The sequence below is a fragment of the Calonectris borealis genome, unplaced genomic scaffold (genome assembly GCF_964195595.1).
Source record: "Calonectris borealis unplaced genomic scaffold, bCalBor7.hap1.2 HAP1_SCAFFOLD_92, whole genome shotgun sequence".
NCBI classification, from domain to species: domain Eukaryota; kingdom Metazoa; phylum Chordata; class Aves; order Procellariiformes; family Procellariidae; genus Calonectris; species Calonectris borealis.
This window is the reverse complement of record NW_027441485.1, coordinates 182,688-253,499: the sequence shown is the minus strand read 5'-3', so window position 1 is coordinate 253,499 and position 70,812 is coordinate 182,688. Positions and strand designations below refer to the sequence as shown.

Sequence of the window (70,812 nt, the reverse complement as noted above, 5' to 3'; positions counted from 1 at the left end):
TGGCAGCACCGACCCACGGCCACGCGGAGACAGGGCTGGGGACAGGGCCGGGGTTGCCTGCGCTCCACCTGGGTCTGCAGGGCTCGGGCAGGGGGGACCCGGCATCCTGCAGCTCCGCTCCCACCCTGGGGACCCCAAACACCCCCGGGGGTGCGTCGCTGTCCCTGTCGCTGGTGGCAACCGGCATGGGGGGAAGGTGACAGTGAGGGTCCCCGCCAGTGGCCCGGAGTTCGTCACCGCTGGGGGGACAGGGGACAAGCAGGGCCAGCACCGAGGAGCGACGGCAGCACAGCCTACTCTCTGGGGGTCCCCACCCCCTGTCCCCAGGGGTCCCCTCCGTCCCCGTGGTTTATTGGGGGAACACAGAGCCCAACGACCAGCCGCAGGGACAGGGGACGGGGAGCTGCCCCAGGGATGGGGACAGCACCGGGACACGCCGATACTCTTGGGGGTGCTGGCATGCGGGGGGGGGGCACCCTAACCATTGCCGCCCGGGATGACGAATGCACCGGGATGAGGGAGGCACCGGGATGGGGATGGCGCATGGAGGGGCCAGAGCCGGCGCGCGAACGCCGGGCTGCAGGACCACGCTTCGGCTTCGGGGCGGCAGCAGCGAAGGCGGCGGCGGCGGCGGCGCTGCTGCGCACCTGAGCGGTGCCGGCGCTGCAGTACCGCGATTCGGCCACGGGGCGGCAGCAGCGAGCAGCCGCCGGGCGGCGTGTGCACGGGGGCGGCACCGGCGCTGCAGGTCCGCGCTTTGCAGGCCCAGCGCCCGCCGGCACCGCGCACGTGGGGCGGCAGCGGCGTTTCCTTACCGGGACGAACCAACGAACGCGGCGGCATCACCCCGCAGGCACCACAGTACGGCATTGCCGTTACCGGCGGACGGCAGCGCGGAGAAAGGGGGCGCCACCGCGCATGCGCGGCTCAAGAGCTGCAGTACCCAGTTTTGGTCGCTCGGTGGCAGCAGCGAACAAAGGAGAGCGCGCCACTGCGCATGCGCGGCTGAAGCACTGCAGTACCGAATTCTGGTCGCTCGGTGGCAGCAGCGAGCAAAGAAAGGCGCGCCACTGCGCATGCGCGGCTCAAGAGCTGCAGTACCGAATTCTGGTCGCTCGGTGGCAGCAGCGAGCAAAGGAGAGCGCGCCACCGCGCATGCGCCGCTCAAGAGCCGCAGTACCCAGCTTTGGTCGCTCGGTGGCAGCAGCGAGCAAAGGAGAGCGCGCCACCGCGCATGCGCAGCTCAAGAGCTGCAATACCGAATTCTGGTCGCTCGGTGGCAGCAGCGAGCAAAGAAAGGCGCGCCACTGCGCATGCGCGGCTCAAGAGCTGCAGTACCCAGTTTTGGTCACAGGGTGGCAGCAGCGAGCAAATAAAAGCGCGCCACCGCGCATGCGCGGCTCAAGAGCTGCAGTACCCAGCTTTGATCGCTCGGTGGCAGCAGCGAGCAGAGGAGAGCGCCCCACCGCGCATGCGCGGCTCAAGAGCTGCAGTACCCAATTCCGCCCGCCGGGTGCCACCGTCGCCTCACCGGCCCTTTCCCCTTCTCTCCGCCCAGTTCGTACCATCGAAAGACGGTAACTGCTTACTGGCGGTACTGGGCTTAGATTTCCCTGCCCTTTTCCCACTCGCGGCCCGGGCACTAATCTTCATCGCCTCTGTACCAAAAAGCACCCGGTGGCTCCAGCATTTCAGTCCTTTCCCTTTGGCCGCTTTACAAGTCCCGTGGTGGTTTCTGCCCGTGCCCCCCAGCCCATTACCCGGGGAGGAGAAGCAGCACAGGGAACCTGTGGAACAGGTTTCTTTCTAACCCGGAGGAAGCCCCAGGGATCGCTGTCTCGGTCTGCAGGTGGCATCGGGGTTGTGGGAGTGACAGCGGCGACTCAACAGATGCTGGAGAGAGATTTAAAAAAAATAAGGCCACACGGGTGACACCCTGAGAGCAGGGGAGGGGCAGCTATGTCCATCAGGAAACCGCGCTTCTGAGCAGACCCGGTGCCAGTGGCTGACCTGCAAACAACGAGCGATACGCTGGTGGTCCTGGGGCTGTGTTGCGGTGTTTGCACCTTTCCTCGCCTCTGTGCTATCAGCACTCTGCTCTCCTCATCCTGCACACGCGCAGGGCTTGCCACTTGGAGGAGAGACACTGCACGACGTCACTTACCACCCTGCCCTCCAGCGTGCAAAGGAATTAGAAATGAGGCAGGGAAAGCCAAGAGGCCTGCTGGTGTATTAGGCGTCCTCAGCAGTTGACCGTAGAGCCCGGCAGGTTCCATCCTTGCTCTGTGCTTTTGTAGCTTGAACCCCCGATTGTTTTGCCATCGAGACTGCAAGGCGAGGAATACGCCTCTACTTGAACAAGCAAGACCCCTGCCAAATAGCTGAGCTGTGCGCAGTGATAGGCGGCTGCCTGTGACCGACACCTTTTTCTGCTAAAACCAGAGCACGCTTCCCTTGTGAAGAGCCATCGGCAGTACAGAACGGACCTGAGCTCTCCTTGCACCGGCTCCCCAGAGAACGGCGTCTCAGTTCGACTGAAGCGTGCAGCAGCCTGTCGTCATCCCAGCCCCTCGCCCTCGAGCAAGCGGCTGCCTGTAGCAGCGGCAGAACCGCTGCTGCGCAGAGGGGAAAGGAACGGCTTGGCGTCAAGCTCTGCGGGCTGCCTGTGGCCCCTGCGGAGCCGACGACCTCGGCAGCCCATACAAAGGGCGAAGCTAGCAGCCTGAGAAGGAGTCACAGGGTGCTGCAGCTCCTGCCACAACCCTCCTTCCCAGCCTGCTGCTGGAGCACAAGGCACTTGAAAGCAGCAGGAAAGAACAAGGATGGCAAGATGGCAGGAATAACACGGAGAGCCTAAAGCGTTTAGCCAGCAGGGCTTGCAACTCACCTTGTGCCGTGGTTTAATCCCAGCTGGCAACTCAGCACCACACAACCGCTCACTCGCTCCCCCCTCAGTGGGAGGGGGGAGAGAATTGGAAGGGCAAAAGTGAAAAAACTCCACTTGTAAGGAAAAGGGGGGAAAAAACCCCCAAACAACAGAGCGAAAAACCCCAGACAGACAAGCGGTACAAATGAAAACAACGGCTCACCGCCAACCGCCCGATGCCCAGCCAGCCGCAGCCCAGCAGCGGCCCCCCCGCCAACCGCCCCCCGAGTTTTATTTCCTGACGTCACAGGGTCTGGAACATCCCCTGGGTCCGCCGGGGTCAGCTCTCCCAGCGGTGCCCCCTCCCAGGCCCTCGCGCACCCCCAGCCCGCTCGCCGGCAGGGCGGGGCGAGGAGCAGCACAGCCCCCGGCGCCGTGCAAGCGCTGCGCAGCGGGAACTCACGCAGCCCCGCGTCACCGACGCCGTTTGCAGCACAAACCCAAAACGCAGGAGGAGGGAGAGCGGGGTGGGAGTGGGGTGCGGGGGAGCGGGAGGGGGGTGCCAGAGTTTGGGCGGGGGGCAACGGGCAGGTTGGCGGGGCAGGCAGCACCCCAGGGGTCCGGGGCAGAGGGGTTACGGGGAGGCAGTGCGGAACACGGGGGGTGGGAGGAGGGAGAGGAGAGAGGAGGGCAGTGCGGGCACGAGGTAGGAGGGCAGGGGATACGGGGGGCGCGTCATGGGGAAAACCTCGCACGGGAAAGGCGGGGCGGACACCAGGAGGGGCGGGGGGGGACATGCGTGGGGGTGACCTACGCCAGGGGGTCCACCCGGGACCACCCACAGCAGAAAACTCACCTGGGATGACCCGCAACAGATAATCCGTTCCCGATGACTGACCCTCGCTGGATAACCACGAGCGATGCCCCTCAAGTGGCTGGTGTTTCACCCCAAATCTTCCCCAAATCGGGGGGTTTTTTGCTTTTCCATAATATCAAAATTGGGGTTTTTTCCTTTTCCAAAACATTCCACCATTTGGAGGTTTTTCAACGCTTTTTCACAACAAAAATTGGTGGTTTTTGCTTTTTCGTTTTGTGCGTGAAAATGGGTTTTTTTTTGCTTTCCGGCTGCCCAAATCCAGGCGGATTTGGCTTTCCCGGGAGCTCCAAGTTGGGTATTTTTCCCCCAAAATTGCGGGCTTTTTTTTCCCCACCCCTTGCAGGCCCCGAATTAGGGGTTTTGTGGTATTTTTAGGCCATGGCGGCAGGTCCCGCTCTGCGTGCGCAGCCCTGCAGGGGAAAGTCCCTGTTGGGGGAACTGGCCCCCAATCAGGATGGGAACAGGCGGAAAAGGAGAACAGGGAAGAGGCAGCTTTTGAAAGCGCTTTTATATCTTCAATAGAGAGGTGTTTCGGGGCGGGGTGTGTGTGTGTGTGTGTGTGTGTGTGTGTGTGTGGAATTTTAAAATCCTTTCTGTAAACAGGGTTTCTTTGCATTTTAAAAACCTTATTATCAGAGACATTTACACTTAATGTATTTACACATATCTCTCTATATATATTTAGTGAATATATTTATGTTTCACTTATACCCCCCTATTTCCCACTTCTTATATATAATACCTGCTCCGACTATGGATCTGTTGACTTACATATTTTGAACACTTAAATGTCTTTATAGACTTCTCTATTTACACTTACATATATTTACACCTATATCTTTATAGACTTAGGTTTTAGACTTAGATGTCTATTTACACTTGTACATAATCTCTTAGATTACATATAATGTCTATGTAGACTCTCTATGTAACACGTAGTAAGTGTAGATAGCGGTATCTATTCAGACCTTTTTCTATTTTAAATTCCTTCATGTATAAAATGTATCATCCTTTTTGCATTTGGAAGTTCTTTATTTTTTGATTTATAGAGACGTGAGTTACTTTTGTATCTTAAAACCCTATATACATCTTTCGAATTTTTTTATACTCTAAAATCCTTTATATAATAGGGCAGATATAGGTCCTTATTTTGAAATCCTTTTGTACGTATAAATTAATATTATTTTTCAATATATGTAACAAGGAGAGATTTTTTTCTATTTCGAGGCCTCACAGATATATTTACAGTTTTTAAAAATTTTTGAAACCCCCCCCATGAATTTTCAGGCAATTTGGGCTGTGACCCCCTTTGGGGGAGGGGGAGGGGGGGACACGGACCCCCATGACCCCCCATTCCCCACTCACCTGCTCCTCCACGGCATCATCACCCCCGTGGTGATGCTGGGGTGCCCCAAATGACATCATCACCCCTCCAGGCCCCCCAACCCCCCCTTTTTATTCACCCCCCCAAAAAGACACAAAACGAGGGAAACGGCCCCAACCGGCAGCTCGTTACTTTAATAATGCCGTTTACGTATGTACGCACGCACCCCCGCCAAAAAGGGGGGCTCTGCTAGAAAGATAAAGGAGGGGCGGCCCCCCAAACGCTTGCAGCCCCCCCCAGCCCCCGTCCCGCAGGCTGCCAGCCGGCCCCTCACCCTCAGCACGCCCAACGACCGGCAGGCAAACCTGGGCCGGGGGTCTCTCCTGAGCACCACGGGACGCTCACAGCGAGGCATCTGAAAAACAAAAATCCCAACGGATATTTCAGCACGTTAAAAAAACAGCACCGAAGGCAGCAGAGGAATTCGGTCAGGACAAGGGAGAGGGTAGCAGTCGAGCTAAAGGAGGGTGCCAGGCAAACGGGTCAGCTCGAAATACAACGCCGCCTTTAAAAGCTCGAGCGATTCGAACGCTTAAAATCAGCGTGAAGACTAATTGACACGATTCTGAACACGTTCTTCGCAGAGAAGTAAACGCTCTCGCTGGTGTCGGAAAACGCCTCGTCCCTTCCTTACAGCACCGCTGCCGGGAGATAACCCCGTGAGGCTGCAGGACAAGGGCGCGCCGTAATCAGCATCTACGCTCACAGACCCACCGCCGCAGCTCCAGCCCTTGCGCTGCTGCTGCTGCGCATCTCGCTCGCTTGGCCGATAAAGCTGAAAGTGAAGCGTAAAACTTTGAAGAGTAAAATGAAAAAGAAAGAACAAATCTCAGCAATTCATTTTATGCTAAAAAGGCGTGCGCACGCTTACATACGTACAATGAGAACACTCGTACTATAAAAATATTTGATTTTCCTTTTGCGTTCATTGAAATTGCGTAGCTGTGAATTCATACCGTTAAATTATCTACCTCCAAGCTACACAGCTATCGTTTGACCAGGGGTTTTGCGTGTGTGACATGACTAGGAGGGACGCCTGGCCAGCTGCGCCGAGACCGATGCTACCGAACTGCCGGGGAAACGCGCCGTCGAAAGCGAGACAGAAATAAAGTGCTTCAGAGCACTCTGCCAAAAGATCAGGAAAAAAGCCCCTAACGTTCAGTTGCCTCTCTTTTTAAACGTTTAGAGCAACTACCCAACTGCTTAAGCACACCTAATAAATTATACACTACAGCTATTTGGCAGTTGCAGTTTAAACAACGCAAGTCAGTTTGGAAATTAGACAATTTTAACTTTCTTTTTAAAATTTCATTTATGATAGAAAAATCAGTGAGATAAGAGATCTCCCATACGGTTTTACTTTTTTTGGGGGGGGGGGGGAGGGCAGGCGGTGGGGAATATCAAATCCCCGGTGCTGCAATACATCAGGCTACCAAAAAGGACTGGCAGGTTTGCTAACGCTGTTGGCTGTACCCAAGCGTGCGGAGGAACGCGTCTTTACGATCTCTCGACCGTTACACCCGAGAACCAAAGATCAGCCATACGTCGACTATTGGAAGATGTGCTGCGCTTGGGTCCTTGCAAGGAAATCGACTTAACTCCTTTTTTTTTTTTCCAGAGAGAGTGAAAAGTCTCCTTGCGGATGACTTCTACTGCCAAGCACGTCATCTCTGAAGATCCATTCTGATGGGAAGTTTGTAAAAGGCAACTCCTTTGAATGAAAAAGATTTCCATTCTGGAAAATCTCTTTCCACCCGAAGTCAAAATTACGCGCTGCAGGTTAGGAAAAAGGACATTAGAGAATCAGTAACTCACCGAAAACACATCAGGACTCTCTGTCGCTAGTTACGAGGCTGCTACCGCTTCTCGGGAAAGCCTGGAAAACACACCGAAGCGACGCCGATTTGTCCCGTGTTGTCCACGCCTCTTCTTTGACCTTGATTGCTTTTAGCACAGATGCCAGTATCTCAGTAAGGTTTTCGAGTGCTCCTGTAAGGTATTTTAAACACTGACTGACTGAAAAAGCATAAAGCTTTTATCGTGAAAACAAAGCCTGTTTCTCCCGAACGTCCGAACTCTTACAAACGGTTCCTTTCCTCTTCTAGTCCAACATTATTTTCACAGCACCCTTTCACAGCAAGCGCACAGAAACAGAAGACTCTGCTTTCAGGAAGAGAAAATAGACGAAGGAAAGCAAGCCTTGAATAGGCGTACCACGCTCCAGAACAGACCTTTATTTTTAGTATTTGTGTTAAAATATTTCATGTTAAAAAAATCAGATAGAAGGAGAGCTGCCACATTCTTCGTGTTAACTGTAAAGTCCACACTACAAGCACCTTAGGAAAAATGCAGACACACATCACAGGCATACCTTGTACTTGCAGACCACTATGGATCCTTTCCATCCGTCTCGTACTTTCACGGCAGTTGACATTCTGCTGAGAGGAAAGGAAAAAAAAAAAAAAAAAAAACCACGTTTAGCACAAAGCTTCCTTTTCTGTGAAGACTACAACTGAGTGGAGGAGAAAGTATTTTGCATCATCTTTGGTGCAGTTGTTGAGACAGGCCACTAGAGCTTATGCATGTTTTAGACAACCGTGCCTTTTCTTTTGGCTCATCGGCAGCTTTAGTTTCGCTAGAACTCACTTGCCTAGAGACGCGCAGGTGACAGGCACAGACACCTACGTACGTTTTCTCAAGCCTAAGTAGAGCCGCGATTTCCTCACCCGATACGTCCCAAGTTGAGTATTTTTGTTAAAGAGTACGGCAACCCGTCTGTCCTCGCGAACTCGCTGCAAAAGAGGAATCCTTTTTTCCAGGCCGTTTCTCCAAACGGTCGAGATCTTTGAAAACTGCAGTTGTGCCACCAAACCTGCTCAGGGTCCCTCCCAAGCTTCGACCATCGTTAGATTTAACAGGCACACGCTCTATTCCGTCTTCCAACAGCAAAAATACATAACGCCCCCAGACCCCTAGCGCAACCCTACGGACGTCCACACACACCTCGCTGTTTTGATGAGGAGCCACTGAGCACCCCTGCGAGCACAGCGGGATCATGCGCAAGACCAGCGTCCTGGTTTCGGCTGGGATAGAGTTAATTCTCTTCCTGGTAACTGGTATAGCGCTGTGTTTTAGATTTAGGACGAGAAAAACGTGGATAACGCGCTGATGTTTTAGTTGTGGCTAAGTAGCGCTTACGCTAGTCGGGGACTTTTCAGCTTCTCATGCCCTGCCAGCGAGAAGCTGGGAGGGACCTTAGCCAGGACAGATGACCCAAACCGGCCAAAGGGACAGTCCGTACCATATGACGTCACGCTCAGTACATAAGCTGGGGGAGTTGGCCGGGCGGCGGCGACTGCCGCTCGGGGACCGGCTGGGCATCAGTCGGCGGGCGGTGAGCAATCGCATTGTGCGCCGCTTATTTTGTATATTCTTTTATCGTTACGATTGTTTCCCCTTCCTGTTCTGTCCCATTAAACTGTCTTTACTTCACCCCACGAACTTCACTTTTTTTTCCGATTCTCTCCCCCACCCCACTTTGGGGGCAGGGGGAGCGAGCGAGCAGCTGCGTGGTGTTTAGCTGCCTGCCGGGTTAAACCACAACAACCAGCTTCACCTACGCCGATTTCAGCGAATGCAGCTTCTGAAGCTTTAAACTGAAAACCGTATCTTGACACTTTGCCGCGGCAGAAACGATCCGTAACTAGAACTCTACAAAAACGCAGTAACGCACATTGCAAACCCACAGCAGCGACAGCTTCAGAAATATTTCTACCGGGAACAAGGGAGAAAAACAATACAGTTTCATCTCACGCACAGGAAAGCAGCAGGCAGAGAAAAGGGTCGGCATTCGTAGCCCTTGCAGAACGCAGGCATTCTCCTTCCATTCCTAAACCCGCCTCTTAGGTCGAAATATCACAACACTACTACGGCAATATCGAGAGCAGGGAACAGCAGCCCTGCCGCTGGATGTGCTACTGACTGATGCTATTTACGTAGCAGGACACCTAGACAGAGGGGCACGTTTTTCCACACACAACCCTGAACTTCCTGAAAATTTATGTTTACCAAAACGAGCCATTTGGAACACATTGCCAAACAATGTTTGGCAATAAAACTTTGATGTGTTTGACACACACAAATTTGGGGTAACTCGCTACTTGCTTCCTGCTGTTGTTGTTCTTCCTTCAGAAATTCTACTTGTAGCCAAGTTATTCGCTACCGGTTCAAGCATTTACCTTCCAGGTATTACCAGCACATCTACACAGGCGAGGAACTAAATCGCTCTTCTAAAACTACCCGAGTGAAAATTACAGCCACGAAAGAGGAGTGACAGAGAAGAAAAGGAGAGGTCAGGCAGCAAGAGAGCTCTGCAGGCTGCCACCAGTCAACATCGCACTCTTTTTAAAAAAAAAAAAAAACACAAACCAAAAAATAACACAAACACAAAAAGCCCACAAAAACCAACAACAAAACAAAACCTTGACGTTGTACCTTTTTTTTCTTTTGGAGCTCGTCCCTGTCTCAGCAGATTGTCTCGTCAGAGCATGAAATGCAGGTGATCCGTATCCCGATGACATCTGCACGCGATGAACACGTGTTCAGAAATAGTCCAGATCTGTAAGACCGGTGTCATTTGTGTGGTTTTAATAATCATAACTCCGTTTTATTGACCGATGCATTTGCGAGGAAACTAAGTAACTTTTAAACGTAGCCTCTCCTTGGGGAGAAAAATGCGTTAGGGAGTGAAAAAAATGATGATTCAGAGCTCCCAACCATGACGGAGCAGCGGGGAAATTAACGAAAGTGAAGGCCAACAGCAGCAACACGAAGCGACATTTGGCTTTAATTCTGATCACGTACTTAAGCGGCTCTCCAAGTCTATGCCTCGAGCCTATGAATGACTAGCCCTTTTTCGGAAGGACCAACTTTTTTCCTTAAAAGTCCTAGACTGAAGACTCCACTGAACAGAACGTGGATTGAGCCACAGGACAACGTGCCGTCAACACTCTCAGGAAAAAAAAAATATCAAGTAAAAATCAAGTTTAAATATCAGTTTCCATCGTGTCTCATTCATTCCGTTTCTAGTGATACCTGGGTGCTCCAAAATTCACTCTCCTGACACCACGTAGTACTACAAATTGAGTTATGCCTATAAAAATAAAAGGCTATTTCCAACCTGCCCATAAAATCAGTAAGAACAAACAGAAGAGAAACACTTGAACTTAAAGAAGGACACAGGCAGCTCTTAATTTTTCGTAGATGAAAGCTCATTCTTTTCCCTGAAAGGAAAACACTCGTAACTACCCAGGGTTAGTTACGCTAACGAGGGTACGTAGGCACGCTCTGTTCACGGCAATTGTTCATCAGCTTTTCTGCACCGGCAGCAAATTTGCCTTTTCCCTGGGTTTAACGGGGAGCACCTGCAGCGACCTTGAACGCGCCAATGTTTCTCCCGGCTCCCCCGGCCCCACACGTGCCATCACCTGAGCAGCAAGCGGCGTCAACCACGCAGGATTTTCTTCACGTGACGCAGAAGGTGACGCTGGGAAAAGAGGAGGCACAAAATGAACCTGTTTGTCACACCCAGCCAACGGTGAAAACCCAGGGAAGGATTCTGCCGTGCGGGGCCGGGCTGTGCACCCCGGGAGCTCCAGCCGGCCGGTTTCGCTCCCCTTTGCCGGGTACCGGGGAGACACCGCCGCCTCGTGCTGCCGCCTGCCCCCCGGGGGACCTCGCTTCAGCCCTCGGGAACGGGACCGGGAGAGACCCTCCACGCAAAGAGAGCGGATCCACGCGTGGCGTGGATTTAATCCCCGAGGGAAGAGGCCGGGCTCCCCGCTAGCAGAAGGACAACTCGCCTCCCTGCCGCTCGGAGCGCCTTGCCGGGGGCAGCCCTGCCTGCGCCTGGCTGCTCTTCAGCCGTGCTGGGAGTGCAGTCTGGCCGACGGATGCTCCGGCAAACAGACACTGCAGCGAATCGCAGCTCCCGCTCGTTACAGCTGCTGGTAATTTTGCCTCTGGCTAAGGCATGCCCCAGACAGCGGACACCCCGTCTCGTTCCAGCTCCTGCTTGCGACGGTTCTGGCTAATTGAAGCTCCAGCTCTGCACCGTTGATTTCAGCTCCTTCTCCTTACAAGCTCCAGCTATTTGCAACAGCCTGGGCTTTTGACAAGGTCGTAAACCAATCGCCGTCAAAACTCGACTATTAGGATTAAATATCATAGTTGGACATTGTATAAATATCAATTAGTTTGTACGACTAATCAGTTAATAACTATTCGAAGCAGTCGACAAGCAAGAGCTGGACTCGAAGAGGGCGTGCGGGGTCTGAAAAGCAGAGACCACCTCTTCCCCCCAGAGACCACCGCAGACGTTGAGTTGGGCCTGGTGCGTGCCGGCCTCCCGCACTTCAGGGTCCAGCAGGACCAGAGCCCCTCCCCCCGGGGAGGCTCCACGCACCCTGCCCACCCCCTGCTTTCCCCCGCAGCCCCCAATGCCCTCCCAGCCCCCCGCACAAACGGCCAAACCGGCTTCTGCTTTGGGCCCCCAAACCAGCTCACTTGGCACCCATTTCTGAGCCCAAAAACCCAGCTGCTGCGCCTGTTCTCAAGGCCCAAAGATGCCCCCGGGGAGGGCAAGCGCTTGTGTGATGCTTCTGGCAGAAACGGGGCTGAAAGGTCCGATCCCGGTGCCGGGGGAGCAGAGGCGAGCTGGCTGGGACCAGCTTTTGCTCCTGGAACGACCCCAAGTCCCTGCTCCGAGGGCTTCCCCTTGGGGCCCTGGGGTGGACCTGTCCCTCCCCTTCAAATGCTCCAGCAGTTTCGGGGGCAGAAGGCCGTTTCTAAGCCCTCTCTCCAGCAGCTCCTCCCCCTCGACTCGGCCCGTGAAGCCCCCAGGCTCGAGCACCTCGCTGGGGCGGGCGGCCTCCATTGCCTACAGGCTGCCCGTCTGCCTGCAGGGAGGGCTGGGGGGTGCCCGGCCCCACGGGGCGACAGTGGGGACTCGCAGGGAGGGTCTGTTTGCACACAGCGCCCACCCCGCCCCGGCCCCACTGCGCGGCCCCCCTAGGGCACACAGCCCCGCCCCCCAGCCCCACTCCCCAGATGCTCACAGCCCCTCCCCCGCCTGGAGCCCCCCCAGCCCCCGTCCCCGGAGCCTGCAGGACCGCCCCCCCCCCCCGCCACAGCCCCACTCCTCGGCTCCCCGGGCCCGCGGACCCTCACACTCACGCTGCGCCGCCGCCTGGGTGCAGAGCCCGCCGCGCGCCCCGTTGAAATACCCTCCGCAGCCAATCAGCGCGCGGCTCCACCGGACCGCCCGCGCGGGGCACGCCGGGAGTTGTAGTCCCCGCCCCGGGACCGCGCATGCGCACGGCGCCTCGTGCAGCCCGGCTGGCTGTACATCGACACCCGTACAATGGAGGTGATCGTGCACCGACCCTGGTGCAACCCTTGTGCCCCCCATGCTCGCAGCCCCTCCCCGGTGTTTGCAAGCGCCTCCCAGCCCCAGGACCCCCGGTGCTCACAGCACCCGACCACACCATTTTCCAGCCCCGTGGGAGCCCCAAGCCCCACTCTCAAGCCCCGCCAGGACCCACAGCCCCACTCCCCAGCTCCTTGGGGGACTGCAGCCCCCGCCCCCAGCCCCACTCCCCAGCCCCCCTAGGACGAACAGTCCCCCCTCCCCGGCCCCCTCCGGGACGCACAGCCCCCCCCGGCCCCCCTCCCCGGCCCCCCCGGGACGCACAGCCCCCCCCCCCCGGCCCCCTCCGGGACGCACAGCCCCCCCCCGGCCCCCCTCCCCGGCCCCCTCCGGGACGCACAGCCCCCCCCCGGGCCCCCTCCGGGACGCACAGCCCCCCCCCCGGGCCCCCTCCCCGGCCCCCTCCGGGACGTACAGCCCCGCCCCGGCCCCCCTCCGGGACGCACAGCCCCCCCCGGCCCCCTCCGGGACGCACAGCCCCCCCCGGCCCCCCTCCCCGGCCCCCTCCGGGACGCACAGCCCCCCCGGGCCCCCTCCCCGGCCCCCTCCGGGACGCACAGCCCCCCCCGGCCCCCCTCCCCGGTCCCCCCGAGACGCACAGCCCCCCTCCTCAGTCCCCCGGGGGGTCCCCAGCCTCCCGCCAGCCCGCCGTGCCCGCGGCACCTCAGACTGCCGCCGCCGCCGCCGCCGCCGCCGCCGCCGCCGCCGCCGCCGCCGCCGCCGCCGCCGCCGCCGCCGCCGCCGCCGCCGCCGCCGCCGCCGCCGCCGCCGCCTGGGTGCAGAGCCCGCCGCGCGCCCCGTTGAAATATCCTCCGCAGCCAATCAGCGCGCGGCTCCTCCGGGCCGCCCGCGGGGGGCACGCCGGGAGTTGTAGTCCCCGCCCCGGAAGTGCGCATGCGCACGGCGCCTTGTGCACGGCGGGTGCCTGCGCACGGACCCCCCTGCAACGGTGGGGATTGTGCAGGGACCTTTGCGCAGCGGGGGGTCGGTGTGTGGAGACACCCATGCAATGGGGGGGGCAGTGCAGGAAGACCCTTATGCAATTGGTTGGTGTGCAGGGGACCCTCGTGCAATGGCGGGCAGGTGCCCAGGGACCCTTGTGCGATGGTGGGGATTGTGCAGGACCCTCGTGTGACAGTGGTGGTTATTTTTCTCGGCAGTACCCTTGGGTTCGGGAGCAAAACAGCCGGTGCCTGAAACCACTGGGGTGTTTTGACTGCTGCTGAGCAGCCTCGAGGCCGCCTCTGGTTCCCACATGGCTCCCATGGTGCGCGTGGACCCTCCTGCAACGGGTGCAGGTGTGCAAGGAGGGTGATCCGGGGTAGGGGTCCCTCTCTGGAGGCACCCAGCTCGAGCTGGCACCTAAGAACTAATCAAGGAGTAATGAGGAACCTTCTCTTGCACCTGACGTTAACCAGCGGGATCCCAGGGTCAGACCCTGTTACGGTGATTGGACCCTGGGGAGGTGGCAGAGGGTGCCCTGGACAGGTTGGGGGGGTTCCCTGGGGAGGAGGGGAGCCCCCACCCCCCTGACTGTGGGCACTCCCCCCAAGGAGCAGAGCATGGTGCAAGACTTTAGGGAGGATGAGGGCTAGCAGGTCCCCGAGATGGCAGTGCCGGCTCTTCCCAGTGTCTCCCCAGTGCGGGAGGGGGTGTGCGTGTGTGTGTCTCATGACCATGGGGATGGGGGGGGGGTGGCCTCAGGATGGGGCAGGGGGGGAATCCTGGGGTCCGGGAGGGACCCTGGGAGTGGGGTAGGTAGGGGGACATTGGGGGACAGAGGTGTTTCTCGGGAGATTGAGGACACCATGTGGGGAGTTGAGATTGGGAGGGATGACCCTGGGGAGGTGGGGGGCACCGCGGGGAGAAGGGATCCCACCCCCGACACCTGCAGCCACCCCCAGGGGCAGCTGGGACCCCGACCCACTGGGGGACCAGGATGGGAACGATGGGGACTCACTCATGGATACTGCACAGGTAATAAAATAGTTCATGCTGCACCCTGTTGTAGGGTCTCTGGGGTGCCCTGGGCCCTGGGCGCCGAGTCCCCATGACAGCCAGCCCTTCCCGGGGGTCCCCAGGCTGCCGGGCTCCTCTGGCCCCAGCCGGCGGGAGCTGTGTCCTCCCAGGCGCTGGCCACGCAATGGCAGCACCGACCCACGGCCACGCGGAGACAGGGCTGGGGACAGGGCCGGGGTTGCCTGCGCTCCACCTGGGTGGGTCTGCAGGGCTCGGGCAGGGGGGACCCGGCATCCTGCAGCTCCGCTCCCACCCTGGGGACCCCAAACACCCCCGGGGGTGCGTCGCTGTCCCTGTCGCTGGTGGCAACCGGCATGGGGGGAAGGTGACAGTGAGGGTCCCCGCCAGTGGCCCGGAGTTCGTCACCGCTGGGGGGACAGGGGACAAGCAGGGCCAGCACCGAGGAGCGACGGCAGCACAGCCTACTCTCTGGGGGTCCCCACCCCCTGTCCCCAGGGGTCCCCTCCGTCCCCGTGGTTTATTGGGGGAACACAGAGCCCAACGACCAGCCGCAGGGACAGGGGACGGGGAGCTGCCCCAGGGATGGGGACAGCACCGGGACACGCCGATACTCTTGGGGGTGCTGGCATGCGGGGGGGGGGGCACCCTAACCATTGCCGCCCGGGATGACGAATGCACCGGGATGAGGGAGGCACCGGGATGGGGACGGCGCATGGAGGGGCCAGAGCCGGCGCGCGAACGCCGGGCTGCAGGACCACGCTTCGGCTTCGGGGCGGCAGCAGCGAAGGCGGCGGCGGCGGCGGCGCTGCTGCGCACCTGAGCGGTGCCGGCGCTGCAGTACCGCGATTCGGCCACGGGGCGGCAGCAGCGAGCAGCCGCCGGGCGGCGCGTGCACGGGGGCGGCACCGGCGCTGCAGGTCCGCGCTTTGCAGGCCCAGCGCCCGCCGGCACCGCGCACGTGGGGCGGCAGCGGCGTTTCCTTACCGGAACGAACCAACGAACGCGGCGGCATCACCCCGCAGGCACCACAGTACGGCATTGCCGTTACCGGCGGACGGCAGCGCGGAGAAAGGGGGCGCCACCGCGCATGCGCGGCTCAAGAGCTGCAGTACCGAATTTTGGTCGCTCGGTGGCAGCAGCGAGCAAATGAGAGCGCGCTACTGCGCATGCGCGGCTCAAGAGCTGCAGTACCCAATTCTGGTCGCTCGGTGGCAGCGGCGAGCAAAGAAAGGCGCGCCACTGCGCATGCGCGGCTCAAGAGCTGCAGTACCGAATTCTGGTCGCTCGGTGGCAGCAGCGAGCAAAGAAAGGCGCGCTACCGCGCATGCGCGGCTCAAGAGCTGCAGTACCGAATTCTGGTCGCTCGGTGGCAGCAGCGAGCAAAGGAGAGCGCGCCACCGCGCATGCGCGGCTCAAGAGCTGCAGTACCGAATTCTGGTCGCTCGGTGGCAGCAGCGAGCAAAGAATGGCGCGCCACCGCGCATGCGCGGCTCAAGAGCTGCAGTACCGAATTCTGGTCGCTCGGTGGCAGCAGCGAGAAAAGGAGAGCGCGCCACCGCGCATGCGCGGCTCAAGAGGTGCAGTACCGAATTCTGGTCGCTCGGTGGCAGCAGCGAGCAAAGAAAGGCGCGCCACTACGCATGCGCGGCTCAAGAGCTGCAGTACCCAATTCTGGTCGCTCGGTGGCAGCAGCGAGCAAAGAAAGGCGCGCCACCGCGCATGCGCGGCTCAAGAGCTGCAGTACCCGGCTTTGGTCGCTTGGTGGCAGCAGCGAGCAAAGAAAAGCGCGCCACTGCGCATGCGCGGCTCAAGAGCTGCAGTACCGAATTCTGGTCGCTCGGTGGCAGCAGCGAGCAAAGGGGAGCGCGCCACTGCGCATGCGCGGCTCAAGAGCTGCAGTACCCAATTCCGCCCGCCGGGTGCCACCGTCGCCACACCGGCCCTTTCCCCTTGTCTCCGCCCAGTTCGTACCATCGAAAGACGGTAACTGCTTACTGGCGGTACTGGGCTTAGATTTCCCTGCCCTTTTCCCACTCGCGGCCCGGGCACTAATCTTCATCGCCTCTGTAGGATGCCACACGGGTGACACCCTGAGAGCAGGGGAGGGGCAGCTATGTCCATCAGGAAACCGCGCTTCTGAGCAGACCCGGTGCCAGTGGCTGACCTGCAAACAACGAGCGATACGCTGGTGGTCCTGGGGCTGTGTTGCGGTGTTTGCACCTTTCCTCGCCTCTGTGCTATCAGCACTCTGCTCTCCTCATCCTGCACACGCGCAGGGCTTGCCACTTGGAGGAGAGACACTGCACGACGTCACTTACCACCCTGCCCTCCAGCGTGCAAAGGAATTAGAAATGAGGCAGGGAAAGCCAAGAGGCCTGCTGGTGTATTAGGCGTCCTCAGCAGTTGACCGTAGAGCCCGGCAGGTTCCATCCTTGCTCTGTGCTTTTGTAGCTTGAACCCCCGATTGTTTTGCCATCGAGACTGCAAGGCGAGGAATACGCCTCTACTTGAACAAGCAAGACCCCTGCCAAATAGCTGAGCTGTGCGCAGTGATAGGCGGCTGCCTGTGACCGACACCTTTTTCTGCTAAAACCAGAGCACGCTTCCCTTGTGAAGAGCCATCGGCAGTACAGAACGGACCTGAGCTCTCCTTGCACCGGCTCCTCAGAGAACGGCGTCTCAGTTCGACTGAAGCGTGCAGCAGCCTGTCGTCATCCCAGCCCCTCGCCCTCGAGCAAGCGGCTGCCTGTAGCAGCGGCAGAACCGCTGCTGCGCAGAGGGGAAAGGAACGGCTTGGCGTCAAGCTCTGCGGGCTGCCTGTGGCCCCTGCGGAGCCGACGACCTCGGCAGCCCATACAAAGGGCGAAGCTAGCAGCCTGAGAAGGAGTCACAGGGTGCTGCAGCTCCTGCCACAACCCTCCTTCCCAGCCTGCTGCTGGAGCACAAGGCACTTGAAAGCAGCAGGAAAGAACAAGGATGGCAAGATGGCAGGAATAACACGGAGAGCCTAAAGCGTTTAGCCAGCAGGGCTTGCAACTCACCTTGTGCCGTGGTTTAATCCCAGCTGGCAACTCAGCACCACGCAACCGCTCACTCGCTCCCCCCTCAGTGGGAGGGGGGAGAGAATTGGAAGGGCAAAAGTGAAAAAACTCCACTTGTAAGGAAAAGGGGGGAAAAAACCCCCAAACAACAGAGAGAAAAACCCCAGACAGACAAGCGGTACAAATGAAAACAACGGCTCACCGCCAACCGCCCGATGCCCAGCCAGCCGCAGCCCAGCAGCGGCCCCCCCGCCAACCGCCCCCCGAGTTTTATTTCCTGACGTCACAGGGTCTGGAACATCCCCTGGGTCCGCCGGGGTCAGCTCTCCCAGCGGTGCCCCCTCCCAGGCCCTCGCGCACCCCCAGCCCGCTCGCCGGCAGGGCGGGGCGAGGAGCAGCACAGCCCCCGGCGCCGTGCAAGCGCTGCGCAGCGGGAACTCACGCAGCCCCGCGTCACCGACGCCGTTTGCAGCACAAACCCAAAACGCAGGAGGAGGGAGAGCGGGGTGGGAGTGGGGTGCGGGGGAGCGGGAGGGGGGTGCCAGAGTTTGGGCGGGGGGCAACGGGCAGGTTGGCGGGGCAGGCAGCACCCCAGGGGTCCGGGGCAGAGGGGTTACGGGGAGGCAGTGCGGAACACGGGGGGTGGGAGGAGGGAGAGGAGAGAGGAGGGCAGTGCGGGCACGAGGTAGGAGGGCAGGGGATACGGGGGGCGCGTCGCGGGGAAAACCTCGCACGGGGGGAAAAACCTCGCACGGGAAAGGCGGGGCGGACACCGGGAGGGGCGGGGGGGCACATGCGTGGGGGTGACCTACGCCAGGGGGTCCACCCGGGACCACCCACAGCAGAAAACTCGCCTGGGATGACCCGCAACAGATAATCCGTTCCCGATGACTGACCCTCGCTGGATAACCACGAGCGATGCCCCTCAAGTGGCTGGTGTTTCACCCCAAATCTTCCCCAAATCGGGGGGTTTTTTGCTTTTCCATAATATCAAAATTGGGGTTTTTTCCTTTTCCAAAACATTCCACCATTTGGAGGTTTTTCAACGCTTTTTCACAACAAAAATTGGTGGTTTTTGCTTTTTTGTTTTGTGCGTGAAAATGGGGTTTTTTTTGCTTTCCGGCTGCCCAAATCCAGGCGGATTTGGCTTTCCCGGGAGCTCCAAGTTGGGTATTTTTCCCCCAAAATTGCGGGCTTTTTTTTCCCCACCCCTTGCAGGCCCCGAATTAGGGGTTTTGTGGTATTTTTAGGCCATGGCGGCAGGTCCCGCTCTGCGTGCGCAGCCCTGCAGGGGAAAGTCCCTGTTGGGGGAACTGGCCCCCAATCAGGATGGGAACAGGCGGAAAAGGAGAACAGGGAAGAGGCAGCTTTTGAAAGCGCTTTTATATCTTCAATAGAGAGGTGTTTCGGGGCGGGGGGGGGGTGGGGGGTGTGTGTGTGGGGGGGGGGGGGGGGGGTGGGTGTGGGTGTGTGTGTGTGTGTGTGTGTCTCGAATTTTAAAATCCTTTCTGTAAACAGGGTTTCTTTGCATTTTAAAAACCTTATTATCAGAGACATTTACACTTAATGTATTTACACATATCTCTCTCTATATATTTAGTGAATATATTTATGTTTCACTTATACCCCCCTATTTCCCACTTCTTATATATAATACCTGCTCAGACTATGGATCTGTTGACTTACATATTTTGAACACTTAAATGTCTTTATAGACTTCTCTATTTACACTTACATATATTTACACCTATATCTTTATAGACTTAGGTTTTAGACTTAGATGTCTATTTACACTTGTACATAATCTCTTAGATTACATATAATGTCTATGTAGACTCTCTATGTAACACGTAGTAAGTGTAGATAGCGGTATCTATTCAGACCTTTTTCTATTTTAAATTCCTTCATGTATAAAATGTATCATCCTTTTTGCATTTGGAAGTTCTTTATTTTTTAATTTATACAGACGTGAGTTATTTTTGTATCTTAAAACCCTATATACATCTTTCGAATTTTTTTATACTCTAAAATCCTTTATATAATAGGGCAGATATAGGTCCTTATTTTGAAATCCTTTTGTACGTATAAATTAATATTATTTTTCAATATACGTAACAAGGAGAGATTTTTTTCTATTTCGAGGCCTCACAGATATATTTACAGTTTTTAAAAATTTTTGAACCCCCCCCATGAATTTTCAGGCAATTTGGGCTGTGACCCCCTTGGGGGGGGGGGGGGGACACGGACCCCCATGACCCCCCATTCCCCACTCACCTGCTCCTCCACGGCATCATCACCCCCGTGGTGATGCTGGGGTGCCCCAAATGACATCATCACCCCTCCAGGCCCCCCAACCCCCCCTTTTTATTCACCCCCCCAAAAAGACACAAAACGAGGGAAACGGCCCCAACCGGCAGCTCGTTACTTTAATAATGCCGTTTACGTATGTACGCACGCACCCCCGCCAAAAAGGGGGGCTCTGCTAGAAAGATAAAGGAGGGGCGGCCCCCCCAAACGCTTGCAGCCCCCCCCAGCCCCCGTCCCGCAGGCTGCCAGCCGGCCCCTCACCCTCAGCACGCCCAACGACCGGCAGGCAAACCTGGGCCGGGGGTCTCTCCTGAGCACCACGGGACGCTCACAGCGAGGCATCTGAAAAACAAAAATCCCAACGGATATTTCAGCACGTTAAAAAAACAGCACCGAAGGCAGCAGAGGAATTCGGTCAGGGCAAGGGAGAGGGTAGCAGTCGAGCTAAAGGAGGGTGCCAGGCAAACGGGTCAGCTCGAAATACAACGCCGCCTTTAAAAGCTCGAGCGATTCGAACGCTTAAAATCAGCGTGAAGACTAATTGACACGATTCTGAACACGTTCTTCGCAGAGAAGTAAACGCTCTCGCTGGTGTCGGAAAACGCCTCGTCCCTTCCTTACAGCACCGCTGCAGGGAGATAACCCCGTGAGGCTGCAGGACAAGGGCGCGCCGTAATCAGCATCTACGCTCACGGATCCACCGCCGCAGCTCCAGCCCTTGCGCTGCTGCTGCTGCTGCTGCGCATCTCGCTCGCTTGGCCGATAAAGCTGAAAGTGAAGCGTAAAACTTTGAAGAGTAAAATGAAAAAGAAAGAACAAATCTCAGCAATTCATTTTATGCTAAAAAGGCGTGCACACGCTTACATACGTACAATGAGAAGACTCGTACTATAAAAATATTTGATTTTCCTTTTGCGTTCATTGAAATTGCGTAGCTGTGAATTCATACCGTTAAATTATCTACCTCCAAGCTACACAGCTATCGTTTGACCAGGGGTTTTGCGTGTGTGACATGACTAGGAGGGACGCCTGGCCAGCTGCGCCGAGACCGATGCTACCGAACTGCCGGGGAAACGCGCCGTCGAAAGCGAGACAGAAATAAAGTGCTTCAGAGCACTCTGCCAAAAGATCGGGAAAAAAGCCCCTAACGTTCAGTTGGCTCTCTTTTTAAACGCTTAGAGCAACTACCCAACTGCTTAAGCACACCTAATAAATTATACGCTACAGCTATTTGGCAGTTGCAGTTTAAACAACGCAAGTCAGTTTGGAAATTAGACAATTTTAACTTTCTTTTTAAAATTTCATTTATGATAGAAAAATCAGTGAGATAAGAGATCTCCCATACGGTTTTACTTTTTTGGGGGGGGGGGGGGGGGAGGGGGGGAGGGGGGGCAGGCGGTGGGGAATATCAAATCCCCGGTGCTGCAATACATCAGGCTACCAAAAAGGACTGGCAGGTTTGCTAACGCTGTTGGCTGTACCCAAGCGTGCGGAGGAACGCGTCTTTACGATCTCTCGACCGTTACACCCGAGAACCAAAGATCAGCCATACGTCGACTATTGGAAGATGTGCTGCGCTTGGGTCCTTGCAAGGAAATCGACTTAACTCCTTTTTTTTTTTCCAGAGAGAGTGAAAAGTCTCCTTGCGGATGACTTCTACTGCCAAGCACGTCATCTCTGAAGATCCATTCTGATGGGAAGTTTGTAAAAGGCAACTCCTTTGAATGAAAAAGATTTCCATTCTGGAAAATCTCTTTCCACCCGAAGTCAAAATTACGCGCTGCAGGTTAGGAAAAAGGACATTAGAGAATCAGTAACTCACCGAAAACACATCAGGACTCTCTGTCGCTAGTTACGAGGCTGCTACCGCTTCTCGGGAAAGCCTGGAAAACACACCGAAGCGACGCCGATTTGTCCCGTGTTGTCCACGCCTCTTCTTTAACCTTGATTGCTTTTAGCACAGATGCCAGTATCTCAGTAAGGTTTTCGAGTGCTCCTGTAAGGTATTTTAAACACTGACTGACTGAAAAAGCATAAAGCTTTTATCGTGAAAACAAAGCCTGTTTCTCCCGAACGTCCGAACTCTTACAAACAGTTCCTTTCCTCTTCTAGTCCAACATTATTTTCACAGCACCCTTTAATAGCAAGCGCACAGAAACAGAAGACTCTGCTTTCAGGAAGAGAAAATAGACGAAGGAAAGCAAGCCTTGAATAGGCGTACCACGCTCCAGAACAGACCTTTATTTTTAGTATTTGTGTTAAAATATTTCATGTTAAAAAAATCAGATAGAAGGAGAGCTGCCACATTCTTCGTGTTAACTGTAAAGTCCACACTACAAGCACCTTAGGAAAAATGCAGACACACATCACAGGCATACCTTGTACTTGCAGACCACTATGGATCCTTTCCATCCGTCTCGTACTTTCACGGCAGTTGACATTCTGCTGAGGGGAAAGGAAAAAAAAAAAAAAAACCAAACACGTTTAGCACAAAGCTTCCTTTTCTGTGAAGACTACAACTGAGTGGAGGAGAAAGTATTTTGCATCATCTTTGGTGCAGTTGTTGAGACAGGCCACTAGAGCTTCTGCATGTTTTAGACAACCGTGCCTTTTCTTTTGGCTCATCGGCAGCTTTAGAACTCACTTGCCTAGAGACGCGCAGGTGACAGGCACAGACACCTACGTACGTTTTCTCAAGCCTAAGTAGAGCCGCGATTTCCTCACCCGATACGTCCCAAGTTGAGTATTTTTGTTAAAGAGTACGGCAACCCGTCTGTCCTCGCGAACTCGCTGCAAAAGAGGAATCCTTTTTTCCAGGCCGTTTCTCCAAACGGTTGAGATCTTTGAAAACTGCAGTTGTGCCACCAAACCTGCTCAGGGTCCCTCCCAACCTTCGACCATCGTTAGATTTAACAGGCACACGCTCTATTCCGTCTTCCAACAGCAAAAATACATAACGCCCCCAGACCCCTAGCGCAACCCTACGGACGTCCACACACACCTCGCTGTTTTGATGAGGAGCCACTGAGCACCCCTGCGAGCACAGCGGGATCATGCGCAAGACCAGCGTCCTGGTTTCGGCTGGGATAGAGTTAATTCTCTTCCTGGTAACTGGTATAGCGCTGTGTTTTAGATTTAGGACGAGAAAAACGTGGATAACACGCTGATGTTTTAGTTGTGGCTAAGTAGCACTTACGCTAGTCGGGGACTTTTCAGCTTCTCATGCCCTGCCAGCGAGAAGCTGGGAGGGACCTTAGCCAGGACAGATGACCCAAACCGGCCAAAGGGACAGTCCGTACCATATGACGTCACGCTCAGTACATAAGCTGGGGGAGTTGGCCGGGCGGCGGCGACTGCCGCTCGGGGACCGGCTGGGCATCAGTCGGCGGGCGGTGAGCAATCGCATTGTGCGCCGCTTATTTTGTATATTCTTTTATCGTTACGATTGTTTCCCCTTCCTGTTCTGTCCCATTAAACTGTCTTTACTTCACCCCACGCACTTCACTTTTTTTTCTGATTCTCTCCCCCACCCCACTTTGGGGGCAGGGGGAGCGAGCGAGCAGCTGCGTGGTGTTTAGCTGCCTGCCGGGTTAAACCACAACAACCAGCTTCACCTATGCCGATTTCAGCGAATGCAGCTTCTGAAGCTTTAAACTGAAAACCGTATCTTGACACTTTGCCGCGGCAGAAACGATCCGTAACTAGAACTCTACAAAAACGCAGTAACGCACATTGCAAACCCACAGCAGCGACAGCTTCAGAAATATTTCTACCGGGAACAAGGGAGAAAAACAATACAGTTTCATCTCACGCACAGGAAAGCAGCAGGCAGAGAAAAGGGTCGGCATTCGTAGCCCTTGCAGAACGCAGGCATTCTCCTTCCATTCCTAAACCCGCCTCTTAGGTCGAAATATCACAACACTACTACGGCAATATCGAGAGCAGGGAACAGCAGCCCTACCGCTGGATGTGCTACTGACTGATGCTATTTACGTAGCAGGACACCTAGACAGAGGGGCACGTTTTTCCACACACAACCCTGAACTTCCTGAAAATTTATGTTTACCAAAACGAGCCATTTGGAACACATTGCCAAACAATGTTTGGCAATAAAACTTTGATGTGTTTGACACACACAAATTTGGGGTAACTCGCTACTTGCTTCCTGCTGTTGTTGTTCTTCCTTCAGAAATTCTACTTGTAGCCAAGTTATTCGCTACCGGTTCAAGCATTTACCTTCCAGGTATTACCAGCACATCTACACAGGCGAGGAACTAAATCGCTCTTCTAAAACTACCCGAGTGAAAATTACAGCCACGAAAGAGGAGTGACAGAGAAGAAAAGGAGAGGTCAGGCAGCAAGAGAGCTCTGCAGGCTGCCACCAGTCAACATCGCACTCTTTTTAAAAAAAAAAAAAAACACAAACCAAAAAATAACACAAACACAAAAAGCCCACAAAAACCAACAACAAAACAAAACCTTGACGTTGTACCTTTTTTTTCTTTTGGAGCTTGTCCCTGTCTCAGCAGATTGTCTCGTCAGAGCATGAAATGCAGGTGATCCGTATCCCGATGACATCTGCACGCGATGAACACGTGTTCAGAAATAGTCCAGATCTGTAAGACCGGTGTCATTTGTGTGGTTTTAATAATCATAACTCCGTTTTATTGACCGATGCATTTGCGAGGAAACTAAGTAACTTTTAAACGTAGCCTCTCCTTGGGGAGAAAAATGCGTTAGGGAGTGAAAAAAATGATGATTCAGAGCTCCCAACCATGACGGAGCAGCAGGGAAATTAACGAAAGTGAAGGCCAACAGCAGCAACACGAAGCGACATTTGGCTTTAATTCTGATCACGTACTTAAGCGGCTCTCCAAGTCTATGCCTCGAGCCTATGAATGACTAGCCCTTTTTTGGAAGGACCAACTTTTTTCCTTAAAAGTCCTAGACTGAAGACTCCACTGAACAGAACGTGGATTGAGCCACAGGACAACGTGCCGTCAACACTCTCAGGAAAAAAAAAAAATCAAGTAAAAATCAAGTTTAAATATCAGTTTCCATCGTGTCTCATTCATTCCGTTTCTAGTGATACCTGGGTGCTCCAAAATTCACTCTCCTGACACCACGTAGTACTACAAATTGAGTTATGCCTATAAAAATAAAAGGCTATTTCCAACCTGCCCATAAAATCAGTATGAACAAACAGAAGAGAAACACTTGAACTTAAAGAAGGACACAGGCAGCTCTTAATTTTTCGTAGATGAAAGCTCATTCTTTTCCCTGAAAGGAAAACACTCATAACTACCCAGGGTTAGTTACGCTAACGAGGGTACGTAGGCACGCTCTGTTCACGGCAATTGTTCATCAGCTTTTCTGCACCGGCAGCAAATTTGCCTTTTCCCTGGGTTTAACGGGGAGCACCTGCAGCGACCTTGAACGCGCCAATGTTTCTCCCGGCTCCCCCGGCCCCACACGTGCCATCACCTGAGCAGCAAGCGGCATCAACCACGCAGGATTTTCTTCACGTGACGCAGAAGGTGACGCTGGGAAAAGAGGAGGCACAAAATGAACCTGTTTGTTACACCCAGCCAACGGCGAAAACCCAGGGAAGGATTCTGCCGTGCGGGGCCGGGCTGTGCACCCCGGGAGCTCCAGCCGGCCGGTTTCGCTCCCCTTTGCCGGGTACCGGGGAGACACCGCCGCCTCGTGCTGCCGCCTGCCCCCCGGGGGACCTCGCTTCAGCCCTCGGGAACGGGACCGGGAGAGACCCTCCACGCAAAGAGAGCGGATCCACGCGTGGCGTGGATTTAATCCCCGAGGGAAGAGGCCGGGCTCCCCGCTAGCAGAAGGACAACTCGCCTCCCTGCCGCTCGGAGCGCCTTGCCGGGGACAGCCCTGCCTGCGCCTGGCTGCTCTTCAGCCGTGCTGGGAGTGCAGTCTGGCCGACGGATGCTCCGGCAAACAGACACTGCAGCGAATCGCAGCTCCCGCTCGTTACAGCTGCTGGTAATTTTGCCCCTGGCTAAGGCATGCCCCAGACAGCGGACACCCCGTCTCGTTCCAGCTCCTGCTTGCGACGGTTCTGGCTAATTGAAGCTCCAGCTCTGCACCGTTGATTTCAGCTCCTTCTCCTTACAAGCTCCAGCTATTTGCAACAGCCTGGGCTTTTGACAAGGTCGTAAACCAATCGCCGTCAAAACTCGACTATTAGGATTAAATATCATAGTTGGACATTGTATAAACATTAATTAGTTTGTACGACTAATCAGTTAATAACTATTCGAAGCAGTCGACAAGCAAGAGCTGGACTCGAAGAGGGCGTGCGGGGTCTGAAAAGCAGAGACCACCTCTTCCCCCCAGAGACCACCGCAGACGTTGAGTTGGGCCTGGTGCGTGCCGGCCTCCCGCACTTCGGGGTCCAGCAGGACCAGAGCCCCTCCCCCCGGGGAGGCTCCACGCACCCTGCCCACCCCCTGCTTTCCCCCGCAGCCCCCAATGCCCTCCCAGCCCCCCGCACAAACGGCCAAACCGGCTTCTGCTTTGGGCCCCCAAACCAGCTCACTTGGCACCCATTTCTGAGCCCAAAAACCCAGCTGCTGCGCCTGTTCTCAAGGCCCAAAGATGCCCCCGGGGAGGGCAAGCGCTTGTGTGATGCTTCTGGCAGAAACGGGGCTGAAAGGTCCGATCCCGGTGCCGGGGGAGCAGAGGCGAGCTGGCTGGGACCAGCTTTTGCTCCTGGAACGACCCCAAGTCCCTGCTCCGAGGGCTTCCCCTTGGGGCCCTGGGGTGGACCTGTCCCTCCCCTTCAAATGCTCCAGCAGTTTCGGGAGCAGAAGGCCGTTTCTAAGCCCTCTCTCCAGCAGCTCCTCCCTCAACTCGGCCCGTGAAGCCCCCAGGCTCGAGCACCTCGCTGGGGCGGGCGGCCTCCATTGCCTACAGGCTGCCCGTCTGCCTGCAGGGAGGGCTGGGGGGTGCCCGGCCCCACGGGGCGACAGTGGGGACTCGCAGGGAGGGTCTGTTTGCACACAGCGCCCACCCCGCCCCCCCGCCCCGGCCCCACTGCGCGGCCCCCCTAGGGCACACAGCCCCGCCCCCCAGCCCCACTCCCCAGATGCTCACAGCCCCTCCTCCGCCTGGAGCCCCCCCAGCCCCCGTCCCCGGAGCCTGCAGGACCGCCCCGCCCCCCCGCCACAGCCCCACTCCTCGGCTCCCCGGGCCCGCGGCCCCTCACACTCACGCTGCGCCGCCGCCTCGGTGCAGAGCCCGCCGCGCGCCCCGTTGAAATACCGCCCGCAGCCAATCAGCGCGCGGCTCCACCGGACCGCCCGCGCGGGGCACGCCGGGAGTTGTAGTCCCCGCCCCGGGACCGCGCATGCGCACGGCGCCTCGTGCAGCCCGGCTGGCTGTACATCGACACCCGTACAATGGAGGTGATCGTGCACCGACCCTGGTGCAACCCTTGTGCCCCCCATGCTCGCAGCCCCTCCCCGGTGTTTGCAAGCGCCTCCCAGCCCCAGGACCCCCGGTGCTCACAGCACCCGACCACACCATTTTCCAGCCCCGTGGGAGCCCCAAGCCCCACTCTCAAGCCCCGCCAGGACCCACAGCCCCACTCCCCAGCTCCTTGGGGGACTGCAGCCCCCGCCCCCAGCCCCACTCCCCAGCCCCCCTAGGACGAACAGCCCCCCCTCCCCGGCCCCCTCCGGGACGCACAGCCCCCCCCAGCCCCCCTCCCCGGCCCCCCGGGACGCACAGCCCCCCCCCAGCCCCCCTCCGGGACGCACAGCCCCCCCCAGCCCCCCCCGGGACGCACAGCCCCCCCCCCGGCCCCCTCCGGGACGCACAGCCCCCCCCCCGGCCCCCCTCCCCGGCCCCCTCCGGGACGCACAGCCCCCCCCCCGGCCCCCCTCCCCGGCCCCCTCCGGGACGCACAGCCCCCCCCGGCCCCCCCCCCCGGCCCCCTCCGGGACGCACAGCCCCCCCCGGCCCCCCTCCCCGGTCCCCCCGAGACGCACAGCCCCCCTCCTCAGTCCCCCGGGGGGTCCCCAGCCTCCCGCCAGCCCGCCGTGCCCGCGGCACCTCAGACTGCCGCCGCCGCCGCCGCCGCCGCCGCCGCCGCCGCCGCCGCCGCCGCCGCCGCCGCCGCCGCCGCCGCCGCCGCCGCCGCCGCCGCCGCCGCCGCCGCCTGGGTGCAGAGCCCGCCGCGCGCCCCGTTGAAATATCCTCCGCAGCCAATCAGCGCGCGGCTCCTCCGGGCCGCCCGCGGGGGGCACGCCGGGAGTTGTAGTCCCCGCCCCGGAAGTGCGCATGCGCACGGCGCCTTGTGCACTGCGGGTGCCTGCGCAGGGACCTCCCTGCAACGGTGGGGATTGTGCAGGGACCTTTGCGCAGCGGGGGGTCGGTGTGTGGAGACACCCATGCAATGGGGGGGGCAGTGCAGGAAGACCCTTATGCAATTGGTTGGTGTGCAGGGGACCCTCGTGCAATGGCGGGCAGGTCCACGGGGACCCTTGTGCGATGGTGGGGAATGTGCAGGACCCGCGTGTGACAGTGGTGGTTATTTTTCTCGGCAGTACCCTTGGGTTCGGGAGCAAAACAGCCGGTGCCTGAAACCACTGGGGTGTTTTGACTGCTGCTGAGCAGCCTCGAGGCCGCCTCTGGTTCCCACATGGCTCCCATGGTGCGCGTGGACCCTCCTGCAACGGGTGCAGGTGTGCAAGGAGGGTGATCCGGGGTAGGGGTCCCTCTCTGGAGGCACCCAGCTCGAGCTGGCACCTAAGAACTAATCAAGGAGTAATGAGGAACCTTCTCTTGCACCTGACGTTAACCAGCGGGATCCCAGGGTCAGACCCTGTTACGGTGATTGGACCCTGGGGAGGTGGCAGAGGGTGCCCTGGACAGGTTGGGGGGGTTCCCTGGGGAGGAGGGGAGCCCCCACCCCCCTGACTGTGGGCACTCCCCCCAAGGAGCAGAGCATGGTGCAAGACTTTAGGGAGGATGAGGGCTAGCAGGTCCCCGAGATGGCAGTGCCGGCTCTTCCCAGTGTCTCCCCAGTGCTGGAGGGGGTGTGCGTGTGTGTGTCTCATGACCATGGGGATGGGGGGGGGGGCGGCCTCAGGATGGGGCAGGGGGGGAATCCTGGGGTCCGGGAGGGACCCTGGGAGTGGGGTAGGTAGGGGGACATTGGGGGACAGAGGTGTTTCTCGGGAGATTGAGGACACCATGTGGGGAGTTGAGACTGGGAGGGATGACCCTGGGGAGGTGGGGGGCACCGCGGGGAGAAGGGATCCCACCCCCGACACCTGCAGCCACCCCCAGGGGCAGCTGGGACCCCGACCCACTGGGGGACCAGGATGGGAACGATGGGGACTCACTCATGGATACTGCACAGGTAATAAAATAGTTCATGCTGCACCCTGTTGTAGGGTCTCTGGGGTGCCCTGGGCGCCGAGTCCCCATGACAGCCGGCCCTTCCCGGGGGTCCCCAGGCTGCCGGGTTCCTCTGGCCCCAGCCGGCGGGAGCTGTGTCCTCCCAGCCGCTGGCCACGCAATGGCAGCACCGACCCACGGCCACGCGGAGACAGGGCTGGGGACAGGGCCGGGGTTGCCTGCGCTCCACCTGGGTCTGCAGGGCTCGGGCAGGGGGGACCCGGCATCCTGCAGCTCCGCTCCCACCCTGGGGACCCCAAACACCCCCGGGGGTGCGTCGCTGTCCCTGTCGCTGGTGGCAACCGGCATGGGGGGAAGGTGACAGTGAGGGTCCCCGCCAGTGGCCCGGAGTTCGTCACCGCTGGGGGGACAGGGGACAAGCAGGGCCAGCACCGAGGAGCGACGGCAGCACAGCCTACTCTCTGGGGGTCCCCACCCCCTGTCCCCAGGGGTCCCCTCCGTCCCCGTGGTTTATTGGGGGAACACAGAGCCCAACGACCAGCCACAGGGACAGGGGACGGGGAGCTGCCCCAGGGATGGGGACAGCACCGGGACACGCCGATACTCTTGGGGGTGCTGGCATGCGGGGGGGGGGGCACCCTAACCATTGCCGCCCGGGATGACGAATGCACCGGGATGAGGGAGGCACCGGGATGGGGACGGCGCATGGAGGGGCCAGAGCCGGCGCGCGAACGCCGGGCTGCAGGACCACGCTTCGGCTTCGGGGCGGCAGCAGCGAAGGCGGCGGCGGCGGCGGCGCTGCTGCGCGCCTGAGCGGTGCCGGCGCTGCAGTACCGCGATTCGGCCACGGGGCGGCAGCAGCGAGCAGCCGCCGGGCGGCGCGTGCACGGGGGCGGCACCGGCGCTGCAGGTCCGCGCTTTGCAGGCCCAGCGCCCGCCGGCACCGCGCACGTGGGGCGGCAGCGGCGTTTCCTTACCGGGACGAACCAACGAACGCGGCGGCATCACCCCGCAGGCACCACAGTACGGCATTGCCGTTACCGGCGGACGGCAGCGCGGAGAAAGGGGGCGCCACCGCGCATGCGCGGCTCAAGAGCTGCAGTACCCAGTTTTGGTCGCTCGGTGGCAGCAGCGAACAAAGGAGAGCGCGCCACTGCGCATGCGCGGCTGAAGCACTGCAGTACCGAATTCTGGTCGCTCGGTGGCAGCAGCGAGCAAAGAAAGGCGCGCCACTGCGCATGCGCGGCTCAAGAGCTGCAGTACCGAATTCTGGTCGCTCGGTGGCAGCAGCGAGCAAAGGAGAGCGCGCCACCGCGCATGCGCCGCTCAAGAGCCGCAGTACCCAGCTTTGGTCGCTCGGTGGCAGCAGCGAGCAAAGGAGAGCGCGCCACCGCGCATGCGCAGCTCAAGAGCTGCAGTACCCAGTTTTGGTCACAGGGTGGCAGCAGCGAGCAAAGAAAGGCGCGCCACCGCGCATGCGCGGCTCAAGAGCTGCAGTACCCAGTTTTGGTCACAGGGTGGCAGCAGCGAGCAAATAAAAGCGCGCCACCGCGCATGCGCGGCTCAAGAGCTGCAGTACCCAGCTTTGATCGCTCGGTGGCAGCAGCGAGCAGAGGAGAGCGCCCCACCGCGCATGCGCGGCTCAAGAGCTGCAGTACCCAATTCCGCCCGCCGGGTGCCACCGTCGCCTCACCGGCCCTTTCCCCTTCTCTCCGCCCAGTTCGTACCATCGAAAGACGGTAACTGCTTACTGGCGGTACTGGGCTTAGATTTCCCTGCCCTTTTCCCACTCGCGGCCCGGGCACTAATCTTCATCGCCTCTGTACCAAAAAGCACCCGGTGGCTCCAGCATTTCAGTCCTTTCCCTTTGGCCGCTTTACAAGTCCCGTGGTGGTTTCTGCCCGTGCCCCCCAGCCCATTACCCGGGGAGGAGAAGCAGCACAGGGAACCTGTGGAACAGGTTTCTTTCTAACCCGGAGGAAGCCCCAGGGATCGCTGTCTCGGTCTGCAGGTGGCATCGGGGTTGTGGGAGTGACAGCGGCGACTCAACAGATGCTGGAGAGAGATTTAAAAAAAATAAGGCCACACGGGTGACACCCTGAGAGCAGGGGAGGGGCAGCTATGTCCATCAGGAAACCGCGCTTCTGAGCAGACCCGGTGCCAGTGGCTGACCTGCAAACAACGAGCGATACGCTGGTGGTCCTGGGGCTGTGTTGCGGTGTTTGCACCTTTCCTCGCCTCTGTGCTATCAGCACTCTGCTCTCCTCATCCTGCACACGCGCAGGGCTTGCCACTTGGAGGAGAGACACTGCACGACGTCACTTACCACCCTGCCCTCCAGCGTGCAAAGGAATTAGAAATGAGGCAGGGAAAGCCAAGAGGCCTGCTGGTGTATTAGGCGTCCTCAGCAGTTGACCGTAGAGCCCGGCAGGTTCCATCCTTGCTCTGTGCTTTTGTAGCTTGAACCCCCGATTGTTTTGCCATCGAGACTGCAAGGCGAGGAATACGCCTCTACTTGAACAAGCAAGACCCCTGCCAAATAGCTGAGCTGTGCGCAGTGATAGGCGGCTGCCTGTGACCGACACCTTTTTCTGCTAAAACCAGAGCACGCTTCCCTTGTGAAGAGCCATCGGCAGTACAGAACGGACCTGAGCTCTCCTTGCACCGGCTCCTCAGAGAACGGCGTCTCAGTTCGACTGAAGCGTGCAGCAGCCTGTCGTCATCCCAGCCCCTCGCCCTCGAGCAAGCGGCTGCCTGTAGCAGCGGCAGAACCGCTGCTGCGCAGAGGGGAAAGGAACGGCTTGGCGTCAAGCTCTGCGGGCTGCCTGTGGCCCCTGCGGAGCCGACGACCTCGGCAGCCCATACAAAGGGCGAAGCTAGCAGCCTGAGAAGGAGTCACAGGGTGCTGCAGCTCCTGCCACAACCCTCCTTCCCAGCCTGCTGCTGGAGCACAAGGCACTTGAAAGCAGCAGGAAAGAACAAGGATGGCAAGATGGCAGGAATAACACGGAGAGCCTAAAGCGTTTAGCCAGCAGGGCTTGCAACTCACCTTGTGCCGTGGTTTAATCCCAGCTGGCAACTCAGCACCACACAACCGCTCACTCGCTCCCCCCTCAGTGGGAGGGGGGAGAGAATTGGAAGGGCAAAAGTGAAAAAACTCCACTTGTAAGGAAAAGGGGGGAAAAAACCCCCAAACAACAGAGCGAAAAACCCCAGACAGACAAGCGGTACAAATGAAAACAACGGCTCACCGCCAACCGCCCGATGCCCAGCCAGCCGCAGCCCAGCAGCGGCCCCCCCGCCAACCGCCCCCCGAGTTTTATTTCCTGACGTCACAGGGTCTGGAACATCCCCTGGGTCCGCCGGGGTCAGCTCTCCCAGCGGTGCCCCCTCCCAGGCCCTCGCGCACCCCCAGCCCGCTCGCCGGCAGGGCGGGGCGAGGAGCAGCACAGCCCCCGGCGCCGTGCAAGCGCTGCGCAGCGGGAACTCACGCAGCCCCGCGTCACCGACGCCGTTTGCAGCACAAACCCAAAACGCAGGAGGAGGGAGAGCGGGGTGGGAGTGGGGTGCGGGGGAGCGGGAGGGGGGTGCCAGAGTTTGGGCGGGGGGCAACGGGCAGGTTGGCGGGGCAGGCAGCACCCCAGGGGTCCGGGGCAGAGGGGTTACGGGGAGGCAGTGCGGAACACGGGGGGTGGGAGGAGGGAGAGGAGAGAGGAGGGCAGTGCGGGCACGAGGTAGGAGGGCAGGGGATACGGGGGGCGCGTCACGGGGAAAACCTCGCACGGGAAAGGCGGGGCGGACACCGGGAGGGGCGGGGGGGGACATGCGTGGGGGTGACCTACGCCAGGGGGTCCACCCGGGACCACCCACAGCAGAAAACTCGCCTGGGATGACCCGCAACAGATAATCCGTTCCCGATGACTGACCCTCGCTGGATAACCACGAGCGATGCCCCTCAAGTGGCTGGTGTTTCACCCCAAATCTTCCCCAAATCGGGGGGTTTTTTGCTTTTCCATAATATCAAAATTGGGGTTTTTTCCTTTTCCAAAACATTCCACCATTTGGAGGTTTTTCAACGCTTTTTCACAACAAAAATTGGTGGTTTTTGCTTTTTCGTTTTGTGCGTGAAAATGGGTTTTTTTTTGCTTTCCGGCTGCCCAAATCCAGGCGGATTTGGCTTTCCCGGGAGCTCCAAGTTGGGTATTTTTCCCCCAAAATTGCGGGCTTTTTTTTCCCCACCCCTTGCAGGCCCCGAATTAGGGGTTTTGTGGTATTTTTAGGCCATGGCAGCAGGTCCCGCTCTGCGTGCGCAGCCCTGCAGGGGAAAGTCCCTGTTGGGGGAACTGGCCCCCAATCAGGATGGGAACAGGCGGAAAAGGAGAACAGGGAAGAGGCAGCTTTTGAAAGCGCTTTTATATCTTCAATAGAGAGGTGTTTCGGGGCGGGGGGGTGTGTGTGTGTGTGTGTGGGTGTGTGGGTGTGTGGGTGTGTGGGTGTGTGGGTGTGGGTGTGGGTGTGGGTGTGTGGGTGTGGGTGTGGGTGTGGGTGTGTGGGTGTGGGTGTGGGTGTGGGGGTGTGGGTGTGGGTGTGGGTGTGGGTGTGGGTGTGGGTGTGGGTGTGGGTGTGGGTGTGGGTGTGGGTGTGGGTGTGGGTGTGTCGAGTTTTAAAATCCTTTCTGTAAACAGGGTTTCTTTGCATTTTAAAAACCTTATTATCAGAGACATTTACACTTAATGTATTTACACATATCTCTCTCTATATATTTAGTGAATATATTTATGTTTCACTTATACCCCCCTATTTCCCACTTCTTATATATAATACCTGCTCCGACTATGGATCTGTTGACTTACATATTTTGAACACTTAAATGTCTTTATAGACTTCTCTATTTACACTTACATATATTTACACCTATATCTTTATAGACTTAGGTTTTAGACTTAGATGTCTATTTACACTTGTACATAATCTCTTAGATTACATATAATGTCTATGTAGACTCTCTATGTAACACGTAGTAAGTGTAGATAGCGGTATCTATTCAGACCTTTTTCTATTTTAAATTCCTTCATGTATAAAATGTATCATCCTTTTTGCATTTGGAAGTTCTTTATTTTTTGATTTATAGAGACGTGAGTTACTTTTGTATCTTAAAACCCTATATACATCTTTCGAATTTTTTTATACTCTAAAATCCTTTATATAATAGGGCAGATATAGGTCCTTATTTTGAAATCCTTTTGTACGTATAAATTAATATTATTTTTCAATATACGTAACAAGGAGAGATTTTTTTCTATTTCGAGGCCTCACAGATATATTTACAGTTTTTAAAAATTTTTGAACCCCCCCCCATGAATTTTCAGGCAATTTGGGCTGTGACCCCCTTTGGGGGAGGGGGAGGGGGGGACACGGACCCCCATGACCCCCCATTCCCCACTCACCTGCTCCTCCACGGCATCATCACCCCCGTGGTGATGCTGGGGTGCCCCAAATGACATCATCACCCCTCCAGGCCCCCCAACCCCCCCTTTTTATTCACCCCCCCAAAAAGACACAAAACGAGGGAAACGGCCCCAACCGGCAGCTCGTTACTTTAATAATGCCGTTTACGTATGTACGCACGCACCCCCGCCAAAAAGGGGGGCTCTGCTAGAAAGATAAAGGAGGGGCGGCCCCCCCAAACGCTTGCAGCCCCCCCCAGCCCCCGTCCCGCAGGCTGCCAGCCGGCCCCTCACCCTCAGCACGCCCAACGACCGGCAGGCAAACCTGGGCCGGGGGTCTCTCCTGAGCACCACGGGACGCTCACAGCGAGGCATCTGAAAAACAAAAATCCCAACGGATATTTCAGCACGTTAAAAAAACAGCACCGAAGGCAGCAGAGGAATTCGGTCAGGACAAGGGAGAGGGTAGCAGTCGAGCTAAAGGAGGGTGCCAGGCAAACGGGTCAGCTCGAAATACAACGCCGCCTTTAAAAGCTCGAGCGATTCGAACGCTTAAAATCAGCGTGAAGACTAATTGACACGATTCTGAACACGTTCTTCGCAGAGAAGTAAACGCTCTCGCTGGTGTCGGAAAACGCCTCGTCCCTTCCTTACAGCACCGCTGCCGGGAGATAACCCCGTGAGGCTGCAGGACAAGGGCGCGCCGTAATCAGCATCTACGCTCACAGACCCACCGCCGCAGCTCCAGCCCTTGCGCTGCTGCTGCTGCGCATCTCGCTCGCTTGGCCGATAAAGCTGAAAGTGAAGCGTAAAACTTTGAAGAGTAAAATGAAAAAGAAAGAACAAATCTCAGCAATTCATTTTATGCTAAAAAGGCGTGCGCACGCTTACATACGTACAATGAGAACACTCGTACTATAAAAATATTTGATTTTCCTTTTGCGTTCATTGAAATTGCGTAGCTGTGAATTCATACCGTTAAATTATCTACCTCCAAGCTACACAGCTATCGTTTGACCAGGGGTTTTGCGTGTGTGACATGACTAGGAGGGACGCCTGGCCAGCTGCGCCGAGACCGATGCTACCGAACTGCCGGGGAAACGCGCCGTCGAAAGCGAGACAGAAATAAAGTGCTTCAGAGCACTCTGCCAAAAGATCAGGAAAAAAGCCCCTAACGTTCAGTTGCCTCTCTTTTTAAACGTTTAGAGCAACTACCCAACTGCTTAAGCACACCTAATAAATTATACACTACAGCTATTTGGCAGTTGCAGTTTAAACAACGCAAGTCAGTTTGGAAATTAGACAATTTTAACTTTCTTTTTAAAATTTCATTTATGATAGAAAAATCAGTGAGATAAGAGATCTCCCATACGGTTTTACTTTTTTGGGGGGGGGGGGGGGGGGGCAGGCGGTGGGGAATATCAAATCCCCGGTGCTGCAATACATCAGGCTACCAAAAAGGACTGGCAGGTTTGCTAACGCTGTTGGCTGTACCCAAGCGTGCGGAGGAACGCGTCTTTACGATCTCTCGACCGTTACACCCGAGAACCAAAGATCAGCCATACGTCGACTATTGGAAGATGTGCTGCGCTTGGGTCCTTGCAAGGAAATCGACTTAACTCCTTTTTTTTTTTCCAGAGAGAGTGAAAAGTCTCCTTGCGGATGACTTCTACTGCCAAGCACGTCATCTCTGAAGATCCATTCTGATGGGAAGTTTGTAAAAGGCAACTCCTTTGAATGAAAAAGATTTCCATTCTGGAAAATCTCTTTCCACCCGAAGTCAAAATTACGCGCTGCAGGTTAGGAAAAAGGACATTAGAGAATCAGTAACTCACCGAAAACACATCAGGACTCTCTGTCGCTAGTTACGAGGCTGCTACCGCTTCTCGGGAAAGCCTGGAAAACACACCGAAGCGACGCCGATTTGTCCCGTGTTGTCCACGCCTCTTCTTTGACCTTGATTGCTTTTAGCACAGATGCCAGTATCTCAGTAAGGTTTTCGAGTGCTCCTGTAAGGTATTTTAAACACTGACTGACTGAAAAAGCATAAAGCTTTTATCGTGAAAACAAAGCCTGTTTCTCCCGAACGTCCGAACTCTTACAAACGGTTCCTTTCCTCTTCTAGTCCAACATTATTTTCACAGCACCCTTTCACAGCAAGCGCACAGAAACAGAAGACTCTGCTTTCAGGAAGAGAAAATAGACGAAGGAAAGCAAGCCTTGAATAGGCGTACCACGCTCCAGAACAGACCTTTATTTTTAGTATTTGTGTTAAAATATTTCATGTTAAAAAAATCAGATAGAAGGAGAGCTGCCACATTCTTCGTGTTAACTGTAAAGTCCACACTACAAGCACCTTAGGAAAAATGCAGACACACATCACAGGCATACCTTGTACTTGCAGACCACTATGGATCCTTTCCATCCGTCTCGTACTTTCACGGCAGTTGACATTCTGCTGAGAGGAAAGGAAAAAAAAAAAAAAAAAAAACCACGTTTAGCACAAAGCTTCCTTTTCTGTGAAGACTACAACTGGGTGGAGGAGAAAGTATTTTGCATCATCTTTGGTGCAGTTGTTGAGACAGGCCACTAGAGCTTATGCATGTTTTAGACAACCGTGCCTTTTCTTTTGGCTCATCGGCAGCTTTAGTTTCGCTAGAACTCACTTGCCTAGAGACGCGCAGGTGACAGGCACAGACACCTACGTACGTTTTCTCAAGCCTAAGTAGAGCCGCGATTTCCTCACCCGATACGTCCCAAGTTGAGTATTTTTGTTAAAGAGTACGGCAACCCGTCTGTCCTCGCGAACTCGCTGCAAAAGAGGAATCCTTTTTTCCAGGCCGTTTCTCCAAACGGTCGAGATCTTTGAAAACTGCAGTTGTGCCACCAAACCTGCTCAGGGTCCCTCCCAACCTTCGACCATCGTTAGATTTAACAGGCACACGCTCTATTCCGTCTTCCAACAGCAAAAATACATAACGCCCCCAGACCCCTAGCGCAACCCTACGGACGTCCACACACACCTCGCTGTTTTGATGAGGAGCCACTGAGCACCCCTGCGAGCACAGCGGGATCATGCGCAAGACCAGCGTCCTGGTTTCGGCTGGGATAGAGTTAATTCTCTTCCTGGTAACTGGTATAGCGCTGTGTTTTAGATTTAGGACGAGAAAAACGTGGATAACGCGCTGATGTTTTAGTTGTGGCTAAGTAGCGCTTACGCTAGTCGGGGACTTTTCAGCTTCTCATGCCCTGCCAGCGAGAAGCTGGGAGGGACCTTAGCCAGGACAGATGACCCAAACCGGCCAAAGGGACAGTCCGTACCATATGACGTCACGCTCAGTACATAAGCTGGGGGAGTTGGCCGGGCGGCGGCGACTGCCGCTCGGGGACCGGCTGGGCATCAGTCGGCGGGCGGTGAGCAATCGCATTGTGCGCCGCTTATTTTGTATATTCTTTTATCGTTACGATTGTTTCCCCTTCCTGTTCTGTCCCATTAAACTGTCTTTACTTCACCCCACGAACTTCACTTTTTTTTCCGATTCTGTCCCCCACCCCACTTTGGGGGCAGGGGGAGCAAGCGAGCAGCTGCGTGGTGTTTAGCTGCCTGCCGGGTTAAACCACAACAACCAGCTTCACCTACGCCGATTTCAGCGAATGCAGCTTCTGAAGCTTTAAACTGAAAACCGTATCTTGACACTTTGCCGCGGCAGAAACGATCCGTAACTAGAACTCTACAAAAACGCAGTAACGCACATTGCAAACCCACAGCAGCGACAGCTTCAGAAATATTTCTACCGGGAACAAGGGAGAAAAACAATACAGTTTCATCTCACGCACAGGAAAGCAGCAGGCAGAGAAAAGGGTCGGCATTCGTAGCCCTTGCAGAACGCAGGCATTCTCCTTCCATTCCTAAACCCGCCTCTTAGGTCGAAATATCACAACACTACTACGGCAATATCGAGAGCAGGGAACAGCAGCCCTGCCGCTGGATGTGCTACTGACTGATGCTATTTACGTAGCAGGACACCTAGACAGAGGGGCACGTTTTTCCACACACAACCCTGAACTTCCTGAAAATTTATGTTTACCAAAACGAGCCATTTGGAACACATTGCCAAACAATGTTTGGCAATAAAACTTTGATGTGTTTGACACACACAAATTTGGGGTAACTCGCTACTTGCTTCCTGCTGTTGTTGTTCTTCCTTCAGAAATTCTACTTGTAGCCAAGTTATTCGCTACCGGTTCAAGCATTTACCTTCCAGGTATTACCAGCACATCTACACAGGCGAGGAACTAAATCGCTCTTCTAAAACTACCCGAGTGAAAATTACAGCCACGAAAGAGGAGTGACAGAGAAGAAAAGGAGAGGTCAGGCAGCAAGAGAGCTCTGCAGGCTGCCACCAGTCAACATCGCACTCTTTTTAAAAAAAAAAAAAAACACAAACCAAAAAATAACACAAACACAAAAAGCCCACAAAAACCAACAACAAAACAAAACCTTGACGTTGTACCTTTTTTTTCTTTTGGAGCTCGTCCCTGTCTCAGCAGATTGTCTCGTCAGAGCATGAAATGCAGGTGATCCGTATCCCGATGACATCTGCACGCGATGAACACGTGTTCAGAAATAGTCCAGATCTGTAAGACCGGTGTCATTTGTGTGGTTTTAATAATCATAACTCCGTTTTATTGACCGATGCATTTGCGAGGAAACTAAGTAACTTTTAAACGTAGCCTCTCCTTGGGGAGAAAAATGCGTTAGGGAGTGAAAAAAATGATGATTCAGAGCTCCCAACCATGACGGAGCAGCGGGGAAATTAACGAAAGTGAAGGCCAACAGCAGCAACACGAAGCGACATTTGGCTTTAATTCTGATCACGTACTTAAGCGGCTCTCCAAGTCTATGCCTCGAGCCTATGAATGACTAGCCCTTTTTCGGAAGGACCAACTTTTTTCCTTAAAAGTCCTAGACTGAAGACTCCACTGAACAGAACGTGGATTGAGCCACAGGACAACGTGCCGTCAACACTCTCAGGAAAAAAAAAAAATCAAGTAAAAATCAAGTTTAAATATCAGTTTCCATCGTGTCTCATTCATTCCGTTTCTAGTGATACCTGGGTGCTCCAAAATTCACTCTCCTGACACCACGTAGTACTACAAATTGAGTTATGCCTATAAAAATAAAAGGCTATTTCCAACCTGCCCATAAAATCAGTAAGAACAAACAGAAGAGAAACACTTGAACTTAAAGAAGGACACAGGCAGCTCTTAATTTTTCGTAGATGAAAGCTCATTCTTTTCCCTGAAAGGAAAACACTCGTAACTACCCAGGGTTAGTTACGCTAACGAGGGTACGTAGGCACGCTCTGTTCACGGCAATTGTTCATCAGCTTTTCTGCACCGGCAGCAAATTTGCCTTTTCCCTGGGTTTAACGGGGAGCACCTGCAGCGACCTTGAACGCGCCAATGTTTCTCCCGGCTCCCCCGGCCCCACACGTGCCATCACCTGAGCAGCAAGCGGCGTCAACCACGCAGGATTTTCTTCACGTGACGCAGAAGGTGACGCTGGGAAAAGAGGAGGCACAAAATGAACCTGTTTGTTACACCCAGCCAACGGTGAAAACCCAGGGAAGGATTCTGCCGTGCGGGGCCGGGCTGTGCACCCCGGGAGCTCCAGCCGGCCGGTTTCGCTCCCCTTTGCCGGGTACCGGGGAGACACCGCCGCCTCGTGCTGCCGCCTGCCCCCCGGGGGACCTCGCTTCAGCCCTCGGGAACGGGACCGGGAGAGACCCTCCACGCAAAGAGAGCGGATCCACGCGTGGCGTGGATTTAATCCCCGAGGGAAGAGGCCGGGCTCCCCGCTAGCAGAAGGACAACTCGCCTCCCTGCCGCTCGGAGCGCCTTGCCGGGGACAGCCCTGCCTGCGCCTGGCTGCTCTTCAGCCGTGCTGGGAGTGCAGTCTGGCCGACGGATGCTCCGGCAAACAGACACTGCAGCGAATCGCAGCTCCCGCTCGTTACAGCTGCTGGTAATTTTGCCTCTGGCTAAGGCATGCCCCAGACAGCGGACACCCCGTCTCGTTCCAGCTCCTGCTTGCGACGGTTCTGGCTAATTGAAGCTCCAGCTCTGCACCGTTGATTTCAGCTCCTTCTCCTTACAAGCTCCAGCTATTTGCAACAGCCTGGGCTTTTGACAAGGTCGTAAACCAATCGCCGTCAAAACTCGACTATTAGGATTAAATATCATAGTTGGACATTGTATAAATATCAATTAGTTTGTACGACTAATCAGTTAATAACTATTCGAAGCAGTCGACAAGCAAGAGCTGGACTCGAAGAGGGCGTGCGGGGTCTGAAAAGCAGAGACCACCTCTTCCCCCCAGAGACCACCGCAGACGTTGAGTTGGGCCTGGTGCGTGCCGGCCTCCCGCACTTCAGGGTCCAGCAGGACCAGAGCCCCTCCCCCCGGGGAGGCTCCACGCACCCTGCCCACCCCCTGCTTTCCCCCGCAGCCCCCAATGCCCTCCCAGCCCCCCGCACAAACGGCCAAACCGGCTTCTGCTTTGGGCCCCCAAACCAGCTCACTTGGCACCCATTTCTGAGCCCAAAAACCCAGCTGCTGCGCCTGTTCTCAAGGCCCAAAGATGCCCCCGGGGAGGGCAAGCGCTTGTGTGATGCTTCTGGCAGAAACGGGGCTGAAAGGTCCGATCCCGGTGCCGGGGGAGCAGAGGCGAGCTGGCTGGGACCAGCTTTTGCTCCTGGAACGACCCCAAGTCCCTGCTCCGAGGGCTTCCCCTTGGGGCCCTGGGGTGGACCTGTCCCTCCCCTTCAAATGCTCCAGCAGTTTCGGGGGCAGAAGGCCGTTTCTAAGCCCTCTCTCCAGCAGCTCCTCCCCCTCGACTCGGCCCGTGAAGCCCCCAGGCTCGAGCACCTCGCTGGGGCGGGCGGCCTCCATTGCCTACAGGCTGCCCGTCTGCCTGCAGGGAGGGCTGGGGGGTGCCCGGCCCCACGGGGCGACAGTGGGGACTCGCAGGGAGGGTCTGTTTGCACACAGCGCCCACCCCGCCCCGGCCCCACTGCGCGGCCCCCCTAGGGCACACAGCCCCGCCCCCCAGCCCCACTCCCCAGATGCTCACAGCCCCTCCCCCGCCTGGAGCCCCCCCAGCCCCCGTCCCCGGAGCCTGCAGGACCGCCCCCCCCCCCGCCACAGCCCCACTCCTCGGCTCCCCGGGCCCGCGGCCCCTCACACTCACGCTGCGCCGCCGCCTCGGTGCAGAGCCCGCCGCGCGCCCCGTTGAAATACCCTCCGCAGCCAATCAGCGCGCGGCTCCACCGGACCGCCCGCGCGGGGCACGCCGGGAGTTGTAGTCCCCGCCCCGGGACCGCGCATGCGCACGGCGCCTCGTGCAGCCCGGCTGGCTGTACATCGACACCCGTACAATGGAGGTGATCGTGCACCGACCCTGGTGCAACCCTTGTGCCCCCCATGCTCGCAGCCCCTCCCCGGTGTTTGCAAGCGCCTCCCAGCCCCAGGACCCCCGGTGCTCACAGCACCCGACCACACCATTTTCCAGCCCCGTGGGAGCCCCAAGCCCCACTCTCAAGCCCCGCCAGGACCCACAGCCCCACTCCCCAGCTCCTTGGGGGACTGCAGCCCCCGCCCCCAGCCCCACTCCCCAGCCCCCCTAGGACGAACAGTCCCCCCTCCCCGGCCCCCTCCGGGACGCACAGCCCCCCCCGGCCCCCCTCCCCGGCCCCCCCGGGACGCACAGCCCCCCCCCCCCCCGGCCCCCTCCGGGACGCACAGCCCCCCCCCGGCCCCCCTCCCCGGCCCCCTCCGGGACGCACAGCCCCCCCCCGGGCCCCCTCCGGGACGCACAGCCCCCCCCCCGGGCCCCCTCCCCGGCCCCCTCCGGGACGTACAGCCCCGCCCCGGCCCCCCTCCGGGACGCACAGCCCCCCCCGGCCCCCTCCGGGACGCACAGCCCCCCCCGGCCCCCCTCCCCGGCCTCCTCCGGGACGCACAGCCCCCCCGGGCCCCCTCCCCGGCCCCCTCCGGGACGCACAGCCCCCCCCGGCCCCCCTCCCCGGTCCCCCCGAAACGCACAGCCCCCCTCCTCAGTCCCCCGGGGGGTCCCCAGCCTCCCGCCAGCCCGCCGTGCCCGCGGCACCTCAGACTGCCGCCGCCGCCGCCGCCGCCGCCGCCGCCGCCGCCGCCGCCGCCGCCGCCGCCGCCGCCGCCGCCGCCGCCTGGGTGCAGAGCCCGCCGCGCGCCCCGTTGAAATATCCTCCGCAGCCAATCAGCGCGCGGCTCCTCCGGGCCGCCCGCGGGGGGCACGCCGGGAGTTGTAGTCCCCGCCCCGGAAGTGCGCATGCGCACGGCGCCTTGTGCACGGCGGGTGCCTGCGCACGGACCCCCCTGCAACGGTGGGGATTGTGCAGGGACCTTTGCGCAGCGGGGGGTCGGTGTGTGGAGACACCCATGCAATGGGGGGGGCAGTGCAGGAAGACCCTTATGCAATTGGTTGGTGTGCAGGGGACCCTCGTGCAATGGCGGGCAGGTCCACGGGGACCCTTGTGCGATGGTGGGGAATGTGCAGGACCCTCGTGTGACAGTGGTGGTTATTTTTCTCGGCAGTACCCTTGGGTTCGGGAGCAAAACAGCCGGTGCCTGAAACCACTGGGGTGTTTTGACTGCTGCTGAGCAGCCTCGAGGCCGCCTCTGGTTCCCACATGGCTCCCATGGTGCGCGTGGACCCTCCTGCAACGGGTGCAGGTGTGCAAGGAGGGTGATCCGGGGTAGGGGTCCCTCTCTGGAGGCACCCAGCTCGAGCTGGCACCTAAGAACTAATCAAGGAGTAATGAGGAACCTTCTCTTGCACCTGACGTTAACCAGCGGGATCCCAGGGTCAGACCCTGTTACGGTGATTGGACCCTGGGGAGGTGGCAGAGGGTGCCCTGGACAGGTTGGGGGGGTTCCCTGGGGAGGAGGGGAGCCCCCACCCCCCTGACTGTGGGCACTCCCCCCAAGGAGCAGAGCATGGTGCAAGACTTTAGGGAGGATGAGGGCTAGCAGGTCCCCGAGATGGCAGTGCCGGCTCTTCCCAGTGTCTCCCCAGTGCGGGAGGGGGTGTGCGTGTGTGTGTCTCATGACCATGGGGATGGGGGGGGGGTGGCCTCAGGATGGGGCAGGGGGGGAATCCTGGGGTCCGGGAGGGACCCTGGGAGTGGGGTAGGTAGGGGGACATTGGGGGACAGAGGTGTTTCTCGGGAGATTGAGGACACCATGTGGGGAGTTGAGATTGGGAGGGATGACCCTGGGGAGGTGGGGGGCACCGCGGGGAGAAGGGATCCCACCCCCGACACCTGCAGCCACCCCCAGGGGCAGCTGGGACCCCGACCCACTGGGGGACCAGGATGGGAACGATGGGGACTCACTCATGGATACTGCACAGGTAATAAAATAGTTCATGCTGCACCCTGTTGTAGGGTCTCTGGGGTGCCCTGGGCCCTGGGCGCCGAGTCCCCATGACAGCCAGCCCTTCCCGGGGGTCCCCAGGCTGCCGGGCTCCTCTGGCCCCAGCCGGCGGGAGCTGTGTCCTCCCAGGCGCTGGCCACGCAATGGCAGCACCGACCCACGGCCACGCGGAGACAGGGCTGGGGACAGGGCCGGGGTTGCCTGCGCTCCACCTGGGTGGGTCTGCAGGGCTCGGGCAGGGGGGACCCGGCATCCTGCAGCTCCGCTCCCACCCTGGGGACCCCAAACACCCCCGGGGGTGCGTCGCTGTCCCTGTCGCTGGTGGCAACCGGCATGGGGGGAAGGTGACAGTGAGGGTCCCCGCCAGTGGCCCGGAGTTCGTCACCGCTGGGGGGACAGGGGACAAGCAGGGCCAGCACCGAGGAGCGACGGCAGCACAGCCTACTCTCTGGGGGTCCCCACCCCCTGTCCCCAGGGGTCCCCTCCGTCCCCGTGGTTTATTGGGGGAACACAGAGCCCAACGACCAGCCGCAGGGACAGGGGACGGGGAGCTGCCCCAGGGATGGGGACAGCACCGGGACACGCCGATACTCTTGGGGGTGCTGGCATGCGGGGGGGGGGGCACCCTAACCATTGCCGCCCGGGATGACGAATGCACCGGGATGAGGGAGGCACCGGGATGGGGACGGCGCATGGAGGGGCCAGAGCCGGCGCGCGAACGCCGGGCTGCAGGACCACGCTTCGGCTTCGGGGCGGCAGCAGCGAAGGCGGCGGCGGCGGCGGCGCTGCTGCGCGCCTGAGCGGTGCCGGCGCTGCAGTACCGCGATTCGGCCACGGGGCGGCAGCAGCGAGCAGCCGCCGGGCGGCGCGTGCACGGGGGCGGCACCGGCGCTGCAGGTCCGCGCTTTGCAGGCCCAGCGCCCGCCGGCACCGCGCACGTGGGGCGGCAGCGGCGTTTCCTTACCGGAACGAACCAACGAACGCGGCGGCATCACCCCGCAGGCACCACAGTACGGCATTGCCGTTACCGGCGGACGGCAGCGCGGAGAAAGGGGGCGCCACCGCGCATGCGCGGCTCAAGAGCTGCAGTACCGAATTTTGGTCGCTCGGTGGCAGCAGCGAGCAAATGAGAGCGCGCTACTGCGCATGCGCGGCTCAAGAGCTGCAGTACCCAATTCTGGTCGCTCGGTGGCAGCGGCGAGCAAAGAAAGGCGCGCCACTGCGCATGCGCGGCTCAAGAGCTGCAGTACCGAATTCTGGTCGCTCGGTGGCAGCAGCGAGCAAAGAAAGGCGCGCTACCGCGCATGCGCGGCTCAAGAGCTGCAGTACCGAATTCTGGTCGCTCGGTGGCAGCAGCGAGCAAAGGAGAGCGCGCCACCGCGCATGCGCGGCTCAAGAGCTGCAGTACCGAATTCTGGTCGCTCGGTGGCAGCAGCGAGCAAAGAATGGCGCGCCACCGCGCATGCGCGGCTCAAGAGCTGCAGTACCGAATTCTGGTCGCTCGGTGGCAGCAGCGAGAAAAGGAGAGCGCGCCACCGCGCATGCGCAGCTCAAGAGGTGCAGTACCGAATTCTGGTCGCTCGGTGGCAGCAGCGAGCAAAGAAAGGCGCGCCACTACGCATGCGCGGCTCAAGAGCTGCAGTACCCAATTCTGGTCGCTCGGTGGCAGCAGCGAGCAAAGAAAGGCGCGCCACCGCGCATGCGCGGCTCAAGAGCTGCAGTACCCGGCTTTGGTCGCTTGGTGGCAGCAGCGAGCAAAGAAAAGCGCGCCACTGCGCATGCGCGGCTCAAGAGCTGCAGTACCGAATTCTGGTCGCTCGGTGGCAGCAGCGAGCAAAGGGGAGCGCGCCACTGCGCATGCGCGGCTCAAGAGCTGCAGTACCCAATTCCGCCCGCCGGGTGCCACCGTCGCCACACCGGCCCTTTCCCCTTGTCTCCGCCCAGTTCGTACCATCGAAAGACGGTAACTGCTTACTGGCGGTACTGGGCTTAGATTTCCCTGCCCTTTTCCCACTCGCGGCCCGGGCACTAATCTTCATCGCCTCTGTAGGATGCCACACGGGTGACACCCTGAGAGCAGGGGAGGGGCAGCTATGTCCATCAGGAAACCGCGCTTCTGAGCAGACCCGGTGCCAGTGGCTGACCTGCAAACAACGAGCGATACGCTGGTGGTCCTGGGGCTGTGTTGCGGTGTTTGCACCTTTCCTCGCCTCTGTGCTATCAGCACTCTGCTCTCCTCATCCTGCACACGCGCAGGGCTTGCCACTTGGAGGAGAGACACTGCACGACGTCACTTACCACCCTGCCCTCCAGCGTGCAAAGGAACGGCTTGGCGTCAAGCTCTGCGGGCTGCCTGTGGCCCCTGCGGAGCCGACGACCTCGGCAGCCCATACAAAGGGCGAAGCTAGCAGCCTGAGAAGGAGTCACAGGGTGCTGCAGCTCCTGCCACAACCCTCCTTCCCAGCCTGCTGCTGGAGCACAAGGCACTTGAAAGCAGCAGGAAAGAACAAGGATGGCAAGATGGCAGGAATAACACGGAGAGCCTAAAGCGTTTAGCCAGCAGGGCTTGCAACTCACCTTGTGCCGTGGTTTAATCCCAGCTGGCAACTCAGCACCACGCAACCGCTCACTCGCTCCCCCCTCAGTGGGAGGGGGGAGAGAATTGGAAGGGCAAAAGTGAAAAAACTCCACTTGTAAGGAAAAGGGGGGAAAAAAACCCCAAACAACAGAGAGAAAAACCCCAGACAGACAAGCGGTACAAATGAAAACAACGGCTCACCGCCAACCGCCCGATGCCCAGCCAGCCGCAGCCCAGCAGCGGCCCCCCCGCCAACCGCCCCCCGAGTTTTATTTCCTGACGTCACAGGGTCTGGAACATCCCCTGGGTCCGCCGGGGTCAGCTCTCCCAGCGGTGCCCCCTCCCAGGCCCTCGCGCACCCCCAGCCCGCTCGCCGGCAGGGCGGGGCGAGGAGCAGCACAGCCCCCGGCGCCGTGCAAGCGCTGCGCAGCGGGAACTCACGCAGCCCCGCGTCACCGACGCCGTTTGCAGCACAAACCCAAAACGCAGGAGGAGGGAGAGCGGGGTGGGAGTGGGGTGCGGGGGAGCGGGAGGGGGGTGCCAGAGTTTGGGCGGGGGGCAACGGGCAGGTTGGCGGGGCAGGCAGCACCCCAGGGGTCCGGGGCAGAGGGGTTACGGGGAGGCAGTGCGGAACACGGGGGGTGGGAGGAGGGAGAGGAGAGAGGAGGGCAGTGCGGGCACGAGGTAGGAGGGCAGGGGATACGGGGGGCGCGTCGCGGGGAAAACCTCGCACGGGGGGAAAAACCTCGCACGGGAAAGGCGGGGCGGACACCGGGAGGGGCGGGGGGGCACATGCGTGGGGGTGACCTACGCCAGGGGGTCCACCCGGGACCACCCACAGCAGAAAACTCGCCTGGGATGACCCGCAACAGATAATCCGTTCCCGATGACTGACCCTCGCTGGATAACCACGAGCGATGCCCCTCAAGTGGCTGGTGTTTCACCCCAAATCTTCCCCAAATCGGGGGGTTTTTTGCTTTTCCATAATATCAAAATTGGGGTTTTTTCCTTTTCCAAAACATTCCACCATTTGGAGGTTTTTCAACGCTTTTTCACAACAAAAATTGGTGGTTTTTGCTTTTTTGTTTTGTGCGTGAAAATGGGGTTTTTTTTGCTTTCCGGCTGCCCAAATCCAGGCGGATTTGGCTTTCCCGGGAGCTCCAAGTTGGGTATTTTTCCCCCAAAATTGCGGGCTTTTTTTTCCCCACCCCTTGCAGGCCCCGAATTAGGGGTTTTGTGGTATTTTTAGGCCATGGCGGCAGGTCCCGCTCTGCGTGCGCAGCCCTGCAGGGGAAAGTCCCTGTTGGGGGAACTGGCCCCCAATCAGGATGGGAACAGGCGGAAAAGGAGAACAGGGAAGAGGCAGCTTTTGAAAGCGCTTTTATATCTTCAATAGAGAGGTGTTTCGGGGCGGGGGGGGGGTGGGGGGTGTGTGTGTGGGGGGGGGGGGGGGGGGGTGGGTGTGGGTGTGTGTGTGTGTGTGTGTGTCTCGAATTTTAAAATCCTTTCTGTAAACAGGGTTTCTTTGCATTTTAAAAACCTTATTATCAGAGACATTTACACTTAATGTATTTACACATATCTCTCTCTATATATTTAGTGAATATATTTATGTTTCACTTATACCCCCCTATTTCCCACTTCTTATATATAATACCTGCTCAGACTATGGATCTGTTGACTTACATATTTTGAACACTTAAATGTCTTTATAGACTTCTCTATTTACACTTACATATATTTACACCTATATCTTTATAGACTTAGGTTTTAGACTTAGATGTCTATTTACACTTGTACATAATCTCTTAGATTACATATAATGTCTATGTAGACTCTCTATGTAACACGTAGTAAGTGTAGATAGCGGTATCTATTCAGACCTTTTTCTATTTTAAATTCCTTCATGTATAAAATGTATCATCCTTTTTGCATTTGGAAGTTCTTTATTTTTTAATTTATACAGACGTGAGTTATTTTTGTATCTTAAAACCCTATATACATCTTTCGAATTTTTTTATACTCTAAAATCCTTTATATAATAGGGCAGATATAGGTCCTTATTTTGAAATCCTTTTGTACGTATAAATTAATATTATTTTTCAATATACGTAACAAGGAGAGATTTTTTTCTATTTCGAGGCCTCACAGATATATTTACAGTTTTTAAAAATTTTTGAACCCCCCCCATGAATTTTCAGGCAATTTGGGCTGTGACCCCCTTGGGGGGGGGGGGGGGACACGGACCCCCATGACCCCCCATTCCCCACTCACCTGCTCCTCCACGGCATCATCACCCCCGTGGTGATGCTGGGGTGCCCCAAATGACATCATCACCCCTCCAGGCCCCCCAACCCCCCCTTTTTATTCACCCCCCCAAAAAGACACAAAACGAGGGAAACGGCCCCAACCGGCAGCTCGTTACTTTAATAATGCCGTTTACGTATGTACGCACGCACCCCCGCCAAAAAGGGGGGCTCTGCTAGAAAGATAAAGGAGGGGCGGCCCCCCCAAACGCTTGCAGCCCCCCCCAGCCCCCGTCCCGCAGGCTGCCAGCCGGCCCCTCACCCTCAGCACGCCCAACGACCGGCAGGCAAACCTGGGCCGGGGGTCTCTCCTGAGCACCACGGGACGCTCACAGCGAGGCATCTGAAAAACAAAAATCCCAACGGATATTTCAGCACGTTAAAAAAACAGCACCGAAGGCAGCAGAGGAATTCGGTCAGGGCAAGGGAGAGGGTAGCAGTCGAGCTAAAGGAGGGTGCCAGGCAAACGGGTCAGCTCGAAATACAACGCCGCCTTTAAAAGCTCGAGCGATTCGAACGCTTAAAATCAGCGTGAAGACTAATTGACACGATTCTGAACACGTTCTTCGCAGAGAAGTAAACGCTCTCGCTGGTGTCGGAAAACGCCTCGTCCCTTCCTTACAGCACCGCTGCAGGGAGATAACCCCGTGAGGCTGCAGGACAAGGGCGCGCCGTAATCAGCATCTACGCTCACGGATCCACCGCCGCAGCTCCAGCCCTTGCGCTGCTGCTGCTGCTGCTGCGCATCTCGCTCGCTTGGCCGATAAAGCTGAAAGTGAAGCGTAAAACTTTGAAGAGTAAAATGAAAAAGAAAGAACAAATCTCAGCAATTCATTTTATGCTAAAAAGGCGTGCACACGCTTACATACGTACAATGAGAAGACTCGTACTATAAAAATATTTGATTTTCCTTTTGCGTTCATTGAAATTGCGTAGCTGTGAATTCATACCGTTAAATTATCTACCTCCAAGCTACACAGCTATCGTTTGACCAGGGGTTTTGCGTGTGTGACATGACTAGGAGGGACGCCTGGCCAGCTGCGCCGAGACCGATGCTACCGAACTGCCGGGGAAACGCGCCGTCGAAAGCGAGACAGAAATAAAGTGCTTCAGAGCACTCTGCCAAAAGATCGGGAAAAAAGCCCCTAACGTTCAGTTGGCTCTCTTTTTAAACGCTTAGAGCAACTACCCAACTGCTTAAGCACACCTAATAAATTATACGCTACAGCTATTTGGCAGTTGCAGTTTAAACAACGCAAGTCAGTTTGGAAATTAGACAATTTTAACTTTCTTTTTAAAATTTCATTTATGATAGAAAAATCAGTGAGATAAGAGATCTCCCATACGGTTTTACTTTTTTGGGGGGGGGGGGGGGGGGGGAGGGGGGGAGGGGGGGCAGGCGGTGGGGAATATCAAATCCCCGGTGCTGCAATACATCAGGCTACCAAAAAGGACTGGCAGGTTTGCTAACGCTGTTGGCTGTACCCAAGCGTGCGGAGGAACGCGTCTTTACGATCTCTCGACCGTTACACCCGAGAACCAAAGATCAGCCATACGTCGACTATTGGAAGATGTGCTGCGCTTGGGTCCTTGCAAGGAAATCGACTTAACTCCTTTTTTTTTTTCCAGAGAGAGTGAAAAGTCTCCTTGCGGATGACTTCTACTGCCAAGCACGTCATCTCTGAAGATCCATTCTGATGGGAAGTTTGTAAAAGGCAACTCCTTTGAATGAAAAAGATTTCCATTCTGGAAAATCTCTTTCCACCCGAAGTCAAAATTACGCGCTGCAGGTTAGGAAAAAGGACATTAGAGAATCAGTAACTCACCGAAAACACATCAGGACTCTCTGTCGCTAGTTACGAGGCTGCTACCGCTTCTCGGGAAAGCCTGGAAAACACACCGAAGCGACGCCGATTTGTCCCGTGTTGTCCACGCCTCTTCTTTGACCTTGATTGCTTTTAGCACAGATGCCAGTATCTCAGTAAGGTTTTCGAGTGCTCCTGTAAGGTATTTTAAACACTGACTGACTGAAAAAGCATAAAGCTTTTATCGTGAAAACAAAGCCTGTTTCTCCCGAACGTCCGAACTCTTACAAACAGTTCCTTTCCTCTTCTAGTCCAACATTATTTTCACAGCACCCTTTAATAGCAAGCGCACAGAAACAGAAGACTCTGCTTTCAGGAAGAGAAAATAGACGAAGGAAAGCAAGCCTTGAATAGGCGTACCACGCTCCAGAACAGACCTTTATTTTTAGTATTTGTGTTAAAATATTTCATGTTAAAAAAATCAGATAGAAGGAGAGCTGCCACATTCTTCGTGTTAACTGTAAAGTCCACACTACAAGCACCTTAGGAAAAATGCAGACACACATCACAGGCATACCTTGTACTTGCAGACCACTATGGATCCTTTCCATCCGTCTCGTACTTTCACGGCAGTTGACATTCTGCTGAGGGGAAAGGAAAAAAAAAAAAAAAACCAAACACGTTTAGCACAAAGCTTCCTTTTCTGTGAAGACTACAACTGAGTGGAGGAGAAAGTATTTTGCATCATCTTTGGTGCAGTTGTTGAGACAGGCCACTAGAGCTTCTGCATGTTTTAGACAACCGTGCCTTTTCTTTTGGCTCATCGGCAGCTTTAGAACTCACTTGCCTAGAGACGCGCAGGTGACAGGCACAGACACCTACGTACGTTTTCTCAAGCCTAAGTAGAGCCGCGATTTCCTCACCCGATACGTCCCAAGTTGAGTATTTTTGTTAAAGAGTACGGCAACCCGTCTGTCCTCGCGAACTCGCTGCAAAAGAGGAATCCTTTTTTCCAGGCCGTTTCTCCAAACGGTTGAGATCTTTGAAAACTGCAGTTGTGCCACCAAACCTGCTCAGGGTCCCTCCCAACCTTCGACCATCGTTAGATTTAACAGGCACACGCTCTATTCCGTCTTCCAACAGCAAAAATACATAACGCCCCCAGACCCCTAGCGCAACCCTACGGACGTCCACACACACCTCGCTGTTTTGATGAGGAGCCACTGAGCACCCCTGCGAGCACAGCGGGATCATGCGCAAGACCAGCGTCCTGGTTTCGGCTGGGATAGAGTTAATTCTCTTCCTGGTAACTGGTATAGCGCTGTGTTTTAGATTTAGGACGAGAAAAACGTGGATAACACGCTGATGTTTTAGTTGTGGCTAAGTAGCACTTACGCTAGTCGGGGACTTTTCAGCTTCTCATGCCCTGCCAGCGAGAAGCTGGGAGGGACCTTAGCCAGGACAGATGACCCAAACCGGCCAAAGGGACAGTCCGTACCATATGACGTCACGCTCAGTACATAAGCTGGGGGAGTTGGCCGGGCGGCGGCGACTGCCGCTCGGGGACCGGCTGGGCATCAGTCGGCGGGCGGTGAGCAATCGCATTGTGCGCCGCTTATTTTGTATATTCTTTTATCGTTACGATTGTTTCCCCTTCCTGTTCTGTCCCATTAAACTGTCTTTACTTCACCCCACGCACTTCACTTTTTTTTCTGATTCTCTCCCCCACCCCACTTTGGGGGCAGGGGGAGCGAGCGAGCAGCTGCGTGGTGTTTAGCTGCCTGCCGGGTTAAACCACAACAACCAGCTTCACCTATGCCGATTTCAGCGAATGCAGCTTCTGAAGCTTTAAACTGAAAACCGTATCTTGACACTTTGCCGCGGCAGAAACGATCCGTAACTAGAACTCTACAAAAACGCAGTAACGCACATTGCAAACCCACAGCAGCGACAGCTTCAGAAATATTTCTACCGGGAACAAGGGAGAAAAACAATACAGTTTCATCTCACGCACAGGAAAGCAGCAGGCAGAGAAAAGGGTCGGCATTCGTAGCCCTTGCAGAACGCAGGCATTCTCCTTCCATTCCTAAACCCGCCTCTTAGGTCGAAATATCACAACACTACTACGGCAATATCGAGAGCAGGGAACAGCAGCCCTACCGCTGGATGTGCTACTGACTGATGCTATTTACGTAGCAGGACACCTAGACAGAGGGGCACGTTTTTCCACACACAACCCTGAACTTCCTGAAAATTTATGTTTACCAAAACGAGCCATTTGGAACACATTGCCAAACAATGTTTGGCAATAAAACTTTGATGTGTTTGACACACACAAATTTGGGGTAACTCGCTACTTGCTTCCTGCTGTTGTTGTTCTTCCTTCAGAAATTCTACTTGTAGCCAAGTTATTCGCTACCGGTTCAAGCATTTACCTTCCAGGTATTACCAGCACATCTACACAGGCGAGGAACTAAATCGCTCTTCTAAAACTACCCGAGTGAAAATTACAGCCACGAAAGAGGAGTGACAGAGAAGAAAAGGAGAGGTCAGGCAGCAAGAGAGCTCTGCAGGCTGCCACCAGTCAACATCGCACTCTTTTTAAAAAAAAAAAAAAACACAAACCAAAAAATAACACAAACACAAAAAGCCCACAAAAACCAACAACAAAACAAAACCTTGACGTTGTACCTTTTTTTTCTTTTGGAGCTTGTCCCTGTCTCAGCAGATTGTCTCGTCAGAGCATGAAATGCAGGTGATCCGTATCCCGATGACATCTGCACGCGATGAACACGTGTTCAGAAATAGTCCAGATCTGTAAGACCGGTGTCATTTGTGTGGTTTTAATAATCATAACTCCGTTTTATTGACCGATGCATTTGCGAGGAAACTAAGTAACTTTTAAACGTAGCCTCTCCTTGGGGAGAAAAATGCGTTAGGGAGTGAAAAAAATGATGATTCAGAGCTCCCAACCATGACGGAGCAGCAGGGAAATTAACGAAAGTGAAGGCCAACAGCAGCAACACGAAGCGACATTTGGCTTTAATTCTGATCACGTACTTAAGCGGCTCTCCAAGTCTATGCCTCGAGCCTATGAATGACTAGCCCTTTTTTGGAAGGACCAACTTTTTTCCTTAAAAGTCCTAGACTGAAGACTCCACTGAACAGAACGTGGATTGAGCCACAGGACAACGTGCCGTCAACACTCTCAGGAAAAAAAAAAAATCAAGTAAAAATCAAGTTTAAATATCAGTTTCCATCGTGTCTCATTCATTCCGTTTCTAGTGATACCTGGGTGCTCCAAAATTCACTCTCCTGACACCACGTAGTACTACAAATTGAGTTATGCCTATAAAAATAAAAGGCTATTTCCAACCTGCCCATAAAATCAGTATGAACAAACAGAAGAGAAACACTTGAACTTAAAGAAGGACACAGGCAGCTCTTAATTTTTCGTAGATGAAAGCTCATTCTTTTCCCTGAAAGGAAAACACTCATAACTACCCAGGGTTAGTTACGCTAACGAGGGTACGTAGGCACGCTCTGTTCACGGCAATTGTTCATCAGCTTTTCTGCACCGGCAGCAAATTTGCCTTTTCCCTGGGTTTAACGGGGAGCACCTGCAGCGACCTTGAACGCGCCAATGTTTCTCCCGGCTCCCCCGGCCCCACACGTGCCATCACCTGAGCAGCAAGCGGCATCAACCACGCAGGATTTTCTTCACGTGACGCAGAAGGTGACGCTGGGAAAAGAGGAGGCACAAAATGAACCTGTTTGTTACACCCAGCCAACGGCGAAAACCCAGGGAAGGATTCTGCCGTGCGGGGCCGGGCTGTGCACCCCGGGAGCTCCAGCCGGCCGGTTTCGCTCCCCTTTGCCGGGTACCGGGGAGACACCGCCGCCTCGTGCTGCCGCCTGCCCCCCGGGGGACCTCGCTTCAGCCCTCGGGAACGGGACCGGGAGAGACCCTCCACGCAAAGAGAGCGGATCCACGCGTGGCGTGGATTTAATCCCCGAGGGAAGAGGCCGGGCTCCCCGCTAGCAGAAGGACAACTCGCCTCCCTGCCGCTCGGAGCGCCTTGCCGGGGACAGCCCTGCCTGCGCCTGGCTGCTCTTCAGCCGTGCTGGGAGTGCAGTCTGGCCGACGGATGCTCCGGCAAACAGACACTGCAGCGAATCGCAGCTCCCGCTCGTTACAGCTGCTGGTAATTTTGCCCCTGGCTAAGGCATGCCCCAGACAGCGGACACCCCGTCTCGTTCCAGCTCCTGCTTGCGACGGTTCTGGCTAATTGAAGCTCCAGCTCTGCACCGTTGATTTCAGCTCCTTCTCCTTACAAGCTCCAGCTATTTGCAACAGCCTGGGCTTTTGACAAGGTCGTAAACCAATCGCCGTCAAAACTCGACTATTAGGATTAAATATCATAGTTGGACATTGTATAAACATTAATTAGTTTGTACGACTAATCAGTTAATAACTATTCGAAGCAGTCGACAAGCAAGAGCTGGACTCGAAGAGGGCGTGCGGGGTCTGAAAAGCAGAGACCACCTCTTCCCCCCAGAGACCACCGCAGACGTTGAGTTGGGCCTGGTGCGTGCCGGCCTCCCGCACTTCGGGGTCCAGCAGGACCAGAGCCCCTCCCCCCGGGGAGGCTCCACGCACCCTGCCCACCCCCTGCTTTCCCCCGCAGCCCCCAATGCCCTCCCAGCCCCCCGCACAAACGGCCAAACCGGCTTCTGCTTTGGGCCCCCAAACCAGCTCACTTGGCACCCATTTCTGAGCCCAAAAACCCAGCTGCTGCGCCTGTTCTCAAGGCCCAAAGATGCCCCCGGGGAGGGCAAGCGCTTGTGTGATGCTTCTGGCAGAAACGGGGCTGAAAGGTCCGATCCCGGTGCCGGGGGAGCAGAGGCGAGCTGGCTGGGACCAGCTTTTGCTCCTGGAACGACCCCAAGTCCCTGCTCCGAGGGCTTCCCCTTGGGGCCCTGGGGTGGACCTGTCCCTCCCCTTCAAATGCTCCAGCAGTTTCGGGAGCAGAAGGCCGTTTCTAAGCCCTCTCTCCAGCAGCTCCTCCCTCAACTCGGCCCGTGAAGCCCCCAGGCTCGAGCACCTCGCTGGGGCGGGCGGCCTCCATTGCCTACAGGCTGCCCGTCTGCCTGCAGGGAGGGCTGGGGGGTGCCCGGCCCCACGGGGCGACAGTGGGGACTCGCAGGGAGGGTCTGTTTGCACACAGCGCCCACCCCGCCCCCCCGCCCCGGCCCCACTGCGCGGCCCCCCTAGGGCACACAGCCCCGCCCCCCAGCCCCACTCCCCAGATGCTCACAGCCCCTCCTCCGCCTGGAGCCCCCCCAGCCCCCGTCCCCGGAGCCTGCAGGACCGCCCCGCCCCCCCGCCACAGCCCCACTCCTCGGCTCCCCGGGCCCGCGGCCCCTCACACTCACGCTGCGCCGCCGCCTCGGTGCAGAGCCCGCCGCGCGCCCCGTTGAAATACCGCCCGCAGCCAATCAGCGCGCGGCTCCACCGGACCGCCCGCGCGGGGCACGCCGGGAGTTGTAGTCCCCGCCCCGGGACCGCGCATGCGCACGGCGCCTCGTGCAGCCCGGCTGGCTGTACATCGACACCCGTACAATGGAGGTGATCGTGCACCGACCCTGGTGCAACCCTTGTGCCCCCCATGCTCGCAGCCCCTCCCCGGTGTTTGCAAGCGCCTCCCAGCCCCAGGACCCCCGGTGCTCACAGCACCCGACCACACCATTTTCCAGCCCCGTGGGAGCCCCAAGCCCCACTCTCAAGCCCCGCCAGGACCCACAGCCCCACTCCCCAGCTCCTTGGGGGACTGCAGCCCCCGCCCCCAGCCCCACTCCCCAGCCCCCCTAGGACGAACAGCCCCCCCTCCCCGGCCCCCTCCGGGACGCACAGCCCCCCCCAGCCCCCCTCCCCGGCCCCCCGGGACGCACAGCCCCCCCCCAGCCCCCCTCCGGGACGCACAGCCCCCCCCAGCCCCCCTCCCCGGCCCCCTCCGGGACGCACAGCCCCCCCCCCGGCCCCCTCCGGGACGCACAGCCCCCCCCCCGGCCCCCCTCCCCGGCCCCCTCCGGGACGCACAGCCCCCCCCCCGGCCCCCCTCCCCGGCCCCCTCCGGGACGCACAGCCCCCCCCGGCCCCCCCCCCCGGCCCCCTCCGGGACGCACAGCCCCCCCCGGCCCCCCTCCCCGGTCCCCCCGAGACGCACAGCCCCCCTCCTCAGTCCCCCGGGGGGTCCCCAGCCTCCCGCCAGCCCGCCGTGCCCGCGGCACCTCAGACTGCCGCCGCCGCCGCCGCCGCCGCCGCCGCCGCCGCCGCCGCCGCCGCCGCCGCCGCCGCCGCCGCCGCCGCCGCCGCCGCCGCCGCCGCCGCCGCCTGGGTGCAGAGCCCGCCGCGCGCCCCGTTGAAATATCCTCCGCAGCCAATCAGCGCGCGGCTCCTCCGGGCCGCCCGCGGGGGGCACGCCGGGAGTTGTAGTCCCCGCCCCGGAAGTGCGCATGCGCACGGCGCCTTGTGCACTGCGGGTGCCTGCGCAGGGACCTCCCTGCAACGGTGGGGATTGTGCAGGGACCTTTGCGCAGCGGGGGGTCGGTGTGTGGAGACACCCATGCAATGGGGGGGGCAGTGCAGGAAGACCCTTATGCAATTGGTTGGTGTGCAGGGGACCCTCGTGCAATGGCGGGCAGGTCCACGGGGACCCTTGTGCGATGGTGGGGAATGTGCAGGACCCGCGTGTGACAGTGGTGGTTATTTTTCTCGGCAGTACCCTTGGGTTCGGGAGCAAAACAGCCGGTGCCTGAAACCACTGGGGTGTTTTGACTGCTGCTGAGCAGCCTCGAGGCCGCCTCTGGTTCCCACATGGCTCCCATGGTGCGCGTGGACCCTCCTGCAACGGGTGCAGGTGTGCAAGGAGGGTGATCCGGGGTAGGGGTCCCTCTCTGGAGGCACCCAGCTCGAGCTGGCACCTAAGAACTAATCAAGGAGTAATGAGGAACCTTCTCTTGCACCTGACGTTAACCAGCGGGATCCCAGGGTCAGACCCTGTTACGGTGATTGGACCCTGGGGAGGTGGCAGAGGGTGCCCTGGACAGGTTGGGGGGGTTCCCTGGGGAGGAGGGGAGCCCCCACCCCCCTGACTGTGGGCACTCCCCCCAAGGAGCAGAGCATGGTGCAAGACTTTAGGGAGGATGAGGGCTAGCAGGTCCCCGAGATGGCAGTGCCGGCTCTTCCCAGTGTCTCCCCAGTGCTGGAGGGGGTGTGCGTGTGTGTGTCTCATGACCATGGGGATGGGGGGGGGGGCGGCCTCAGGATGGGGCAGGGGGGGAATCCTGGGGTCCGGGAGGGACCCTGGGAGTGGGGTAGGTAGGGGGACATTGGGGGACAGAGGTGTTTCTCGGGAGATTGAGGACACCATGTGGGGAGTTGAGACTGGGAGGGATGACCCTGGGGAGGTGGGGGGCACCGCGGGGAGAAGGGATCCCACCCCCGACACCTGCAGCCACCCCCAGGGGCAGCTGGGACCCCGACCCACTGGGGGACCAGGATGGGAACGATGGGGACTCACTCATGGATACTGCACAGGTAATAAAATAGTTCATGCTGCACCCTGTTGTAGGGTCTCTGGGGTGCCCTGGGCGCCGAGTCCCCATGACAGCCGGCCCTTCCCGGGGGTCCCCAGGCTGCCGGGTTCCTCTGGCCCCAGCCGGCGGGAGCTGTGTCCTCCCAGCCGCTGGCCACGCAATGGCAGCACCGACCCACGGCCACGCGGAGACAGGGCTGGGGACAGGGCCGGGGTTGCCTGCGCTCCACCTGGGTCTGCAGGGCTCGGGCAGGGGGGACCCGGCATCCTGCAGCTCCGCTCCCACCCTGGGGACCCCAAACACCCCCGGGGGTGCGTCGCTGTCCCTGTCGCTGGTGGCAACCGGCATGGGGGGAAGGTGACAGTGAGGGTCCCCGCCAGTGGCCCGGAGTTCGTCACCGCTGGGGGGACAGGGGACAAGCAGGGCCAGCACCGAGGAGCGACGGCAGCACAGCCTACTCTCTGGGGGTCCCCACCCCCTGTCCCCAGGGGTCCCCTCCGTCCCCGTGGTTTATTGGGGGAACACAGAGCCCAACGACCAGCCACAGGGACAGGGGACGGGGAGCTGCCCCAGGGATGGGGACAGCACCGGGACACGCCGATACTCTTGGGGGTGCTGGCATGCGGGGGGGGGGGCACCCTAACCATTGCCGCCCGGGATGACGAATGCACCGGGATGAGGGAGGCACCGGGATGGGGACGGCGCATGGAGGGGCCAGAGCCGGCGCGCGAACGCCGGGCTGCAGGACCACGCTTCGGCTTCGGGGCGGCAGCAGCGAAGGCGGCGGCGGCGGCGGCGCTGCTGCGCGCCTGAGCGGTGCCGGCGCTGCAGTACCGCGATTCGGCCACGGGGCGGCAGCAGCGAGCAGCCGCCGGGCGGCGCGTGCACGGGGGCGGCACCGGCGCTGCAGGTCCGCGCTTTGCAGGCCCAGCGCCCGCCGGCACCGCGCACGTGGGGCGGCAGCGGCGTTTCCTTACCGGGACGAACCAACGAACGCGGCGGCATCACCCCGCAGGCACCACAGTACGGCATTGCCGTTACCGGCGGACGGCAGCGCGGAGAAAGGGGGCGCCACCGCGCATGCGCGGCTCAAGAGCTGCAGTACCCAGTTTTGGTCGCTCGGTGGCAGCAGCGAACAAAGGAGAGCGCGCCACTGCGCATGCGCGGCTGAAGCACTGCAGTACCGAATTCTGGTCGCTCGGTGGCAGCAGCGAGCAAAGAAAGGCGCGCCACTGCGCATGCGCGGCTCAAGAGCTGCAGTACCGAATTCTGGTCGCTCGGTGGCAGCAGCGAGCAAAGGAGAGCGCGCCACCGCGCATGCGCCGCTCAAGAGCCGCAGTACCCAGCTTTGGTCGCTCGGTGGCAGCAGCGAGCAAAGGAGAGCGCGCCACCGCGCATGCGCAGCTGAAGAGCTGCAATACCGAATTCTGGTCGCTCGGTGGCAGCAGCGAGCAAAGAAAGGCGCGCCACCGCGCATGCGCGGCTCAAGAGCTGCAGTACCCAGTTTTGGTCACAGGGTGGCAGCAGCGAGCAAATAAAAGCGCGCCACCGCGCATGCGCGGCTCAAGAGCTGCAGTACCCAATTCCGCCCGCCGGGTGCCACCGTCGCCTCACCGGCCCTTTCCCCTTCTCTCCGCCCAGTTCGTACCATCGAAAGACGGTAACTGCTTACTGGCGGTACTGGGCTTAGATTTCCCTGCCCTTTTCCCACTCGCGGCCCGGGCACTAATCTTCATCGCCTCTGTACCAAAAAGCACCCGGTGGCTCCAGCATTTCAGTCCTTTCCCTTTGGCCGCTTTACAAGTCCCGTGGTGGTTTCTGCCCGTGCCCCCCAGCCCATTACCCGGGGAGGAGAAGCAGCACAGGGAACCTGTGGAACAGGTTTCTTTCTAACCCGGAGGAAGCCCCAGGGATCGCTGTCTCGGTCTGCAGGTGGCATCGGGGTTGTGGGAGTGACAGCGGCGACTCAACAGATGCTGGAGAGAGATTTAAAAAAAATAAGGCCACACGGGTGACACCCTGAGAGCAGGGGAGGGGCAGCTATGTCCATCAGGAAACCGCGCTTCTGAGCAGACCCGGTGCCAGTGGCTGACCTGCAAACAACGAGCGATACGCTGGTGGTCCTGGGGCTGTGTTGCGGTGTTTGCACCTTTCCTCGCCTCTGTGCTATCAGCACTCTGCTCTCCTCATCCTGCACACGCGCAGGGCTTGCCACTTGGAGGAGAGACACTGCACGACGTCACTTACCACCCTGCCCTCCAGCGTGCAAAGGAATTAGAAATGAGGCAGGGAAAGCCAAGAGGCCTGCTGGTGTATTAGGCGTCCTCAGCAGTTGACCGTAGAGCCCGGCAGGTTCCATCCTTGCTCTGTGCTTTTGTAGCTTGAACCCCCGATTGTTTTGCCATCGAGACTGCAAGGCGAGGAATACGCCTCTACTTGAACAAGCAAGACCCCTGCCAAATAGCTGAGCTGTGCGCAGTGATAGGCGGCTGCCTGTGACCGACACCTTTTTCTGCTAAAACCAGAGCACGCTTCCCTTGTGAAGAGCCATCGGCAGTACAGAACGGACCTGAGCTCTCCTTGCACCGGCTCCTCAGAGAACGGCGTCTCAGTTCGACTGAAGCGTGCAGCAGCCTGTCGTCATCCCAGCCCCTCGCCCTCGAGCAAGCGGCTGCCTGTAGCAGCGGCAGAACCGCTGCTGCGCAGAGGGGAAAGGAACGGCTTGGCGTCAAGCTCTGCGGGCTGCCTGTGGCCCCTGCGGAGCCGACGACCTCGGCAGCCCATACAAAGGGCGAAGCTAGCAGCCTGAGAAGGAGTCACAGGGTGCTGCAGCTCCTGCCACAACCCTCCTTCCCAGCCTGCTGCTGGAGCACAAGGCACTTGAAAGCAGCAGGAAAGAACAAGGATGGCAAGATGGCAGGAATAACACGGAGAGCCTAAAGCGTTTAGCCAGCAGGGCTTGCAACTCACCTTGTGCCGTGGTTTAATCCCAGCTGGCAACTCAGCACCACACAACCGCTCACTCGCTCCCCCCTCAGTGGGAGGGGGGAGAGAATTGGAAGGGCAAAAGTGAAAAAACTCCACTTGTAAGGAAAAGGGGGGAAAAAACCCCCAAACAACAGAGCGAAAAACCCCAGACAGACAAGCGGTACAAATGAAAACAACGGCTCACCGCCAACCGCCCGATGCCCAGCCAGCCGCAGCCCAGCAGCGGCCCCCCCGCCAACCGCCCCCCGAGTTTTATTTCCTGACGTCACAGGGTCTGGAACATCCCCTGGGTCCGCCGGGGTCAGCTCTCCCAGCGGTGCCCCCTCCCAGGCCCTCGCGCACCCCCAGCCCGCTCGCCGGCAGGGCGGGGCGAGGAGCAGCACAGCCCCCGGCGCCGTGCAAGCGCTGCGCAGCGGGAACTCACGCAGCCCCGCGTCACCGACGCCGTTTGCAGCACAAACCCAAAACGCAGGAGGAGGGAGAGCGGGGTGGGAGTGGGGTGCGGGGGAGCGGGAGGGGGGTGCCAGAGTTTGGGCGGGGGGCAACGGGCAGGTTGGCGGGGCAGGCAGCACCCCAGGGGTCCGGGGCAGAGGGGTTACGGGGAGGCAGTGCGGAACACGGGGGGTGGGAGGAGGGAGAGGAGAGAGGAGGGCAGTGCGGGCACGAGGTAGGAGGGCAGGGGATACGGGGGGCGCGTCGCGGGGAAAACCTCGCACGGGGGGAAAAACCTCGCACGGGAAAGGCGGGGCGGACACCGGGAGGGGCGGGGGGGCACATGCGTGGGGGTGACCTACGCCAGGGGGTCCACCCGGGACCACCCACAGCAGAAAACTCGCCTGGGATGACCCGCAACAGATAATCCGTTCCCGATGACTGACCCTCGCTGGATAACCACGAGCGATGCCCCTCAAGTGGCTGGTGTTTCACCCCAAATCTTCCCCAAATCGGGGGGTTTTTTGCTTTTCCATAATATCAAAATTGGGGTTTTTTCCTTTTCCAAAACATTCCACCATTTGGAGGTTTTTCAACGCTTTTTCACAACAAAAATTGGTGGTTTTTGCTTTTTTGTTTTGTGCGTGAAAATGGGGTTTTTTTTGCTTTCCGGCTGCCCAAATCCAGGCGGATTTGGCTTTCCCGGGAGCTCCAAGTTGGGTATTTTTCCCCCAAAATTGCGGGCTTTTTTTTCCCCACCCCTTGCAGGCCCCGAATTAGGGGTTTTGTGGTATTTTTAGGCCATGGCGGCAGGTCCCGCTCTGCGTGCGCAGCCCTGCAGGGGAAAGTCCCTGTTGGGGGAACTGGCCCCCAATCAGGATGGGAACAGGCGGAAAAGGAGAACAGGGAAGAGGCAGCTTTTGAAAGCGCTTTTATATCTTCAATAGAGAGGTGTTTCGGGGCGGGGGGGGGGGGTGGGGGGGGTGGGGGGGGGGGGTGGGGGGGGTGGGGGTGGGGGGGGGGGGGTGGGTGTGTGTGTGTGTGTGTGTGTGTGTGTGTGTGTGTGTGTGTGTGTGTCTCGAATTTTAAAATCCTTTCTGTAAACAGGGTTTCTTTGCATTTTAAAAACCTTATTATCAGAGACATTTACACTTAATGTATTTACACATATCTCTCTCTATATATTTAGTGAATATATTTATGTTTCACTTATACCCCCCTATTTCCCACTTCTTATATATAATACCTGCTCCGACTATGGATCTGTTGACTTACATATTTTGAACACTTAAATGTCTTTATAGACTTCTCTATTTACACTTACATATATTTACACCTATATCTTTATAGACTTAGGTTTTAGACTTAGATGTCTATTTACACTTGTACATAATCTCTTAGATTACATATAATGTCTATGTAGACTCTCTATGTAACACGTAGTAAGTGTAGATAGCGGTATCTATTCAGACCTTTTTCTATTTTAAATTCCTTCATGTATAAAATGTATCATCCTTTTTGCATTTGGAAGTTCTTTATTTTTTAATTTATACAGACGTGAGTTATTTTTGTATCTTAAAACCCTATATACATCTTTCGAATTTTTTTATACTCTAAAATCCTTTATATAATAGGGCAGATATAGGTCCTTATTTTGAAATCCTTTTGTACGTATAAATTAATATTATTTTTCAATATATGTAACAAGGAGAGATTTTTTTCTATTTCGAGGCCTCACAGATATATTTACAGTTTTTAAAAATTTTTGAAACCCCCCCCCATGAATTTTCAGGCAATTTGGGCTGTGACCCCCTTTGGGGGAGGGGGAGGGGGGGACACGGACCCCCATGACCCCCCATTCCCCACTCACCTGCTCCTCCACGGCATCATCACCCCCGTGGTGATGCTGGGGTGCCCCAAATGACATCATCACCCCTCCAGGCCCCCCAACCCCCCCTTTTTATTCACCCCCCCAAAAAGACACAAAACGAGGGAAACGGCCCCAACCGGCAGCTCGTTACTTTAATAATGCCGTTTACGTATGTACGCACGCACCCCCGCCAAAAAGGGGGGCTCTGCTAGAAAGATAAAGGAGGGGCGGCCCCCCCAAACGCTTGCAGCCCCCCCCAGCCCCCGTCCCGCAGGCTGCCAGCCGGCCCCTCACCCTCAGCACGCCCAACGACCGGCAGGCAAACCTGGGCCGGGGGTCTCTCCTGAGCACCACGGGACGCTCACAGCGAGGCATCTGAAAAACAAAAATCCCAACGGATATTTCAGCACGTTAAAAAAACAGCACCGAAGGCAGCAGAGGAATTCGGTCAGGGCAAGGGAGAGGGTAGCAGTCGAGCTAAAGGAGGGTGCCAGGCAAACGGGTCAGCTCGAAATACAACGCCGCCTTTAAAAGCTCGAGCGATTCGAACGCTTAAAATCAGCGTGAAGACTAATTGACACAATTCTGAACACGTTCTTCGCAGAGAAGTAAACGCTCTCGCTGGTGTCGGAAAACGCCTCGTCCCTTCCTTACAGCACCGCTGCAGGGAGATAACCCCGTGAGGCTGCAGGACAAGGGCGCGCCGTAATCAGCATCTACGCTCACGGATCCACCGCCGCAGCTCCAGCCCTTGCGCTGCTGCTGCTGCTGCTGCGCATCTCGCTCGCTTGGCCGATAAAGCTGAAAGTGAAGCGTAAAACTTTGAAGAGTAAAATGAAAAAGAAAGAACAAATCTCAGCAATTCATTTTATGCTAAAAAGGCGTGCGCACGCTTACATACGTACAATGAGAAGACTCGTACTATAAAAATATTTGATTTTCCTTTTGCGTTCATTGAAATTGCGTAGCTGTGAATTCATACCGTTAAATTATCTACCTCCAAGCTACACAGCTATCGTTTGACCAGGGGTTTTGCGTGTGTGACATGACTAGGAGGGACGCCTGGCCAGCTGCGCCGAGACCGATGCTACCGAACTGCCGGGGAAACGCGCCGTCGAAAGCGAGACAGAAATAAAGTGCTTCAGAGCACTCTGCCAAAAGATCGGGGAAAAAAGCCCCTAACGTTCAGTTGGCTCTCTTTTTAAACGCTTAGAGCAACTACCCAACTGCTTAAGCACACCTAATAAATTATACGCTACAGCTATTTGGCAGTTGCAGTTTAAACAACGCAAGTCAGTTTGGAAATTAGACAATTTTAACTTTCTTTTTAAAATTTCATTTATGATAGAAAAATCAGTGAGATAAGAGATCTCCCATACGGTTTTACTTTTTTGGGGGGGGGGGGGGGGGGGAGGGGGGGCAGGCGGTGGGGAATATCAAATCCCCGGTGCTGCAATACATCAGGCTACCAAAAAGGACTGGCAGGTTTGCTAACGCTGTTGGCTGTACCCAAGCGTGCGGAGGAACGCGTCTTTACGATCTCTCGACCGTTACACCCGAGAACCAAAGATCAGCCATACGTCGACTATTGGAAGATGTGCTGCGCTTGGGTCCTTGCAAGGAAATCGACTTAACTCCTTTTTTTTTTTCCAGAGAGAGTGAAAAGTCTCCTTGCGGATGACTTCTACTGCCAAGCACGTCATCTCTGAAGATCCATTCTGATGGGAAGTTTGTAAAAGGCAACTCCTTTGAATGAAAAAGATTTCCATTCTGGAAAATCTCTTTCCACCCGAAGTCAAAATTACGCGCTGCAGGTTAGGAAAAAGGACATTAGAGAATCAGTAACTCACCGAAAACACATCAGGACTCTCTGTCGCTAGTTACGAGGCTGCTACCGCTTCTCGGGAAAGCCTGGAAAACACACCGAAGCGACGCCGATTTGTCCCGTGTTGTCCACGCCTCTTCTTTAACCTTGATTGCTTTTAGCACAGATGCCAGTATCTCAGTAAGGTTTTCGAGTGCTCCTGTAAGGTATTTTAAACACTGACTGACTGAAAAAGCATAAAGCTTTTATCGTGAAAACAAAGCCTGTTTCTCCCGAACGTCCGAACTCTTACAAACAGTTCCTTTCCTCTTCTAGTCCAACATTATTTTCACAGCACCCTTTAATAGCAAGCGCACAGAAACAGAAGACTCTGCTTTCAGGAAGAGAAAATAGACGAAGGAAAGCAAGCCTTGAATAGGCGTACCACGCTCCAGAACAGACCTTTATTTTTAGTATTTGTGTTAAAATATTTCATGTTAAAAAAATCAGATAGAAGGAGAGCTGCCACATTCTTCGTGTTAACTGTAAAGTCCACACTACAAGCACCTTAGGAAAAATGCAGACACACATCACAGGCATACCTTGTACTTGCAGACCACTATGGATCCTTTCCATCCGTCTCGTACTTTCACGGCAGTTGACATTCTGCTGAGGGGAAAGGAAAAAAAAAAAAAAACCAAACACGTTTAGCACAAAGCTTCCTTTTCTGTGAAGACTACAACTGAGTGGAGGAGAAAGTATTTTGCATCATCTTTGGTGCAGTTGTTGAGACAGGCCACTAGAGCTTCTGCATGTTTTAGACAACCGTGCCTTTTCTTTTGGCTCATCGGCAGCTTTAGAACTCACTTGCCTAGAGACGCGCAGGTGACAGGCACAGACACCTACGTACGTTTTCTCAAGCCTAAGTAGAGCCGCGATTTCCTCACCCGATACGTCCCAAGTTGAGTATTTTTGTTAAAGAGTACGGCAACCCGTCTGTCCTCGCGAACTCGCTGCAAAAGAGGAATCCTTTTTTCCAGGCCGTTTCTCCAAACGGTTGAGATCTTTGAAAACTGCAGTTGTGCCACCAAACCTGCTCAGGGTCCCTCCCAACCTTCGACCATCGTTAGATTTAACAGGCACACGCTCTATTCCGTCTTCCAACAGCAAAAATACATAACGCCCCCAGACCCCTAGCGCAACCCTACGGACGTCCACACACACCTCGCTGTTTTGATGAGGAGCCACTGAGCACCCCTGCGAGCACAGCGGGATCATGCGCAAGACCAGCGTCCTGGTTTCGGCTGGGATAGAGTTAATTCTCTTCCTGGTAACTGGTATAGCGCTGTGTTTTAGATTTAGGACGAGAAAAACGTGGATAACACGCTGATGTTTTAGTTGTGGCTAAGTAGCGCTTACGCTAGTCGGGGACTTTTCAGCTTCTCATGCCCTGCCAGCGAGAAGCTGGGAGGGACCTTAGCCAGGACAGATGACCCAAACCGGCCAAAGGGACAGTCCGTACCATATGACGTCACGCTCAGTACATAAGCTGGGGGAGTTGGCCGGGCGGCGGCGACTGCCGCTCGGGGACCGGCTGGGCATCAGTCGGCGGGCGGTGAGCAATCGCATTGTGCGCCGCTTATTTTGTATATTCTTTTATCGTTACGATTGTTTCCCCTTCCTGTTCTGTCCCATTAAACTGTCTTTACTTCACCCCACGCACTTCACTTTTTTTTCCGATTCTCTCCCCCACCCCACTTTGGGGGCAGGGGGAGCGAGCGAGCAGCTGCGTGGTGTTTAGCTGCCTGCCGGGTTAAACCACAACAACCAGCTTCACCTACGCCGATTTCAGCGAATGCAGCTTCTGAAGCTTTAAACTGAAAACCGTATCTTGACACTTTGCCGCGGCAGAAACGATCCGTAACTAGAACTCTACAAAAACGCAGTAACGCACATTGCAAACCCACAGCAGCGACAGCTTCAGAAATATTTCTACCGGGAACAAGGGAGAAAAACAATACAGTTTCATCTCACGCACAGGAAAGCAGCAGGCAGAGAAAAGGGTCGGCATTCGTAGCCCTTGCAGAACGCAGGCATTCTCCTTCCATTCCTAAACCCGCCTCTTAGGTCGAAATATCACAACACTACTACGGCAATATCGAGAGCAGGGAACAGCAGCCCTACCGCTGGATGTGCTACTGACTGATGCTATTTACGTAGCAGGACACCTAGACAGAGGGGCACGTTTTTCCACACACAACCCTGAACTTCCTGAAAATTTATGTTTACCAAAACGAGCCATTTGGAACACATTGCCAAACAATGTTTGGCAATAAAACTTTGATGTGTTTGACACACACAAATTTGGGGTAACTCGCTACTTGCTTCCTGCTGTTGTTGTTCTTCCTTCAGAAATTCTACTTGTAGCCAAGTTATTCGCTACCGGTTCAAGCATTTACCTTCCAGGTATTACCAGCACATCTACACAGGCGAGGAACTAAATCGCTCTTCTAAAACTACCCGAGTGAAAATTACAGCCACGAAAGAGGAGTGACAGAGAAGAAAAGGAGAGGTCAGGCAGCAAGAGAGCTCTGCAGGCTGCCACCAGTCAACATCGCACTCTTTTTAAAAAAAAAACAAACACAAACCAAAAAATAACACAAACACAAAAAGCCCACAAAAACCAACAACAAAACAAAACCTTGACGTTGTACCTTTTTTTTCTTTTGGAGCTCGTCCCTGTCTCAGCAGATTGTCTCGTCAGAGCATGAAATGCAGGTGATCCGTATCCCGATGACATCTGCACGCGATGAACACGTGTTCAGAAATAGTCCAGATCTGTAAGACCGGTGTCATTTGTGTGGTTTTAATAATCATAACTCCGTTTTATTGACCGATGCATTTGCGAGGAAACTAAGTAACTTTTAAACGTAGCCTCTCCTTGGGGAGAAAAATGCGTTAGGGAGTGAAAAAAATGATGATTCAGAGCTCCCAACCATGACGGAGCAGCAGGGAAATTAACGAAAGTGAAGGCCAACAGCAGCAACACGAAGCGACATTTGGCTTTAATTCTGATCACGTACTTAAGCGGCTCTCCAAGTCTATGCCTCGAGCCTATGAATGACTAGCCCTTTTTTGGAAGGACCAACTTTTTTCCTTAAAAGTCCTAGACTGAAGACTCCACTGAACAGAACGTGGATTGAGCCACAGGACAACGTGCCGTCAACACTCTCAGGAAAAAAAAAAAATCAAGTAAAAATCAAGTTTAAATATCAGTTTCCATCGTGTCTCATTCATTCCGTTTCTAGTGATACCTGGGTGCTCCAAAATTCACTCTCCTGACACCACGTAGTACTACAAATTGAGTTATGCCTATAAAAATAAAAGGCTATTTCCAACCTGCCCATAAAATCAGTAAGAACAAACAGAAGAGAAACACTTGAACTTAAAGAAGGACACAGGCAGCTCTTAATTTTTCGTAGATGAAAGCTCATTCTTTTCCCTGAAAGGAAAACACTCGTAACTACCCAGGGTTAGTTACGCTAACGAGGGTACGTAGGCACGCTCTGTTCACGGCAATTGTTCATCAGCTTTTCTGCACCGGCAGCAAATTTGCCTTTTCCCTGGGTTTAACGGGGAGCACCTGCAGCGACCTTGAACGCGCCAATGTTTCTCCCGGCTCCCCCGGCCCCACACGTGCCATCACCTGAGCAGCAAGCGGCATCAACCACGCAGGATTTTCTTCACGTGACGCAGAAGGTGACGCTGGGAAAAGAGGAGGCACAAAATGAACCTGTTTGTCACACCCAGCCAACGGCGAAAACCCAGGGAAGGATTCTGCCGTGCGGGGCCGGGCTGTGCACCCCGGGAGCTCCAGCCGGCCGGTTTCGCTCCCCTTTGCCGGGTACCGGGGAGACACCGCCGCCTCGTGCTGCCGCCTGCCCCCCGGGGGACCTCGCTTCAGCCCTCGGGAACGGGACCGGGAGAGACCCTCCACGCAAAGAGAGCGGATCCACGCGTGGCGTGGATTTAATCCCTGAGGGAAGAGGCCGGGCTCCCCGCTAGCAGAAGGACAACTCGCCTCCCTGCCGCTCGGAGCGCCTTGCCGGGGACAGCCCTGCCTGCGCCTGGCTGCTCTTCAGCCGTGCTGGGAGTGCAGTCTGGCCGACGGATGCTCCGGCAAACAGACACTGCAGCGAATCGCAGCTCCCGCTCGTTACAGCTGCTGGTAATTTTGCCCCTGGCTAAGGCATGCCCCAGACAGCGGACACCCCGTCTCGTTCCAGCTCCTGCTTGCGACGGTTCTGGCTAATTGAAGCTCCAGCTCTGCACCGTTGATTTCAGCTCCTTCTCCTTACAAGCTCCAGCTATTTGCAACAGCCTGGGCTTTTGACAAGGTCGTAAACCAATCGCCGTCAAAACTCGACTATTAGGATTAAATATCATAGTTGGACATTGTATAAACATTAATTAGTTTGTACGACTAATCAGTTAATAACTATTCGAAGCAGTCGACAAGCAAGAGCTGGACTCGAAGAGGGCGTGCGGGGTCTGAAAAGCAGAGACCACCTCTTCCCCCCAGAGACCACCGCAGACGTTGAGTTGGGCCTGGTGCGTGCCGGCCTCCCGCACTTCGGGGTCCAGCAGGACCAGAGCCCCTCCCCCCGGGGAGGGTCCACGCACCCTGCCCACCCCCTGCTTTCCCCCGCAGCCCCCAATGCCCTCCCAGCCCCCCGCACAAACGGCCAAACCGGCTTCTGCTTTGGGCCCCCAAACCAGCTCACTTGGCACCCATTTCTGAGCCCAAAAACCCAGCTGCTGCGCCTGTTCTCAAGGCCCAAAGATGCCCCCGGGGAGGGCAAGCGCTTGTGTGATGCTTCTGGCAGAAACGGGGCTGAAAGGTCCGATCCCGGTGCCGGGGGAGCAGAGGCGAGCTGGCTGGGACCAGCTTTTGCTCCTGGAACGACCCCAAGTCCCTGCTCCGAGGGCTTCCCCTTGGGGCCCTGGGGTGGACCTGTCCCTCCCCTTCAAATGCTCCAGCAGTTTCGGGAGCAGAAGGCCGTTTCTAAGCCCTCTCTCCAGCAGCTCCTCCCTCAACTCGGCCCGTGAAGCCCCCAGGCTCGAGCACCTCGCTGGGGCGGGCGGCCTCCATTGCCTACAGGCTGCCCGTCTGCC

The 70,812-nt window shown here is 56.9% G+C and overlaps 1 long non-coding RNA gene across 1 annotated transcript; it reads right to left on the bottom strand.

Moving 5' to 3' along the window:
* Positions 1-49,233: 49,233 nt before the first annotated feature.
* Positions 49,234-54,221, bottom strand: LOC142076680 (uncharacterized). The gene is made up of 4 exons (XR_012671269.1): positions 53,636-54,221; positions 51,522-51,585; positions 50,966-51,139; positions 49,234-49,908 (listed from the first exon to the last, which is right to left on the bottom strand). It is a non-coding gene; the product is annotated as an uncharacterized LOC142076680 (long non-coding RNA).
* Between the last annotated feature and the right edge of the window lie 16,591 nt (positions 54,222-70,812).